Genomic DNA, 72,089 nt, shown 5'->3' with positions numbered 1-72,089 from the left:
CCTGGACCAGAGCTTCAATAGCTTGTATAAAATTACCATAGGTTATGTTCATTTTTAACTACCATTCAATAGTGGGATTAGTCCTAGGACACTTTACAATGTTCTTAAGTTAGAGGAACTATGGGACTCATACCCTCCAAGAAAACTCCATATTAAAATCTACTAGTACTAATCTGGAATCAAAACATCTCTGGAGAAGGGCCTCAAGGTGAAGATATTATAATTACTCAGGAAATGATATGGGCAGAAAAGAAAAATGTTTCCTAAAACTTTGATATTTAATTTTGAGAGACCTGATAATGGTTAATAATAATAATAATAATTAGCATTTATAGAATTCTTTGAAGTTTGCAAAGTTTTGGGGTTTTGTTTTATGTAAATATATCATTTTATCTTCCAACAGCCTTGGGAGGGGAAGCAGCTAGGTGGATAGAGTACTAGCCCTGGAGTCAGGAGTACCTGGGTTCAAATCTGGCCTCAGACACTTAATAATCACTTAGCTATGTGGCCTTGGGCAAGTCACCTAATCCCGTTGCCTTGCAAAAACCAAAAAGAAAAAAGACAACAACCTTGGGAGGTAGATGCTATTTTTATCTATCTTCACTCTACAGATGTGGAAAGCTAAGGCATACCAACTTTAAGTGATCTGCCATGGGCTAGAAAGCAGCTAGCTTTAGATTTTTTTTTTTAGGTTTTTTTGCAAGGCAAATGGGGTTAAGTGGCTTGCCCAAGGCCATACAGCTAGGTAATTATTAAGTGTCTGAGACCAGATTTGAACCCAGGTACTCCTGACTCCAGGGCCGGTGCTTTATCCTCTGAACCACCTAGCCGCCCCTAGCTTTAGATTTAATGTTGGATTTGAATTCAGGTCTTCTTGACTATTCATCCAGTCCTCTATCCACTGAACAAACTTCCTGTCTTATTGGAAAATAGAATCTGCAAACATCATTATGAACTTGGTTAGGGAAAAAATATTACATCATGGGATATACTTTCCATTTCACATTGAGAAAGATGTCCAATAGAAGAGGCAGTCTTAGATAAATGGTAATATTAACCCTAAAACAGCATAACAAGATGTTTTATGATCCACTAGAGCTTACAAAAGATTTTCACCAAAAGATCTGAAGAAAGCTAGTGACACACAATTGGTGTGCAAGTTAACTACATACAGGTTCCTAAGATGAAAGTTGTATAATGTACTATTAAAATATGATACAGGACCCAGAGACCTGAATTTGGATTACAAAGATCCAAAGTCAAACCTAAGCTCTACTACTTGCTATCAGTGTGGCCTTAAATAAATTATTTCATGTCTCTGGATCTCAGTTGTTATTAGTTGTTCAGACATTTCAATTATGACTGTCTCTTTGTAATTCTATTTGGAGTTTTCTTAGCAAAGATATTTGGAATGTTTTGCCATTTCCTTCTCTAGTTCATTTTAAAGATGAGGAAACTGAGGCAAATAGGGTTAAGTGACTTACCCAGGGTCAGACAGCTAGGAAATATATGAATTTTAACTCAGGAAGATGAGTCCAGACCCCCCTATCCAATGTTCCATCAAACTTCTGGGCCTCAGTTGCCTCATCTGTAAAATGAAGGGGCTGGAAAATAATCAGAATAGCCCAAGAAAATTCAGAAGGAGATACAGAAAGGTAAGTTTTATTTCCAGTGCACTCAATTTAATATACACTTAAAGAACAATGAGACCAAGGTTCACACTTTCATATACAATTCTCATTTGTTCTTTGAATATAAACATGTCTGTGTCTGTTGATATTTATTACTTTAATAATAAAGAAAAGTTTAAAGTGAAACTAAAATGAGCTGATTATTCTGGAAAGTAAATAACCTAAGGCCATGAACTTGGTTTAAAAATATTTTAAGGGGTGGCTAGGTGGCACAGTGAATAGAGCACCAGCCCTGGAGTCAGGAGTATCCGAGTTCAAATCTGGTCTCAGACACTTAATAATTACCTGGCCATGTGGCCTTGGGCAAGCCACTTAACCCCATTGCCTTGCAAAAAAAAAAAAACTAAAAATATATATATATATTAATAACTGGGTTATTTTATAACCTTTTATACTTTATTTCTTTAAAAAGCATTATCCTATGAAGGAGCCCTTAGGGTTTCACCAGACTGCCAAAAAAATTCTGATATAAAAGAGTTTAAGGATACCTCATTTCCACAATTACTATATATCCTTCTAGCCCTAAAGACTATAAACACAGTTGTAGTTACATTTGCACTGCTCATCCCAGTTTGTCCATCCTCCATGACCAGGAAAGAGGTTGGGGGGGTGGGGAGAAAGACAAAGTCAGAGAGAAAAAAGACAGAGAGACATTGAAAGAAAGACAGAGACAGGATTCTAGATTTCCATTTGGAAGACATCTCATATGCCACTGAGTTAAAACTCATTTTCCAGATGAAGACAAGGCCAGCAAACCAGATAATCTAAGAGACTAACTTGAGGTCACCCAGCTAATTAGTATCAAACATGGGAGATGTCAGCTATGGCAATAAATCTAGTTTTAAGAATTGCTAGGTGGTGCAGTGGATAGAGCACAGGCCCTGGAGTCAGGAGTACCTGAGTTCAAATCCAGCCTCAGACACTTAATAATTACCTAGCTGTGTGGTCTTGGGCAAGCCACTTAACCCCACTGCCTTGCAAAAAACCTAAAAAAAAAAAAAAAAAAAAAAAAAAAAGAATTGCAAAGAACTTTCAAATATCTCACTTTATCTTCCCAACAACCTTGGCAGGTAGGTGCTATTATCCCCATTTTACAGTTGAAGAAACCCATTTAAGTGACTTGCAGCCAATGAGCATCTGGGGCCATATTTGACTAGGTCTATCATTCCATCCACTGAATCGTCAAATTGCCTCAAAACTTGAACCCAAGTCTTCCTGATTCTCTCCAGTGCTGTAAGCACTGCCTCTCACCATAATCGCTCACAGCAACTTGGAATTCATGCAAAGAGAAAGAAGTTCTCTCCTAGGGCTCAACTAAATGACAGGATGCAGGAGACTCAGGCTCATTATTTGGAAATATTTTTAGACTGACAGAGAAAAAATTCATGAATCAACCTGCCCTGTCCATCAAAATCTCACCAGAAGCCCGTCTTGATTTGAAGAGCTCCTTGTTCTTCCCAAGAGCTTCCCCTGTTCTTCAGGTCTTCCCAGTAAGAATGCCTCAGCTTGCTCAGTATTTAACATTCCCATCAACTTGCCTTTGATGAGAAATTACAGAGTTCTGAGAATTTCTTCATTGTATTTTATAAAAGAATGTGGTGGGGGAAAAAGGCTCTCCTTCTCCCACTCCACCTCACCCCACCCATCACACCTGTGGTCAGCAATCATGAGCATCTCCTGGTCCCCACCCACATTCTCCAGAAGAACAGTTTTACATCTGGGATGGAAAGCATGAGAAGTTCACAGCTAAGTTTAAGTATAAAGAGATGCTTATACTTCTGCTTTGCTCAGAAAATATGCAAAAGCATCAAAGTAAGGACATAGAAAAAGGTCAAACACACTTTTTCCTTGCACTTCTTTCCATTTTCTTCCCCTCCTTCCCTCTGTCTCCAACTCCTCACTTAAAGTTGGAAGGAACCTGAGATTCATCTAGCCAACACTCCCCCTCCCTCCTATTTTTTCCCCAGAGAAGACAATTGAGACCCAAAAAGATTAAATAACAATTCAAAAGTAGAAGAACCAGGATTTTAATCCAGGTTCTCTGCCTCAAATTTCTATGTATTATACCAGTCCTAGGTACTATTTTTTACTGTTGTTCAGTTTGGGGTTTTTTGAGGCAATAGAGGTTAATTGACTTGCCCAGGGTCATACAATCATTAAGTATCAGGAGTCAAATTTGAACTCAGATCTTCCTGACTCCAGGGCTGGTATTCTTTCCAGTTTTGTGTCTGACTCTTTATGACCTGATTTGGGTTTTTTTTTAGTAAAGCCGCTGGAGTGCCATTTCCTTCTCCAGCTCATTTTAAAGATAGAGATCCTGAGGCAATGTTAAGTGACTTGTCCAAGGTCTCACAGCTACAACGTGTCTGAGACTAAATTGGAACTCTGGTCTTTCTACTTCACCACCCAGCTGACCTCTGTATACTATAACAAATACAAATGAAGCATACTACTTTATTTTGTTGACTCCCTCCCCCTCTGATTCTCCCCAAGCAGAAGTGGGAAAGACCTGACTCAGGTGATTTCTTGGTGGATATTTTTAACATTCAATATTTTGCCTGGTTCTACTTGCTTGGCAAGAAATGTCTGCAAAATTTAAACATTATGTATTCAAATTTTGGATTTCTATGACAGAGCTAAGGAAGTTATAAATCATCCAAATGAGCCCAGCAAGCTCCACTGCTCCAATCAAACTGCTTTTATTATTGGCCTATGAAGTCACCTAAAAAATTACTTCACTTGGAAGAGATTTTTCCTGGGAAGTGAAGTAAGGACACTATTACTCAAGAAATGATTCAAACACTAACATTATTATTTTCTATTTTGATGCAAGTCTTGTGCATCTTGTAATCTAGTGAATTTATTTAAATGAATAATTTGGGGTCATCTTCTGGGTCATATCATAGTGGAGACATCATGCTTAGAATTTAAGAATTCAATCAACCTTTAATTACCTACTACATGCAAAGTACTATGCTAAACACCAAGGCTATTACATTTAAGGGGGAAAAAAAGGAAACTGTCCTCAAAGCCTAGGAGCATCCTCATTGGCAGTTGAGGATGTTTGTCCTTCGTTCTCGAAGAAGATCATGTTGTCAGGGAGGTGATGCCATGAGAAGCCCATGAATTGAATTTGAGTGGGGGGGGGGCATGCTAGGTCATCAGCCTCATTTTCTCCTCCAGAGCCATCTGGGTCCAGTGGCCAGATATGGAACAGGATGACTGGAGATGACCCTGGATGCAAGGCAAATAGGGTTAAGTGACTTGCCCAATGTCACACACCTAATGAGTGTGAGATTACAGGACTGGTGCTGTACCTACTGCATCACCTAACTGCCCCCACACTGGGGGGGGGGTGTATCCTGAGAGCATTTTCATTGGCAGTTAGACAGTGGCACAATGGATAGAGTTTAGGCCTGGAACTGGGAAGTCCAAAGTTCAAATCCAGCCTTTGACACTTAGTACAGATATGATCTTGGGCAAGTCACTTAACCTCTGCTATCTCAGCTTCCTCAAATGTAAAATTGAGATAATAGGGGAAGGTAGGTGGCACAATGAATAGAGTACCGGTCAGGGAATCAGGAGGACTTGAGTTCAAATCCAGCCCCAGATACATAATACTTGCCTGTGTGACCTTGGGCAAGTCCCTTAACCCCAATGCCTTGCAAAAAAAAAATTGAGATAATAGAAGCCTTCAAGGCTTGTTGTAAAGCTCATCTGTAAAGCACTTGGCACAGTACTGGTTCATAGTAGACAATATTTAAATACTGGCTATTATTCCACTGAAGTCATATAACAAATTCACATGTCAAATCACCAAATATTTATTACACACTTAGTAAAGAAAGACAAAATATATTACTAACAAAACGCAGCAGCAAGAGATAGAAATTTCATGAATGTACAACTTTTACTAGACCTTTCACCACCGAGGGGAAAGAGTTGAAAAGGGTGAGTGGTAAAAAAATGTATAACTTATAAATATGAAAGTGGATAAATGTTGAGAAACTTTCATAACATGTAATTGGAAAAATAAAATAACATCAATAAAGAATTTTTAAAAAGAGATAGAAAGAGAAATTCTATTTAAAATAAATGTAGACAACTTAAAATACTTGAAAACAACTATAAAACACTTTTCCCACAAATAAAATCAGATCTAAATAACTGGGCAAATATCAATTGCTCATGGATAGGCCAAGCTGATATAATAAAAATGACAGTTCTATTCAGTGCCATACCAATCAAACTTCCAAAAAGTTATTCTATTGAGCTAGAAAAAATTAGTTTATAAGTTCATATGGTAGAACAAAAGGTCAAAAATATCATGGGAATTAATGAAAAATGCAAATGAAGGTGACCTAGTCATACCAGATCTAAAATTATATTATAAAGCATTAGTCATCAAAACTGTTTGGTGCTGGCTAAGAAATAAAATAGTGGATCAATAGAATAGGTTATGTGCAAAAGAAGCAGCAGTAAATGACCATAGTAATCTGAAGACTGATAAACCCAAAGATTCCAGCTTCTGAGGTAAAACTGCTGGGAAGACAGCAAGGCAGAAACTAAGCATAGACCAACATCTCACATCCTATACCAAGATAAGATCAAAATGAATACAGGATTTAGACATTAAAGGTAATATCATAAGACTATTAGGAGAACAAGGAATAGTTTGCCTGTCAGATCTATGGAAAGGGGAGCAGTTTATGACCAACGAAGAGATAGAGCACATTATAAAATGCAAAATGATAATTTTGATTACATTAAATTAAAAAGTTTTTGCACAAATAAAACCAATACAACCAAGATTAAAAGGAAGGCAGTAAGTTGGAAAACAACTTTTACTATTAATGTTTCTGACAAAGGACTCATTTCTAAAATACATAGAGAACTGAGTCAAATTTATTAAAAAAAAAAAAGCCATTCCCTAATTGACAAATGGTCAAAGGATATGCAAAGGCAATTTACAGATGAGGAAATCAAAGTTATCCATAGTCATATGAAAAATTGCTCTAAATCATTACTGATTAGAGAAATGCAAATTAAAGCATCTCTGAGATATCACCTCACATCTATGATTTTTTTTTTGCAAGGCAAACGGGGTTAAGTGGCTTGCCCAAGGCCACACAGCTAGGTAATTATTTTAAGTGTCTGAGACCGGACTTGAACCCAGGTACTCCTGACTCCAGAGCCGGTGCTTTATCCACTATACCACCTAGCCGCCCCCACATCTATGATTAAAAATAAAAATGATTAATGTTGGAGGGATATGAGAAAAACTGGTACACTGATGCATTGTTGGTGGAGTTGTGAACTGATCCATTCTTTCTGGAGAGCAATCTGGAATTCACCAAAAGGGCAATAAAACTCTGTATACCCTGTGATCCAGCAATACCACTACTGGATCTGCATCCCAAAAGATAAAGAAAAAGGGTAAAAATATCACTTGTAAAAAAATATCCATAGCAGCTCTTTTTGTAGAAGCAAAGAATTGGAAATTGAGGGGATGCCCATCAATTAGGGAATGGCTGAACAAATTGTGGTACATGTGTGTTATGGAACACTATTGTTTTATAAGAAATCATGAGGGGGGGCGGCTAGGTGGCAGTGGATAAAGCACAAGCCCTGGAGTCAGGAGTACCTGGGTTCAAATCCACTCTCAGACACTTAATAATTACCTAGCTGTGTGGCCTTAGGCAAGCCACTTAACCCCGTTTGCCTTGCAAAAACTAAAAAAAAAAAAAAAATCATGAGGGACGGCGGGACTTCAGAAAAACCTAGAAAGACTTGCAAGAACTGATGCTGAGTGAAGTGAGCAGAAGCAGAAGAACACTGTACACACTGACAACAATATTAAGTGATGATCAATTGTGATGGATTTGTTCACTCCAGCAGTACAGTAATCAAGATGGTTCCAAAAGATTTGTTTAAATGCTAACCAAAGCTTACTATCTTCAGTTTTTAAAAGTTGTCTTATGATTTGTCATCTTTTTCTCTCTAATTGTTTTTTCATTTTGTTTGGATTTGATTCTTCTTTCACAACATGATTAATATGGACCTATATTTAGCATAGTTATACATGTAGAGCCATGTTAGACTGCTTTTCTGTGAGGGGGTAGAGAAGGGAGGGAGGAAAAAAATGAAAAATTCAAAAGTTTGCAAAAAAAGATTGACTATAGACTAAAAAAAATGAAAACTACTATTGTAGGTGGTTGGAAAAACAAATAAATAAAAATATTTAAATTGAAAACAGAATAGTCTGAAAAAATTTGCATGAACTGATACAGAGTGAAGTGAGCAGAACCAGAAAAATATTGTACACACTAACAGCAACATTAGGTGATGATAAACTACGATGGACTTGTCCATTTCAGCAGGACAATAATCAAAGACAATTATAAAACACTTGGGATGGAAATACCATCCATATCCAAAGAAGGAACTATAATGTTTAAGTGCAGACCAAAGCTTATTATCTTCAATTTTTAAAAGATGTCCTATATATGATGTCTTTTTTTCTTTCTGATATTTTTTCTTCTGTTTTAATTTGATTCTTCTTTCACAACACTATTAATATGAATCTATATTTAGCATCATTACACACATATAACCTATATTAGATTGCTCTCTGAGGGAGGAGAGAGAGGGAGGGAGGGAGAAAATTGAAAAACTCAAAACCTTGCCAAAAAATGATTATTGAAAACTATCATTGCATGTAAGTTGGAAAAATAAAGAATAAAATATTTTTTAAAAAAATCAAAGAGGCAGTTAGGTGGCACAGTGGATAGAGCACCAGCCCTGGAGTCAGGAGTACCTGAGTTCAAATCTAGCCTCAGACACTTAATAATTACCTAGCTGTGTGGCCTTGGGCAAGCCACTTAACCCCATTGCCTAAAATTTAAAAAAAGTTTTTAAAAATCAGCATTTAGATGTATAAAAAGTTCAAGACTTCATTTCTGGGTAATTAATAATTTTATTAATTATGACTAACAAATAATTAATAAAAGGATGATCATTTGCTTTTCTCTCATAAACCAAAGAGAAATCATGGAGGCCTTTCTAACCTTATATGGCCTTGGAAGAGTGGGTGGTCCAGATACACAGCAATTTATTCTGATTATTTAACAATTAATGAGAAAATGAATATTATAATAATAACAGGTGGCCTTATTCTAATGAGGAGCTTGGAGACAAAGACTTTGATTATATCAGTCTTACTCTCAGATCACCCCCAGCTTGGTGCAATCTAGAGCTATCCACTGCCCATGTTTTCCTGAATAGAATACAAAAGAGCTGGGATTTTCTTAGATCAGATTTTTTTTTTTTATTCTTTAATCAGAACTAAGTTTTCCTAATTGGGTGGGATCACTTACAAGACTGAACACATACTATGACAGTTTGGGCAATCTCATCTATCAGTAATGTTTTTCTGATGCTGACTGAAAAACTTAAAAGGGGGAATGAATGAGGAAATAGAAAAAGGAGAATCTTAATTTCAATGAATAATTGGTTATTAATATGAGAGGAAATGATTATTTTTCTCAACTTCATGTTTATAAATAGGCTTGAATGGGAATGTTAAAATGAATTCATAATTTGAACAGTGTTGGACTAGATGACCTCTAAAAATCCCTTCCAAAAATAAGGACACTAATACATATTGAAAGAATTATGAATTAATTTAATAATTCCAGAAGCAATTTGGAACTATACTCAAAAATCTAAAAATTAAAACTGTGCATACCCTTTTACTCAACAATACCACAATTAAGTCTATATCCTAAAGAATTCAAAGAAAAAAGAAAAGGACCCAAATTTGCAAAAATATTTATAGCAATTTTTTTGTAGCAGCAAAGAATGTGAAACTAAGGGAATGCCTATGGAGTGGAGAATAGTTGAATGAATTATGGTATAGGAATGTAATAAGATACTATTGTGCTATAAGAAACAATGAAGAGAGTGAGAAGAGTTGTATGAACTGATGATGCAAAGTAAAGTGAGCAGATCTAGGAGAACTAGGAGAAGAAGGTACAATCAATAACAATTATGTAAAGATAAACAATGTTGAAAGATTTTGTAACTTAGATCAATACAATGAATCCCAAATGATTCATAATGAAAAATGCCAACTATCTCCAGACAGAGAACTCCAAGGTCATAGAAGCCTTGAAAGGCCTCCATGTCTTTGGTTTATGAAAGAAAGCCAAATGACTATCCTTTTATTAATTCAATACAGATTGAAGCATTTTTTCTAACTTTTTGTAAAACATGATTACAGTAAAATTATTTTTTGTGGACCTTCACATGTATAATGGATATCATATTTCTTTTCAATGGGTGGGGGAATGAGTGAGTGAGACTATAACTGGATGAAGCCTCCCTCATAGTTTTGATGACCCTCCCTTTTCCTCAAAGCCACATCAGCAAGCAAGTTTCCACTTCTCCAAGGTCAGGTGATAACAAAGATCATACAGCACTGTGCTGATTGACCCCCAAATATGGAAGGATACAGAATTATCTCTGATAGAGTACTGGATCTGAATAATTATGCAAATAGGGCTTGAAATGCTTTGCTTAGATTAACTAAATACTCGGGGAAAGATTGTGATTCTATCTAGCCAATAGGCCAGGGGGATGGGACTGTGTTAGGGACCAGAATAAAAGGGGACTTGCACACCTCCATACTGCGTTATAACTCATGTTATAGAGGTTATGCCCTCTTCCTGAAGAGGAAATAAGCTTCTTTTTTGTTTTCTGGTCTGGGTCTTCTGACAGGGAGGAATTGTGGGAGGGAGAGATTTTGGAACTGAAAATAAAAAGAAAACTTAAAAAATACTATCAAAATACAAGGGTCTATGATTCTGGACGGGGAAACTGGTGAATATTATGGTCCTTGTGAAAACATGATAAATTCTGACCAGGGCAAACCTGATAGAACTATCCTATTCCTGGAAGTTAGCTCCTCTTAATGGATCCAAAGGTTGCATTAGCTTTGGGGGCTATTATTTTTACCACTGATTCATACTGAGTCTGCACTTCACTAAAACCCCAAATCCTTTACAGAATTCACTCCAATTTGCCTCTGCAGCTATAGGGTCTCTACTCCAAGGAGCATTCATAAGATATCCCTTAAGGCCGTTATCCCCTGGTGACTCTTTCTAGTTCAATTTCATTTCTCTTCCCCCAAATAGATTGCCCCCTTGAGGGCAGAGGCTTCTTTTTCTTATTTGTACTCTAGTGTTAAACATAGGGTGTTGCACATAGTCGGTGCTTAATAAATGCTTATTGAAATGGATTGAAGAACTGAAGCCCAGACATAGCTGAGACAAGACTCAGTCAGTGGACATGCTACATCTGGAAAGGAACTTGGTGGGACTGAGACAATTAATGAGAGAATGAATATAATAATACAGGTGGACCTATTCTAATGAGGGGCTTGGAGACAAAACTTTGATTATATCAGTCTTATGCTCAGATAACCCCCAGCCCACTCTCCCCAAGACTCAGGTGGGGTAGAAGAAAGGGTGCCCCAAGCTTTGGGGGAATATTTGTATCTTTGTTATTGTTATGTCTTCAAAGTAAAGATTCCTTTGATTAAAAAAAAACTGTTAGATATTGATGTTTGTCCTTGTTCTCAAAGTGGACCAAAGACAAGGTGATGTCTTGAGCTTCAAGTGAATTGGATTTAAATGAAGCAGGGCTGTACAAAGTCAATCTTTCCTCTGGGGTCCAGTGGCAAGATAAAGATCAGGACAACTGGATGATGCAGTGGGATACTTTGGCCTTTCTGAGCTAGTTTTTTCCAGGTCTAAGTTGTCTGAGGAAACGTATTTAGTGATATAGGCTAGGTAAGGCAGGGGACATAAAATGACCTCATTTGTCTACTCAAACAAAATCAATCTGGGAGGGGAAGATCCTGAGTTTCTGATCAAAACAATTGCTTTTCACACTAAATGATGTTGAATGGGTTAAATGGACCTTCCATCTTAAGGCTAAGATGGGGACGCATTTGGTAAAGGCTCTAGACACAGTCCTAGAAAAGAACCCTTTCTCCTAGAACCCAGAAGGAGTGTTATAGATGATCTGGCTCTGGAATAAGAGTAATGAGACCAGGGTACAACTTATAATATAAAAAACTTTTTTTTAGGTTTTTGCAAGGTAAATGGGGTTAAGTGGCTTGCCCAAGGCAACACAGCTAGGTAATCTGAGGTCGGATATGAACTCAGCTACTCCTGACTCCAGGGCCGGTGCTCTATCTACTGCACCACCTAAGCAGCCCTAAAAAATTTTTAAGAAGAAGAAACTTTAAATTATACATTTATCCTCTAAGACAGAAAAGGAGGGGGAAAGAAGGAAAAAAGTTGCACTAGCTGCCAGGGTCTCCAGTCATTGCCCACTCTCCAGATAGCTCTAGCCATGTCTGTGAAGGAAGGCATCATTTGCCTTGGACTCCAGTCTCTGGTGACTTCCTTCTCCACATTCTTCTGCTACCTGTAGCTACAGGCATAGCCACCTCCCCATCATGTCTCTTCTTCCTCTCTTGGCACCACTCCTGAGAGTCCCTGAGCCACTCATTCAAATGAGATCTCTCAGGAGTCCAAGCCACCAGGTTACCTCACAAACACTGGCTATATATAGATTCCTTTCCCTAGCCTGGAATTGCACCTGCCCATCGTCCTGAACTCTTCACTCTTTCTCACCCCACACAACCAGACAATTGCCAAATCTTGTTATTTTTACCTCTACATCCCTCACATGGCCCTCATTCTAATTCAGGCTCTCATCACCTCTCACCTGCTCTATCTCTCCCCTTCAATTTCTCTTCTCTCCAATCCAATCATCATAGAATATCAAATGTGCATATCTGACCATGTCACTCCTGAACCAATAAACTACAATACCTCTATTACTTCCAGGCTCAATTTAAACTCTTCTGTATAAGTTTGAAAGTCTTTCCCAACTTAGCCCAACCTATCTTTCAAGCCTAAAAGAGCATTACCCTCCTCCAGGGATACTCAAATCCAGTCAAACTGGCCTTCTTGGTATCTCTCATACAGTACACTTGTGTAGTTTATATAGGCTGCCCCTCAGGACTGGAAATTCATTCTCTCTTCTCCTTAGAATTCAAAATCCTTAGTTTCCTTCAAGGTTCAACTCAAGTTCCACCTTCTACATAAAGTTTTCTTGATATCATTTCAGCTGCTAGAGCATTCATAAGAGGCCTAAAATGTATTCACAAAGGATTATTAAAAAACTGTAAGAAGTCACCTTTATTGTCCTGATCTTTTTATAAGGTGCAAACAAACACCTCTCTGATTCAATCAAGAAAGAAATAATATATTGGCTGAACCCCAAATTATTTCAGTTAAAATTTCCATAGTGTGATTGCTTCCATGATAAAGCTACCTATTAAGGAGGGGAAGCAGGGAAAGGAAAGGAAATGGAAAAAAATCTTTTTTTTTTTAAATTCTGAACTTAAACATCAAATAAAATAAATACTTCCATATATCACAGAACAAAAAAGAGGGAATTGAATATGAAAGTGAAAATCTCTATTATGGAAAACTTGCTTTTCTGTTTAAACTTTTAATAAATTCAACAGGTAACCTTCAAAGTTGCTCTACTTGGTTGTGTTTTCTTTTCCTCTGGCTTTCCTTTTATTCATTTCTCAAGAGGGAAGGTGGAAAGGACTATCTCTAGTCCATTTAATGCCTCAATATAATAGTGTGCCCCTGAAAGAACAAACCAGAAGATCTCCATGCATTATACGGATGCTCTGTGAAGTATCGATGGAGGGGTATGAACTAGGAGATAGCATGGCACCTCTGGATTCAGAAGACCTGAGTTCTAATCCCTCCTGATACTACTGTGTAACTTGGACAAGTCTATTCATCTCAGTTTTCTCACCTATAAAATGATAAGGGTAAAACAGATGGACATTGAGGTCCCTTCCAGTTTTAGTAGTATGACATTCAGACCCTAAGACTATATATAAGATAAGACAATAGGGAAATATCTTGATTTGCACCAATAATGAGATTACAGCTCCATCTAAGTGTCTAGATAATAGATAACTAGTAATGTTTTGATCTAGAACCAAAAAAAAATAAGAAAGTCAACTCAGTGACAATAGATTGTAGGACAACTTGAAGCCAAGGAAGTAAGTTATAAGAGGTAATATATTATACTAGAGTATAAGTATACAAGTAAGGCATAAGATACAGTATACTGGAAGGAATGTTGGACTTGGAGTCAGAAGATCTAAATTCAAATTCTGAGCTTTCTAGCTTATGTGAACTCTTTAAGCCTCTGTCTACTTGATATAGAAGAAATATTAAACAGGGAAATAAGTTTTATAATTATTAATCTGTATGCTCTGTATTGACCATGTATCTTACCCTACCCCCATCCCGTTATTCAAGTTATTGAGATGAGGTCAATGATCTCCTTCTTTAGCCTGAAAAGATTAAATCTTTGAGTTACTGCCCCCCTCAACAACATATCTCTCATTAGCTCATCTCATCTCTGCTCACTGAGCTACGTGCCCCTCCTATGTCTCCCTACATCTCCCTACATCTTTCTTTGTCCTTCTTAAAAACTCACTTACTCCTTAGTTGAGTTATAGGTCTTCCTTGAAGCTAGCCCAATCATAATTCCCCATGTAACCTCTCTTGCTCCTATACCTTACTTGGTAGCTTTGGTTGCTTAGGTTTTTTAGGTTGCCTAGGGATCAGTGGTTTCCTGCCATTAGTCTTTCTTTCCCCGTAGTTTCTATTAATCACAGCAATACTTAAATAAACCTTTTTGAGTCTGAGTTGGTCTTTTATATGAATTCTTTCATATTCTACCCAAACCTTTATCTTGCTACATTTTTCTCCATAATCATACTGAGCTATAAATTGGAGATAATATTTATAGAATTGTTGTGAGGATGAAAGGAAAGAATTTATAACAAAACTTTAAAACACTACATAAGGGGAGGCTAGGTGGCATACTGAATAGAGCACCGGCCCTGGAGTCAGGAGTACCTGAGTTCAAATGTGACCTCAGATACTTAATAATTAATTACCTAGCTGTGTGGCCTTGGGCAAGCCACTTAACCCCATTGCATTGCAAAAGTCTAAAAAAAAAAAACACTACATGAATGTTAACTTTTATTATGGTATAGTGAAAAGAAAAGAAAAACACTAGACGGCATCACATGTCTTAATTTCAACAACTGCTAGTTGTACAGTTAATTTTTCCATGACCATGAGTAAATCGATGGTCTCTGTGCCACAGAATGCTAATGGACAGAATGAGAGTCACGTTTCACTACTTACTTCACAGGACTGTGAGGAAAGCATTGTGTAAACTTCAAAGCACCATGTAAATATGAGCTATTATAATTACATAAATATGAGTTGTTGTAAAATATCACTATCTAAAATTGAATTAACAAGAATCAACATAAAATGTATGAAGCTGACCATCTGTGCAAATTTTCCCACAGGGAAAGAAAACACCCTTAGCAATGATTTGTACATGTTGTTAATGAAAATAAGGTGTCTACCAAATTGCATCTAAAAATGTAATGAATGTAATATAAGCTGTAATCTAATTAATTGTAACATGTTTGTCATGAAAAAATGTAATGACAGAAACATTTGGTGACTAAGAGTGAAAAGAATAATAAATAATTTGCCAATATGTCTCCAGAACTGATCAGAGGAGAAGGCACTTGAGTCAATGTGTGCATGTGTGCACACAACTTCAATGGCTCTTGTATCTCCAGGATAAAATACAACTTACCTTTACAGCCTAATTTCCTCCCTTTCAAGCAGCAAGTTGGGCTACTTGTCACCTCTGAAATATACTTGTGTTTTTATGTCTTTTTTATAGAAACTATGAACAAACTCATCTGGTTTCATTTTACTACTAATAAAAATAATAATGATGCAAATGAAAACTACTTTGACATTTCATCTCATGTACCCCAAATAACTCTGCCTGAACTTTCTTCCTGTTACCTCTGTTTTGTTGACCACACACTTTATGATTCCAAGCTCTGTGTGCTGTTTCACTGAAAAGAGTACAAATAAAGTATCAGGAAACAAAACAAATCATCTAATCAACCACATTCCGATATCATTCTAACAAAAACAAGGCAGAAAAAAGAGAAAATTCTCTCAATACTCAAGGCAGTTCTCCAAGACACTAAGCTGCAGAGAAGGTACTAAGCTGCATTACTAGAAGAGTTTTCTCATCCTTATGTTTCCTATACCAATGAAATTACAGATCTAGACCCTCCCCTAAAATCTAAAAACGAAATCTAAAAAGGTCTTGAATGAACAAAATCAAAAAAAAAAAGATAGAATTTGGGGCAGCTAGGTGGCACAGTGGGTAAAGCACTGGCCCTGGAGTCAGGAGTACCTAGGTTCAAATCCAGTCTCAGACACTTAATTACCTAGCTGTGTGGCCTTGGGCAAGCCACTTAGCACCATTTGCCTTGCAAAAACCTAAAAAAAAAAAAGAATTAAAAGCAAAATTTTTGAATGGAGGAGTTGGGGATCTTTGCATCAAATATTTCCACTAAAAGTCTGATATCCAAGATCCCTAGGAAATTGTGGGTTTGAATTGTGTGAGTTCAAAGACCATTCTCATTGATTCCACTGGGAGTGTAGACTATGTCTAATGGTATAAGCCTTGACAGAATTTGATGAATTTTAAGGTTCCTTTCAGTTCTAAATCTAGGATCCCATGATTCATTCTAGTTCTTACTAGATAATGAACATGGGTAGCATGGGTGCTTCCTTAAGAAAAAAAATTTCCTCACAAATTGGAGGAGGCCATAGAGGTAGAGGCATTGCTAGTATGAAAAGGCCATTGGGGTAAAGTAGAGCAGTTGTCTGGGGAGTTATGAAATTAGAATTGACTTACTAAAGAAACTGCACCTATTCCAATGGTTACAGTTCCAATTCCAATTCCATTCCAATGATTCTCAAAATCTGAGAAACCTTTGGCATTTGTTCCTTTATTTAAAACACTCCAATTTCATGTGAATTTTTTTCTTTTACTCCCCAATTCTTTCTGGTCCTTGCCTCTCAGTCATGGACAACATGGACTTTTCAGGTCAAACACCAAGACATTGTTCATGAAGCCAAGGTAGTAAACTAATGAGTTATTAAATGGCACAGGACTCTTGGTAATGCCTACTGATAGAAAACCAGCTATGACTTCCCACCTACTCTTTTTATTCCTCCCAGAAGTTGTAGGGTCAAAACTTCACCTAACCTAATCAATGGAAAGGAACAGCTCTTACTTAGCTCAATGAAATGAGTAAGGATTTCTCCAGTAACTGAATAATTGGGAAGGAGCAGCCCCGAGGCCTAAACCTGGGGTCCTCAGAGCTCTTATGTAAGGGGAAAGTGTTTCATTGTGGGTATGCATACCACTTACCTTAGCCTTCAGACCCTGAAGAGCTGATGTCAGGACACTAGCCTTATCTAAAGTGATACCCCAGAAATCCCAGAAACCCAAAAAGCATAATTTGGTCCAGGGAGAAGAACTTGATGCCAAAAATGAAGAAAAGATGAAGTTAACAATAAAGAAAAAAGAAAAGTAAGAAGAATAAACAGAGAGGGAATGTAGAATCAGCAGAATCAGAAGTGAATAGAAATTGAAATGATGGTGAAATGACAGAGAAGAGCTTAAACATCCTGTAGATAAAAGGAACTATAAATGTTCAGAACAAGAAGTTTATTTTAAGGGAAAAAATGAAAAAATAGAAAACATTAATATGATGTTGATAGAAGAGTGATAATTAGTAAAAGGTAAATTCCCTTGGAAGGGAACTATCAGAGCTACTGGGAAACAGATCTAAGACAATGAAATATCCATTTTTAAAGTTAAGGAAAGAGGTTTCATTTCAATATTAAGCAGTGACTAAGGAACACCACAGATTCGAAGATGAGATATTAATCATCCATAATAAGAAGATTAGTAAGACTTCAGCTTTAAACTCTTAGAGGAGAAAATAAAGCTTTTGAACTAAACATTTTCTTACTTTATGAAGGAATCTGTGCTGTGCCTGATTGGATATCTCCATCATCACTATTTTGTAAAACATTTAGAAAATTTAATAGCTACTCAGATTTTATCTAGCTGGGTTTTTTTAGTATTAAGATGTTTTTGGAAGAATTTTTAAGTGAAAATAAAGAGCATTTATACCCACTATTTTAAATTATAAAAGAGAAAACTACTGAAGCTAAGAAAGCATAAGTTTATTTATTAGGATAAATTGATATATTGGTACCAGTTAAATGCAATAACATTGACATGTCATTTCTCATAAAATGAGTTTGAAATTTTAATTAAATTTCATTGAAGTTTAAGAAAAAGAAAAGAATGGTAACCAGAGAAAGCTGCATACTGTGAAACAACAGCATATTTATAAATATGGAACTTCAAATAGGAGTGGAAGAATATTAACAAAGAGTTTAGCAATAAGATTGATCTAATTAGGCAGAACATTCTCTAGTTAATTCTAATAATTCTACATTCTCCACTTTCTTTTTTTTTAAGTTTTTTTTTTTGCAAGGTAAATGGGGTTAAGTGACTTGCCCAAGGCCACACAGCTAGGTAATTATTAAGTGTCTGAGGTCGGATTTGAACTCATGTACTCCTGACTCCAGGGCTGGTGCTCTATCCACTGTGCCACCTAGCCACCTAGCCACCCCATTCTCTACTTTCAATATCAAAATATTTATGGAGCAAAAAGATATAAAACTGAAAGGGACCTTAGAGATAATATAACTTCCCATTTTATAAAAAAAATAAATTGAAATCTAACATGACAAAATAGTTTGTCCATGGTCATGCAAACAGTATGTAGCATTCTTGTGAGCAAGGCTCAAACTTGAACTCAAGTCTCTTGATTTCAAATCCATCACTTTTTATATTATACCACATCACTGGTTATAGAACTGGCATCACTATAGAATAAATTTAGTGCTTAGTGTGCCAGGCCTGAGTTACCAGTCATTGTCTTTGAAATAAAGAATTGTTCTCTGAGGCCATATTACTGGAACTTTATAGTCTCAGATTAGTTCTAAAATTGCCTTTACTCAACCTGTGACATTCCTAGAGGAATCATTTATCCCACCATTTTTAATCACATAGAAAGTTGAGATTCAAGAACACTTTTATTTCTCCAGATCTTTTTTTTTTTAGGTTTTTTGCAAGACAAATGGGGTTAAGTGGCTTGCCCAAGGACACACATCTTGGTAATTATTAAGTGTCTGAGACCAGATTTGAACCCAGGTACTCCTGACTCCAGGGCCGGTGCTTTATCAACTGCTCCACCTAGCTGCCCCTTAGATCTTTTTTTTAAAATGAGTTGATTGATATATCATATATCTCACAACTTTTTATAATATTAAAAAACTTACAGTTTAAATGGAAATAGAAAAGAATATATCTCTTTCTCAGTGGTTTATGGTCCTTTACTAAAATTGAACATGTAATAGAGCATAAAAACTTAACTTTATGGTTAAATGCAAAAAACAGGAACACTAAATGCATCTTTTCAGATAATAATATAATAAAAATTACATCTAATAAAGGACCATGAGACATTAAAAAATCAACTGGAGAAAAAGTGTTCTAATCAAAAAGAAAGAATGAGTTAAAGAGCAGAATTGATAAATAATTTCACTGAAGAAAATAATAACAATGATGAAAACATCATAAGACAGAAAAATATTATGGCAATATTATTTCCTTCTGTGCAGGTCTTGCTTCTTGCTGTGGTTTTCTGATTTCCATCCATTTGTTATCTAGAAGAGCTCCCATTGTGAGCCACTTGGAACCTTTATACTGAAAGCTAATCCACCAATGTAAGATGTAAATATCTCAGTTCCTTCTCCAGACTCAAAAAGGCTATCCTACCTAAGTATCCTGAGATATAAATCCACTAAAATAAAGGGAATTATCTCAATTCTTCCCCTAATTCCTCCCTTATGCCTTTCCCAGCATATGTGATACTGCTTCCCTATTTAAACCCTACCCTTATCCTTGTCCCAATTTCCCTAGGCTGTTCATCCTATACTGCTACTTCTGCTGATGCTGATCCCCTGGATGGCTGTTTCTGCTGATCAGCCAACTGTTTGAACCTTCTCTCTTCACTTAGTTAAAACTCCATTACTGTTTAATACCTTTATTTTATTATCTTAACAGAATAAGACTTTTTGTCCTTAAGTACTTCTGGATCAATAGTCAGTTTTTCATGAATTTGTTCACACATTCTCAAACCTGAAACTAGACCATAACCCCAATATTTTTTCCTTCATCAATTAGAACATACCAAAATTTATGGGATATAAAAAAATAGAAATAAGAGGAAATTTTATATTTCTAAATACTGTCATCAATAAAATATAGATAAAGCAGTTCTATGAACTGGGTACACAATTTTTAAAAAAGAACAAATTAAAAATCTGCAATTAAATACCAAATCGGAAATCCTAAAAATTAAAGATGGGGTTAATAAAATTGAAAGGGGGCAACTAGATGGCACAATAAATAGAAAGGATCTGAGTTCAAATGTGATCTAAGTCACTTGATACTTACTAGCTATATGACCTCCATTGCCATACTACTACTACTACTACTACTACTACTACTACTACTACTACTAATAATAATAATAATAATAATAATAATAATAATAATAAAAATAAAATTGAAGTAAGAAAACAATTGAATAAATAAAATAGATGATTTTATTTTTAAAAACAATAGAATAGACAAATCATTGGTTAATATGATTTTTCAAAAGAAAAAAGGCAAAATAAAAAGGGTGAATATACCACTAATGAAGATGAAATTAAAGCAATTATTAGGAGTTATTTTGACAAATTTTATACCAATAAATTTAACAATCTAAGTGAAATGAAAGAATATTTACAAAAACATAAAGTGCCCAGACTATCAGAAATGGAAAAATATCTAAATAAACCTATTTTAGAAAAAGAAAATGAACAGGCCATAAATGAGCATCCTAGGGGGGAAAAAAAGCCTCAAGAGATCTGGGTTTACAAGTGAATTCTATCAAACATTAAGTCTTCCACTGTATCCAGGGGCCATCTCCAGTGGTCCTGATCCCTATGACTCTGGAGGAAAAAATGTGACTTGTGACTTTGCTCAGTAGCTCCCCAAACCCACACCCCCCCACCTCCACCCCACAAAAAAAAAATCCAATTTACTGTAAGTGTGCTTGGAAGGGGAACTCAGGACACTTCTGTTTCAACTCACCTTAAAGACCCTAAAACCTTCCCTCATCTGCCAAAATGAAGTAGAAGAGTTCAGCCTATCCCCATGATGAATCACTAATTGACCCAGGAATGTAGGTTAAAAAAGAGAGAGAGAGAGATTTATTAAGAAATCATTACAACCCAAAGAAAAAGAGAGACAGTTAAAAGAGTGTCCAAGATCCTGTGGATTTCAGGTATTCAGGCAGGCCACTTGCAATTAATTTGGGATGAGTAGGTCAGACTAGATGACTTTTTTTTTAGGGTTTGATTTTTTTTTTTTGCAAGGCAAACGGGGTTAAGTGGCTTGCCCAAGGCCACACAGCTAGATAATTATTAAGTGTCTGAGGCCAGATTTGAACCCAAGTACTCCTGACTCCAGGGCCGGTGCTTTATCCACTGTGCCACCTAGCCATCCCAGAGGATGAGTAGGTCAGAAGGAAAAGAAGTGTTAGCAAACACCAGTCTCCTTAAATGCGCCTTCAGGGTCCATGGGAAAGGTGGTGTTTTGGGAGTGGTCCAAGCCCATCATTTGACAGTTTTCTTTTTGGAAGTGGTCAGAGGTCTTGTATTGGACAGATTGTTTCTGTTGGGGTGATTGAGGTCTTTGAAGGAGGTGGCTTTCGATGATTGTTGCCTGTGTAATCCAGCATCTAGCTTGGTCAAAGTCAAAGTAAAAGTCAAGAGGAAATTTTTAATAGTGCAGAAGCTACAAGGATCAGTAAGAGTACAGGATTTTAACAGTATGAAAAGATTAACAAAATTAGTTTCCAATTACATTGTTTCCTATGCCCATAATTCCCTGTATCAATGGCACTACCTCTGTTATCTAACTGCTCCCTTTAATATTTTTAGTCTGGGGATATGATAGGTCCAAACTAACTTTTTTTTTTGGTATGGCAATGAGATTAAGTGACTTGTCCAAAGTCACACAGCTAGGTACTCAGGTCCTCCTGAATTCAGGGCTGATGCTCTATTCACCAACTGCCCCTTCCAAACTAACTTCTAATCACTGTTTCATTAAATGGAAGGGTGGGGAGAACCCCAAGCTTTATATCCAAGGGTTGACTCCCTTCCCACCAAATGCCTGTTACACAATAAACAAATATAGTGAATAGCAAAGCAACTCATTTATACAAATCACTAGTCAAATAAAAATCATAGAAGGGATTCACTGAACATATAGATATATAGATATATCTATATATGTCATATAGTCTGTATATATGATATATAGATATATCTATATATGTCATATAGTCTGTATATAATATATAGCTATATCTATATATGTCATATAGTCTATATATATATATATAGCTATATCTATATATGTCATATAGTCTGTATATATATGTAATATATAGATATATCTACATATATATGTCATATATATATATATATATATATATATATATATATATATATATGCCAAACAACCCTTAGTAAAGGAGCTCTCCCATTCCCCAGCAAGATAATTCAACTCAATCAAGAGACTGCCCTAGATCTCATCCAAATAACAATGTGCCTAGAAGAGAGTCAAAGTGAGTTAATTGAGTAGATTGTGGGTGAGACTTCATAAAATCAAATTAATTTAGCAATTGAAGAGCAAGCTTAGAGAGAACTCACTTGCCTCTTGCCTGTCTCCCTCCTGGCTCCCAGTCTTGCCGCTCCCCATCCTGGGCTAGGGGCTCTACCCTTCTTGATCTTTGGTCAGACAAGCTGGAGGTGATGGTTCAGATTGCCTTTTGATGGTTAAGGTTATTTAAAGATAACTGTAGGTGATCTTGGAGATTCTAACTCTTCAGTTAGAACTCCGCCCATGGCCACAAGCTAGTGTAATTCTTTTCTTTTTTTAAAGAAAAAAGTGATTTCAGTCTGTGTTCAGATACCATTGGCTCTGTCTCTCAGGTGGATGGCATTCTTTGTCATAAGTCCAGAGAAATTGCTTCAATATTTTTTCCCACAGTTGCCATTGTTAACTGTATTTCCCTCAATTCTATTTCTCCCCACTCCCATTTATTCTATTCTCTCTGTCCTTTCACCTTGTCCCTCCTCAAAATGTGTTGTATATAGATTACTCTCTCTTCTAAAACCTACAGCTTTCCTCCCCTACCCCTGTCCCCTTTCTCCCATCCCTTTCCTCTCCTTTTTTTCCTCTAGGGTAAGATAAATTTTGGGGGGCAGAGTCAATATGGCAACAGGGGAAGAGCTTCTCTTAGGTGCTCTCTCTCAAAACTCATAAAATAAGGACTCTGACTAAATTTTAAAGTTACAGAACCCACAGAGGGACCCAGTGAGGCAATTCTACAGCCCAAGGTAACCTGGAAAATAGAGGAAAGGCTCCACTCCACTGGGTTAGAGGGGCAGCTGCCAGAGTGAAGGAACTTCAGCCTCCCAGAGGCAGACCAAGGGCACCTGGGAGCCCCAGCTCAGGGCAGCAGGGGCAGTTTCCGACCTACACCCTGGGGAGCAACTTGAAGGATCAGCGGGGGGACCACTGCCAGAGTGAGAGCCCGAAGCCCAGGCCTTTCAGGGTGGTAGCGGCAGTCAGCAAGGTCAGTGAAAAATTAGAAGAAAATGTGAAACATCTCATTGAAAAAACAACTGATCTAGAAAACAGATTCAGGAAAGATAATTTTAAAATTATTGGGATACCTAAAAGTCATGATCAGGGAAAGAGCCTTGCTCTCATTTTTAAAGAATTCCTACAGGAAAATTGACCAGATATCTTAGAAGCAGAGGGCAAACTAGAAATTAAGAGAATCCCTATCTCCCCCAGAAAGAGATCCAAAAAAATAACCCCCAGGAATATTATAACCAAGTTCCAGAACTCCCAAGTCAAAAAGGAAATATTACAAGCAGCCAGAAGGACACAATTCAAATATCGTGGAGCTGAAGTCAGGATCACACAGGACTTAGTAGCAACTACATTAAGGGCTCGTAGGGTTTGGAATATAATATTCCAGAAGGTAAAAGAGCTCTGAATGCAACCGAGAATCAACTACCCAGCAAAACTGAACGTCCTTGGGGTGGCTAGGTAGTGCAGTGGATAGAGCACCAGCCCTGGAGTCAGGAGTACCTGAGTTCAAATCCAGCCTCAGACACTTAATAATTACCTAGCTGTGTGGCCTTGGGCAAGCCACTTAACCCCATTGCCTTGCAAAAACCTAAAAAAAAAACAAACAAAAATAAACTGAACATCCTCTTCCAGGGAAAAAGATGGACTTTCAATGAACCAGGGGAATTTCAAATGTTCCTGTTGGAATGACCAGAGCTGAACAGAAGGTTTGATCTTCAAATATAGGACTCAGGTGGAGCATAGAGATTGGAGGAGAAGGGGAAAATATGAGGGACTTAATGATGAACTACATGTATTCCTGTATAGAAAAATGATACTGATAATACTCATGAGATACTTCTCATTTAATAGAGCAGGCAGAAGGAGCTTATATAGATGAAGCACAGGAAAGAGCTGAATTTGAAGATATAATAGATTGTAAAAATGGCTAAAAGGGAACTATAATGCGAGTTAGAGAAAGGAGAGGTAGAATAGGCTAAGATATTTCATATAATAAATTTTTTTATTGCAATGATATGGAAGGGGGAAGGCAAGGGGGAATGAGGGAACCTTTGCTCTCATCAGAGGTGGCTCAGAGCGTTAACAGCATATATACTCAATGGGGTATAGACATCTAGAGTAAGATGGAGAGAGGGGGGATGGGGAGGGGGAAGGGGGGATGTGAGTGATGAAGGAGAGGGTGGGCCATGGGGGAGAGTGGTTAGATATAACCCATTTTCTTTTTTTACTTCTTACAAGGGGCTGGAATTGAATGGCCTGTCCAGGACCACAGGGCCAGGTAGACACTGGGCCTAATGGGTGGTATGTGGGCTCTGGACCTCTTGGCCCCAGGGGAGGTAATCAGTCTGCTGCGCCACTCAGCTACCCTACAGCATATTTAAGAAGAGGGACAGACTGAAAGGAGAGAGAAAATAAAGTGTATTGTGGTGGGGAAGTACGAATGGAGGGAATTGCGATCAGCAATGGCAACAGTGGAAAAATATGGAAGTAGCTTTTGTGATGGATTTATCCTAAAGAATGTGATCCACCCATGACAGAGCTGGAGGTGTTGGAACAGAGTCTGAAGCACATTTATTAATTTTATTATTATTATTATTTATTATTATTATTATTTAGGGGGTTGCAGGGCAAATGGGGTTGGGTAGCTTGCCCAGGGCCGCACAACTGGGTGTTTGTTGGATGTCTGAGCTCAGATTTGAACCCAGGTGCTCTAGGCTCCAGGACCTGTCCAGGATCTGTCCACTGTGCCACCCAGCTACCCCTATTATTATTATTGTCATTATTATTTATTTTATTTTGTTTTATTTTGGGGGGTTTTGTAGGGCAATGGGATTGGGGTGGCTTGCCCAGGGTCACACAGCTGGGTGATTGTTGGGTGTCTGGGGCCAGATTTGGGCTCCAGTGCTCCTGACTCCAGGGCTGGTGCTCTGTCCACTGTACCACCTAGCTGCCCTATTATTATTTTTTTATTTTTTTCTTTACTTTATTGCTCACGAGGGTCTATATTTTTTGGGGGGGAGGGGTATTATGTTTACTCTTAAACAAGATTATTTTATTAATGTATAAAAAAACATCATTTGTACAAAAAAATAAAAATATACTAAGATAAATTTCTATGCTCTATTGAGTATGTTTGTTTTTTCCTTTCTGAGCCACATCCAAAGAGAGTAAACGCTCACTCATTCCCTCCTTACTTTCCCACCCCCCAACTCTATAGAAAAAGCTTTTTCTTGACTCTTATGTGAAATCTCAGCCCATTCTACCTCTCCTTTCCCTTTCTCCCAGGACATTCCTTTTTCACCCACTGGCTCCATCTTTATACCATACCATCATATTCAAATCCCTCCTGTGCCTTGTCTATGTATGTTCCTTCTAATTGTTCTTATAAATGAGAAGGTTCGTAGGAGTTATCACTATCTTCTTCCCATGCAGGAATACACGCAATTCCATCATCATTAAATCCCTCATAATTTACCCTTCTTGTTCACCTGAGTCCATACTTGGAGATCAAATTTTCTGTTCAGATCTGGTTGTTTCAATAGGAAAATCTGAAGTCCCGTGTTTCATTGAAAGTCCATCTTTTCCCCTGGAAGAGGATATTTAGTTTTGCTAAAGAGTTGATTCTCAGTTGCATTCCAAGATCTTTTGCCTTCTGGAATATCATATTCCAAGTCATACAAGCCCTTAATATATATGCTGCCAAATCCTGGGTAATCCTGTCTATAGAGCCACGGTAGCTGAATTGTTTCTAACTGCTTGGAGTATTTTCTCCTTGATTTGGGAGTTCTGGAATTTGGCTAAAATATTCCTGAGAGGTTTTATTTTTGGATCTCTTTCAGGAGGTGATTGGTGGATTCCCTCAATTTCTATTTTACCCTCTGCTTCTAGGATATCAGGGCAATTTTCCTGGAGACTTTCTTTAAAAATTAAGTCTAAGGGACAGCTAGGTGTGCAGTAGATAAAGCACCAGCCCTGGAATTAGGAGGACTTGAGTTCAAATTCAGACTCAGACAATTAATAATTACCTGTGTGACCTTGAGCAAACCACTTAACCCCATTGGCTTGGAAAAAAAAAGTGAAGTTTAGGCTCTTTTCCTGGTCATGACTTTCAGGTAACCTGATAAGTTTTAAATTATCTTCTTTTCCATGTGGTTAATTCTGCTTTTGAAGGTATTCTTCTCTACATTGACCTTTTTGATGCAAAAGTTCACTGGTTACTACAACAAGTTTACAAGTTAGATTCTTTAACAAGATAAAGAAAGTGAGTTTTTAAGAAAATAGTTTAAGCAAATGAGAGACAAGATGGGATGGGGAGAATTGCAAAGAGTTTAAGAAAGAGAACCAAAGGAAATAGTCAAAAGACAGTAGCTGGGCTTAGATCATCATGGATCCAGCCACATGGAGCTAGGACCCACAGAATTGGGATTTCATGGATCCAGCATGGAGAAGGGGATTGGCTAAACCTTTATGGAAACCACCTCCTGTGCAAGGAGGAGACAGGAGAATAACCAACTTGGACATGACTGGAGTCAGACAACCTTGGAAGGCTAAGAGTCAGATAGGTAGTAAAGGGGTAGAGGGAAGGGGTTGAAGCTGTTCTCTATTATGTTAGTGAATTTACATTTGAGAATAGAGTTAAACTGGGTAATGGAGAGGAAGTCATAGGCTCATAGAAAATGTTAGAAAAGCATAGGTTAATATTACAGGAAAAGTTTGACAAATATTCTTCTAATATTTCTCCTTCTGAGAAAGATTGTGTTTTTATTCAATAACCTCCCTAGTTGTTTTATTAAAAAATAATAATCACCCAACAATTTTTAAAAAATAAGAAAACTTTTAAAAATTCATACAACAAATATTTTTTCATTTTCTAAGGATTTTTCTTATTTACATTTTAGTAAAGGAAAAAAGTTTATAAGTCATAGTAACTGATTTAATATATGGCTACTTCCAGTATCTGTTCTCTCTGTGTATTTAAAAGTTTTATTGCTGCTATTTTTTAATTAGTTCTATGTCAGTCTGTGTTCTAATTCTGCAGTTGTCATTTTATATCACTTCATGTAAATCTTTCTGTATTGTTGTACTCTTCATATTGGTCCTTATGACACAATGAACAATCATTACATTGATATTTCACAATTTATTATTCCTGGGATATATCAGTACAAATAAAATAACTCCATCAATTTTTTACTGATAGATCTTTTTAACTTTTAATTATACTCTTAGAACATATTTATCGGGGGTGGCTAGGTGGCGTAGTGGATAAAGCATCAACCTTGGAATCAGGAGTACCTGGGTTCAAATCTGATCTCAGACACTTAATAATTACCTAGCTGTGTGGCCTTGGGCAAGCCACTTAACCCCATTTGCCTTGCAAAAACCTAAAAAAAAAAAAAAAAAGAAAAAAAAAGAACATATTTATCATGGTAAAGTTTACTAGATAGTTTGACAAATGTTTTTAAACAAATAAAAAGGAAAAACAATCCACAGGACCAACTGATATATCTGAAAATATTTAATGTACAACCTGGAAGCTAACTCAGTCTAAAAGTAGAAGTATAAGTGGTTTTTTTTCTTTTTCTTCATTGTTACTGTTCTTGTTCTTTGAAATTTTGCAACATTAATGTTTGATTTTTTTTTTTATTGTTCTGTATGGTTATAGTTATACATCTTGCTTTCTTGGCTCTACTTAATTTCACATCAGTCCTTGTAAACCTGTTTTTCTTGACTAATTATGGTCCTTACTTCTTATAGTATAATAATAGTGTATTATTTTGATGTAACACAATTTTTATTAGCTATTATCTGAATATTCTCTATCTATGCAATTGTTTACTATGAAAAAAAAATGTACTGCTATATTTTTTCCACTCTCCCCTGCCCCCAGCATTGGTCATTTTTCTTTTGTTTCATCTTGGCCAATCTGATAGGTATGAGATGGTACCTGAGAGATGCTTTAATTTGCATTTTTCTAATCAATAATGATTTAGAACATTTTTCCATATGAATTTAAATAGCTTTAATTTCTTCATCTGAGATCTCAATAGACTTTTGACCATATGTCTGACACTTTTGCTCTAAATCACTTATAGTAGAACTAGAAATCAAAACAACCCCAAGAGTTCACTTAAGAAAACTGACAAATTTTAACCTTGAAAATTATCAAGAATGATAAAAAAAATAGAAATTAGTTTGCTGAGACATAAAACCTTAGAGTTATTTTTGATTTGCAATTCCCATATTATTAATAACTTAGAGCATTCCTTCATACGATTGTTATTAGTTTATAATTCTGTTGAGAATTATTCTTATAATTTGTTCATTAAATTACTAGGGAATGGCTTTTTCAGTTTGTATTTATTAGTTACTTATATTTATATTGAATGTTGTTGCTTATCAGAATAATATGATACAAAGATTATATTATCCATAAAATATTTTTCTTCTTTTCATACTTGCATTAGTAATTTTGTTCATTCAAAAGCTTTTTTAATTTCATGTAATCAATATTATATATGAAATCTTTTGTAATTAACCTTTTTCCTTGCTTAAAAATACTTCTACTTACCATAGCTGGTTTTAGGCAAGATGTGGATTAAATAAAAAGCCTCAGCACCTTATCACCACCACCAGTTCCCCTTTGCCCTCTTTTCAGTGCTCCATACAGGTATCTACATCCTCCATTAAGAAAAAAAAATTGATTTAAAAAAACAAAGGCTGGGTTTGGCTTGAATTTAGGAAATTGTACTGGAGGAATATAAGGCAATATGAAATGACATTTAGGAAGTTATATGAAAAGAAAAACCAAATGAGAAAAAATGAGGAGCTATTCATTTCCAGAATCAAATTCTGAAAAATGACATGGAAAACACACAAGTAATTAGAGTTTTATATTTAAATTACTTTTCAATGTAGATAGTTTTCACTGTTGAGTTAGTCCTATTGACATTTAAAGTTCTAATATGTTTAAGAAAGGAAACAAAAAATAACTATAAAATAATATATGTGTTTAAGAATTTGAAAATTATTTTATTTCTTCCAGGGGGTATTTGCATTTTGGAAATGAACTCTAAGAGAGGTTAGAGTCTAATACAAATGAATTAATAGTGGAATTTCAAGTAATACATACTGATAGGCCAGCATTGGAAGATACTTTTCAGTGGATAAACATCTCTTTTATGTAAGTATAAAATCTACATAACTGGGCACTCCAGTTGGTAGTAACAAAGGAGACAGAATAATGAACACAATATAATAACAAAATTCTCTAGAAATCCTACAATAATCATCTTTGATAGTTCATATAATTTTTACATTAAGAGATAATTATTTGTGTTACAAAGATTAATGGAATCTTAGAGGTCAGTTGATAGAGAAAGTTAAGTGACTTGCCACTAGTAAGTGGCAGAACTGGGATTCAAACCTGGGTTTCTTGACTCTAAGTTCATTTTGCCTATTAATTACATCATGCTGACTTCACAATATCATAATATTTTTCAAAATAATTATATGCAAGAACTCATTTAATTATTATATATCTTTATTAATATTTAGTTTTGCTCTGTTTTGTTTGTTTTTTATATACACCATTAAATACTGGACAAAAAAAACAAGGATAAACAATTAAAGTGAATTATGGTAACCATTTCCAACCAAAGTTAAAGCAGTAAATTGAGATTAAGCATCTCAGAAACAAATTTAAATTGGTTTTTTTTGAGTATGCTGTACTTCAATTATAAATATTTTCAAAATAATTAAGATATTCTAACTAACTACATTGAAAAGACCATTATTATATGAACGTTACTGTCTTGGAATTTTTTAATATATATTAATCTTACCTTTCCTTTTTAAAATTTATTTTTACTACTTACACATGCTGGACTTATTCCTCAATAATTTGGTTTAACTTTTAGAATCTAGACATCTAGAATCCAGATATAGAAAATTATTTGCTTCCCTTATTTTTTAAGTTTAAAAGAACTATTCATTCCATTTTTATTCATTAAACAAATATTCTAAATTCTTCTAAATCTTGCAAGAATACATAAAAGTGGACCTATTGTACTGTGTTAGGGTAAAAGTGGCATGAACAAAATACAATAGTAATTTCTTTGTAATAGTAAATTTTGATCCTATGTTTTTCCATTGAGATATAGTTAAATACTATTTTGATTAAAAATAATTCATAAAAACAGGAGGAAGCAAGTTATATGACAAGAAAATCATGCAGAAATACTTTGGAAAACTACAAAACATTGTATAAATTAAACATTTTTATTAAATATGCTATATCATCACTATAGTACTATTATTCATTGTGAGGATTTTGGTAAAAGATAATTCCACTTACAAAACAGTCTGAGAATAGCACTGAAGGCCCGACTTGGTTAAACATTCTTTGAGGACCCTTAGCAGTTTTACTATAGCTAATTTTTAGCTTTAAAAGTTAACAAGGGGGAGGCTAGGTGGTGCAGTGAATAGAGCACCGGCTCTAGAGTCAGGAGTACCTGAGTTCAAATCCAACCTCAGAAGCTTAACAATTACTAGCTGTGTGGCCTTGGGCAAGCCACTGAACCCCATTGTCTTGCAAAAACCTAAAAAAAAAAAAAGTTAAATATTTACTGCACATCCATTTGGTATTATATAAGGTTCTGTGGTATAAGCAGTAAATTTAGGATGCAGAGACTTGACTTGCAGCCACAAATTCTGGATTCATCTCCTTTCTGCTGCACATTATATTGGACAAGATATTTATCCTCTGAGCCTGTTTTCTTATTTATAAAGGGATGGAGTCAGACAATCATCTCAAAGGTCCTTCACAGGCAGTGGCAGGATTCAGCCAGTTTTCACCAGTTCAGCAGAACCTACACCTAATTTTATGTTGAGTTTGGCGTTCTCTCTAAGATGGGCACCTGGGAGGTTGTCCATGAGGAAATCACAAATTTACATTCTTACTCTTTTTCAACATTCATCTGTACAACAGTGTTTTCTAAGAGCCGAAGAAATGTTCATTCTGTCCACTGTGAAAAAATTGACAGAACTATGTTTATAATATTTAGTTATTCATTTCTTAAAATTCATTCTACCTCTGATGAAATTCTGCATTTTAGTTCCCTCATTTTTGTTACTTCAATAAATAAACATATTACTGTAAAGAAAAAGGGGGCCAAACAACCAGATATTATGAGTGTGCCAGTGTATCCTGCATGGTAAAACCAGTAGGAAGCTGGGACACAATGAACCAACAGAAATACAGGGTTATCTTATCATCCATTTCAGAAGCCATGAAGTAGAAGGAAAAAAAGAGCCAGAATAGGTAAAATGAGTTTATGTTCCAACATTGGCTGCAGTGGTCTTGTGGCTGCTTTTGCTTCATAAGTATACATTTGCTTACTGTGAATAATATAACATAATCTAGTTTTGTGTACCTCTTTTATTCTTATTTGGAGTATTAAATGTATGAAATATTAAACTACCTCCTGGCATATCTTTTTTGTTTTTTAAGCTTTTTACAAGGCAAATGGGGTTAAGCGGCTTGCCCAAGGCCACACAGCTAGGTAATTATTAAGTGTCTGAGACCAGATTTGAACTCAGGTACTCCTGACTCCAGGGCTGGTGCTTTATTCACTGTGCCACCTAGCCACTCCCTAGCATATGTTTTAGTATACTTAAAACAGTCATTAGGGCAGAGGATTAGTTATAAATTTATTTGAATACCACCACCATTTCATAGGCCTAAAATTTTGTTATAATGAGAGTATTGCATACAAATTCAGAATAAATAATTCATCAAGCAAGACATAGCAGCCTAAAGGAATTCAGTCACCAGACCTGGATGAACTGTATCCCAACAAATCTCTAGAAAAAAAGCAAAAAAAAGATAAGAGGGCAGATTTAGGAAATTATAAATCAATGATTTCTACTTCTATCCCTGGCAAAATTCTAGACTGTTTGATTAATGGGATGGTATATGAATACTTAGAAAGAGAAAGTGATCACCTCTACCATGGCTTCATCAAGACTGGGTCAAGCCAGGCTAATCTTTTCTTTTTAGCAAGATAACTAAAACTTGTATTATTTTTTAAACTTTTATTAACCAGCTCTTGCTTCCTTGCTTTCTTCATTGCTTTCTTCATTAATCCATTCAGAACAATTTTTTCTTCCCTTTAGGATTATATGTGTCAAGCAGGAAAAGTGAGAATCTGTCAAATCTGTCAAATACGCAAATGACCACAAAGGGTGCAAAAATGAAGGTGTAATTGAATTTGTGTCCTATTGAAAGAAAAGTGCTCTTGAAAAACTGGATGGAACTGAAGTCAATGGCAGAAAAATTAGACTCATTGAAGAGACCTGGTTGTAAACGGCAACATTCCTATTCCAGAAGTCGGAGTCACTCAAGGTAATTCAAGACCTAAAACCCTCTATAGACTGTCTTCTAATATAAAGAGAATTAATAACCTCCAACTAAAGCCTGACATACTGAACTTTTGCTCAGATAGTTCAAATGTAAGTTATACTAAGATTTCTTTTTTTAATTTATTTTTGTTAAAAATATTATTTGAGTTTTACAATTTTCCCCCAATCTTACTTCCCTCCCCCCACCCCACCCCACCTCCACGGAAAGCAATCTGTCAGTCTTTACTTTGTTTCCATGTTGTACATTGATCCAAATTGAGTGTGATGAGAGAGAAATCATATCCTTAAGGAAGAGACAAAAAGTCTAAGAAATAACAAGATCTGACAATAAGATATGTTTTTTCCCTAAAAGGGAATAGTCCTTGAACTTTGTTCAAACTCCACAGCTTTTTATCTGGATACAGATGGTATTCTCCTTTGCAGACAGCCCAAAACTGTTCCCAATTGTTGCAATGATGGAATGAGCGAGTCCTTCAAGGTTGATCATCGTCCCCATGGTGCTGTTAGGGTGTACAGAGTTTTTCTGGTTCTGCTCATCTCACTCAGCATCAACTCATGCAAATCCCTCCAGGCTTCCCTAAAATCCCACCCCTCCTGGTTTCTAATAAAACAATAGTGTTCCATGACATACATATACCACAGTTTGCTAAGCCATTGCTCAATTGAAGAACATTTACTTGATTTCCAATTCTTTGCCACCACAAATAGAGCTGCTATAAATATTTTTGTACAAGTGAAGTTTTTACCCTTTTTCATGATCTCTTCAGGATATAGACTCAGTAGTGGTATTGCTGGGTCAAAGGGTATGCTCATTTTTGTTGCCCTTTCAGCGTTATCCCAAATTTCTCTCCAGAAAGGTTGGATGAGTTCACAGCTCCACCAACAGTGTAATAGTGTCCCAGATTTCCCACAGCCCTTCCAACAATGATCATTATCCTTTCTGGTCATATTGGCTAGTCTGAGAGGTATGAGGTGGTACCTCAGAGAAGCTTTCATTTGCATTTCTCTAATAATTAATAATTTAGAGCAATTTTTCATATGGCTATGGATTGCTTTAATCTCCTCATCTGTAAATTGCTTTGGCATATCCTTTGACCATTTTATACTAAGATTTCAATGAAGCATTTAGCAAATTTTTCATGCTATTCTGGGTCAGCCCTGACTCACTTTAATCTGATGTTTTAGTTTTTGTGTTAGAACAAAATTAAATATTTCTACACTTAACATGAGCATGGAAAGGCTCCTCAGCAAGAATACAGTACCAGTCCAGCTAAATATCTATATAGATATGCGTTAAATATATATAGCAATGTGTTTGGTCAGAAAGATGTGTGTGTGTCCAAAGGATGTGGCTACTCCCACACCAGTGGAACATATATCATATCTGAAGGACTTCAACTTCTCATAGATGAATTTTTATGCCCTCAATAACCAAGATGTATCAAGAATTCACAGAATACTAGTTTTTTTTTGGGGGGGGGGTTAGATCAATAAAGTCTTAGAGACATTTTAGGGGAAAACTAGCCTAGCTTATGTGTCAGATACCCCATAGTAGATGCTGATCCCACCACACATACTGCTCCTATGGCTAGGATAGTCAGATATAGACAAGATGATACTAGATGGTGGTCTTGGATCAACTTAGGAGGTCTCTATTTGGGTACTCGAGGGATCTTTGCTTGGCCCTGTGCAGTTTAAAATTTTTATCAGTGACTCAGATGGCATGATTATCAAAACTAGATAAGTGGTGTTTCCAAGGACCTAATGCAGTGATGTAATCTGAGAACAAGAACATTTGAAGGGCAATACCATTTATGGGGAAACACTCCATTTTTAGACTCTTCATTGGACAGTCTCCACAACAGTAGTGCTGAACATCTCTGGTAAGCATCCATCTTCCATATAAATGATTTTCAGAGCTATTTATCAGCCTTTTTTTTTTTAAGATTTTTTTTTTTTTGCAAGGCAGTGGGGTTAAGTGGCTTGCCCAAGGCCACACAGCTAGGTAATTATTAAGTGTCTGAGGCTGGATTTGAACTCAGGTACTCCTGACTCCAGGGCTGGTGCTCTATCCACTGCGCCACCTAGCTTCCCTCTAGATCCTATCCTTTCTTCTGCCCTCTGCTCTCATATTTCCTATTGCCTATTAAGATCTTAAACTAGATGTACTACAGAAAACTTAAACTCAACATATCCCAAACTAATGAAATCTTCCCTCACAATCCTTTTCCTCTTCTAATTTTCCTGTTATGCCACTTTGCCTAGGCATCCTCCTCAAATCCTCTCTCTCTCTCTCTCACTCACCTCTCATGATCAATCAATAAACACCCTACACCATATTCTATAAACTCTATCACCTCCAAGATAAAATATAAAATTTTCTTATGTTTGTCCTTTATTTTAGAAGAAGACCTCAACACCAAGGAGGTGATGCCATGGCAAGTACATGACCTGGATTAGAATGAGGGAGGGAGTGTTGTGCTGTCACCAGCTTCACTTTCTCCTAGGAATCTATGTGGGTCCAGTGACCAGATATGGATCAGGATACCAGGATAGGGCGCTGGAAGTGAGGCATTCAGAATTAATTGACTTGCCCAAGGTCACACTGCTAGTAAGAGTCAAGTGTTTGACACCAGTTATGAACTACCATCCTCCTGACTCCAAGACCAGTGTTCTATTCACTCTACCACCCAGCTTCTATTTAATTTTTATATCCCCTCAAAACCTGGCTTCTTCTGAATCTTCCAGTCTTCTTATACCTTCTGATCCTTCATGTACTCCAGTACCATTGGCTCCCTTGCTGCTTGTTCCTTGTACATTCTAATCCATCTCCAGTCCCATTTTCACTGGCTGTTTCCCATGTTTATAATTCTCCATCTCTTTTGCCTCCTTCCCTCTCTCTGTCTCTTTCCCCTTGCTTCATAAATCATGTCAACTCTCAGGTAAAAATCCCCCTGCTCTCAGAAGTCATTGCTAATCTTCTTTAATGCTAGTTCCTTCCCTCTGAAATGCTTTCCAATTTGACCTGTACATATTGTTTGCACGTTATTTCCATTAGATTGTGGTTATTTGAAGGACTTTCATTAGTACCCTAGTCCTAAGCATAGTGCCTAGAATAGTAGATGCTTCATAAATGCTTGTTTATCTGACTTGAAGACTTAATCAAGTTTAGAAATTGCAATTCTCTGAAACTGTGTTTTTTTCTAAGATGTTCAAACTACAATGTGAACCTTTTTTTTTTTATTAAGAGAGGTATCTTTGATCAGATAAAAGGGAACTAAAGACAGTTAAAAAGTAACTGATTGGGGCAGCTAAGTGGTGCACAGGCCCTGGATTCAGGAGGACCTGAGTTCAAATTTGACTTCAAACACTCAATGCTTACTTAGCTGTGTGACTTTGGACAAGTCACTTAATCCCATTGCCTTTCAAAAACTAAGGAAAAAAGTAACCGGTTTCTGGAAAATATTACTCCAAGGATGCATTGGTATTAATCCTACTATTGCTCTAAATAAATCAAAAGCTCTATTTTAAAAATCTTTCTTTTTTTGCTGTGGGATTTTGTCTTTTCTTACATGATTATAAAATATAAACAGAAATTACTTTAATAGAAAGAAACTCCAATTAGCAAAGTGAACTCTAGCCATAGAGATTTCCAAGTAGACACCTACATGTATATTAATAAACTGATATAGAGGGGTAAACATAATTTTCTTTCCCCATTGGAAAATATTTTGAGAAGGGAGACCAGTATGGTGAAGGACTTTAAAGATAATGAGGGAGAGGAACCTGTGACCCTGCCCAGTGGCTAGAATAAGGGCCCTAGAGTCTGGAAGACCTGATTCAAATCTCAATAATTGCAGTCTGTGACCTTGGGCAAGTCACTTAATTCCATTGCCTCACAAAACAAAACAAAAACAAAAAAAACCAGTTTGTGATATGAACACTGATTAAGGGAATTGTGGTTATTTAGCTTAGACAAGGGAAGACTTCACTTGTTATGATAGCAGTCATCAAGCATCATGATGTGAAAAATGACTTAGATTTGTTCTTCTTGGTACAGAGATGCCAAAGTAGAAACAAGAGCTAGCTAGTAATATGTCTGGATACAAGTATGTCTTTGTAAGTATGTATATGTATCAGTATATCTATACATATATGTGTATAGTTAGCATTATATAGTACTTCTGTATATTTTATAGTATATATTTATACAATGAAGCTAACTTTATATGTTTTAAGATATGCATAGTAATTTATGCTATTCATTTGAATTTCTCAATAATAATGTGAGATAAGCATTATCTCCATTTTGCAGATGAAAAACCTGAACCAGAGTTTAAGTGACTTAATTACTAAGTTTCTATGACAGAATTTGAATTCAATTCTTCACTCCAAGACTAGCTCTCTTTCCATTACTCCACCTAGATACTTCAAGGGAAAACTCTTTGCTTCCAATGAAAGATAAACCCTGAATTCTATTCTTCTGCACTAGAGGCCTTCAAGTAATCAGATCAGTGCTTGCTGAGGATTTGCTATCAGGTATGAGATGATGCTTCCAACTCTTGGCAGTCTATGACCCTATGAAATTATGTCACAACCTGTTGGCTTTAGGTTCCTCATCTGTAAAATGATTAGATTTCTAAATTTCCTTCTAGCTTTATCTCTGATGCTCCTATTAGTGCTATAGAATAGAAAGGTGAAGGTTAGAAGGGGGGATAATGGGTAAAACATTAGTATAGTGGAATATATAGAGGCATATAGGGAGTTTCAGAGTTTATTTAATCTGCATATATTTAAATGTATATAAAATCTGTATCTGCTATTTTGATTTATATTTCTATAAAAATTAACTCTAAGTATAAACTTAAATATGCATGTCCTTATTACATTGAAGAAGAAATAGTATAATGTTTTTATTCAACAAAAGTAATACAATGAAACTAAACATACTTATTCTTTGGATCAATTCATTTTACTAATATTTTTGTCTTTTTCTAAACTAAATTTGTTTAAAAACAGGGATATGAAACTTTGCACTGGAACATTGTGAAAGGAACAGAAATTATATGGGCTTCCAATTCAGTAAATAGCCCTTATCTTCCCACTTCTAGATATGAAGAACTTTCTATAATGTAGAATTGAGACCTTATGAGTTTCAAATTCCTTGTCAATCAAAGCAATCTGGGATGTCTATAGAAGGAATGACGACACTCAGCAGAAGATAGGTTTAGGTTACACCTAAGAATCATCATAGAACATAGTACTATAGGACTAAAATATATAGTAATTTACATTTGAAGTTGAAAAGAGACCTCAAAGGTCATGCAATAACATGATATCAAATAAATGACTTGCTCAAGGTCATGCAGGGAGGTAATAATTATAGGAAGAATTCAAACTCAGATCATCTGCTTCTAAATCTAGGAGTAGCTGCAACATGGCAATGGTCTATTCCAACTTTAGGATTCCAGGGGCTATTTTTCAAGGTCAAATTAAAAAAAAAAGGTGGCTGACTTTGTACTTTTACATGAACAAAAATAAAAAGAATCCACCTAAATATTACTAATTTTGAAATAATATTTTTTTGCTTTTGAATATCACCTTGTTTGAATATTAACTTCATTTTTTTTTTTGCAAGGCAAATGGAGTTAAGTGGCTTGTCCAAGGCCACACAGGTAGGTAATTAAGTGTCTGAGGCACATTTGAATTCAGGTCCTCCTGACTCCAGCCCCAGTGCTCTATCCACTGCCACCTAGCCGCCCCTTGAATATTAACTTGAACCAGCAATCTCCTTACTATCCAAGAACACAGATTTTGTAAAGATTTATTCGCCATCAGTCTATTCAACTCAAAATTTCTAATGCTTTTCTTGGAGAACATTTTTTCATCCTGTAAGACTAAAAGTCATGGTAGTATAAACATCTTTCTATAACCATCCAATGTGGTGCCTAACAAGTAGGCTTAAAGAACCCACAAAAAAAATAAAAATTAAATCACATTCCTGGTTTCTCTCCAGTCTTCACTCTCTGGCATGGATTTCACTTCAGATGCTGACACTGTGTACCCTTTGAGTTAACACATAACATCTAAATATGAAATGGCATCTCTAAGCTTATTTGTATTGGATGAATATAGCCTACAACGTATTGTTGCATATAGTAGCCTATGAATCGTAAAAGTTGTGGCCTATGAATAGGATGGATTACTATTGCCTTGTAAATTAGGAAATAGAGGATTTCAAAGGCCTAGAAAAACTTGGGAGGCAAAACAGAACAATTTGTACTCTAACATCATTACAAAAATGAATCATTTTGCAAGCTAATGAAGAATGAAATAAGCATAACTAGGAGAGCTTACTCAATTGTATGCCTACACCGTAAGAACAATCGATTTTGAAAACCGGAAACTAGGATCACATTCATGATTCCAGAGGACCAATAATTCCACGTGAAAGGAGATGAATTTTGGGTGCAGAATGAGTCAAATATTTGCTTTGACTAGGAGTGCTTGCTGCAGAAAACCGCAGTTTCTCTTGCAGAGGTAGGAAGGAGCCACTTCCTCCACGCCCGGCCTCTCCCCTGGGGCTCGCTGGAGGCGGGCCTGGGGCCGCGTGATTTCCCCATGAGGTCACTCGGTTCTCGGCCGCTTCGCTCCTTCTCCTAAGGAGACTACCGTCCCAGTCTACCGCGTAAACAAACGAGCGATGAAGCTTTCTAAGAGCGACATCTATTTTTCAAGTGCGCGGACAAAGCCGTTATAATCAAGATGAGAAAGTCCGAGGGCGGGCATGGGCCGCGCAGCCGGGCCGGGCCGGGCGGCGCCAAGTGCACATGCGCGCCCGGGAGGCCGGAGGGGCGGGGGAGGGGCGGTCGCTTCCTGAGGCCGTGGGGCCGCGGGCCTGGAGCCCACGTGGGCGGTTTCAGAAAGCCGAAGCTCAATGGCTGCAGATTTGGGGTTCTCGGGACGGGCCGAGCTCGGGGCCGGGCTGGGCTCGGCGGCGGCCATCTTGCGGCCACGGCCGCCCTCCCAGCTCCGGGCCTCCGGCCCCGCCGCTCGGCCACAGGCGCCCGCCTCCACCGGGGCCGCCCCCGCCCCGCGGCCTCTCGGGCGCCTTTGTCTCTTTTCGGAGGGCGGAAGTGCGGAGGGAGACACGAGCCGGCAGCGCCCGGGCCGGTGACGTCACGGCGGCCGCGGCCGCGGAGGACAATGCGCCGTGACCGCGGCCCTCCCCCGCGCCGGCCGCTTTTCCCGCCCCGAGCGCGCTCCCTCCCGCCACCCCCACCCTCCGGTGGCACGCGCACGCGCGCTCGCGGCTGGGCGCGGGCAGCCCCGCTTCGGCGGCCCCCGCCGGGCCGGGCCGCCCTGCGCCGGGGGGCGGAGCCAGGAGGCGGCGTCACCCATTTCGGGGAACAAAGGAGCCGTCCGCGGCGGCGGGGCCCGGCCGCCCGAGTGCCGCAGTGCGCTGGGGCTGCCTCTAAAATGGCGGCGGGGCGGGGCGGGGCGGGGCGGCGCCTCGCGGGGCCAGTGCAGGCCGTGCGGCGCCGGCTCGGCATCATGGCCCCGGAGAGCGACGCGGGGGAGCCCGGGAAGGGGAAGGTAACGGGCGGGGCGGGCCAGCCGGCGCGTCCATCTTGCGGGCGCGGGCCCTGCGGGGGTCGGGCGGGGGGCGCGGGGTCACCGCGCGGAGCCCCCGGCCGGGGCCGGGCCTCGGAACAAAACGCTCGCGGGGTGGCGCCCAAATGCTGGACTGGCGAAGCGGGGGGGCCGCGCCGCGGCAGGGGAGGCCGCCGGGCCGGGAAGCCCCGGGACGCGTCCGGAGGGGCGAGATGGCCGCTTGGGCGCCGCCGCCGCCGCGGGACGGGCGGGCCTGCCGCGGGGCTCGGCGGAGTGCAGGCGACTGATGCTGTGCCCATCCGTGCCCGCCCTCCAGGGTTGTGCACGTTTTTAAATGGAGACTTCCTTGGTGGAAGTCAGGAATACAGATCTGAAGTTGCCTTAATATTTTGTTTTTTGCTAGGCACTGGGGTGGCTCGCCCAAGGCCACGCAGCCAGGTCATTATTATTGTCTGAGGCCGGATTTGAACCCAGGGACTCCTGACTCCAGGGCCGGTGCTTTATCCACCGCGCCACCTAGCTGCCCTAATAGCCTTAATACTTTAAAAGTTCAGAATTCTGAGAAATCACGTTTTGTACATTTTAATCCAAATTTAACTAAGCAGATCAGTTAACACACTGTAACATTTGACATTAAGTTTAAAAACAAAATGCCTAAGAATTGCTACTTTTTAATGTTTACCAGTTATCAGATTTTTATTACAGGCTCAAAATTTTAAATCTGATTCCATAAATATCCTCCATTCTGAACTACTAAAGAATGAATGAATCTCTTCTGAATCTAGTTAGTGATTTCACTTCCTGTGGTCACCACTTTTATCAAGTTAAGTCAGTGAGAAATTACTTTAATGTCCATACAAATAACCCCCTCTTGCTAGGACTACTCTGAGTGATTTGAAGACAATTTCATTCTTAGTATATGGTCCGCATGTAGAAGGAAAAGAAAGTACTTGGTGACCCAAGTGATACCTTTGGGATAGTTCCTTCATGCAATTTGAGAATGCTAATTAGCAACACACTTAAGAGATCATTTCAAAGTACCTTGTTACAAGTTTTTCCCAGTGTCAGAGACATGTTCTGTTTTCATGCATGATGTTTTCTCAAAGTTCCCCTTCCCCACAATAATGAAGACAGCTGTTCATACCATCAACAAAAATTTATTGAACACCTACTATGGTCCACTGTTGCAAAAGCAATTAATTGGGAAAGGGTTCCTGCTCCCAAATGTACAATCTATACAGACACATGTATGTGTACAACTCAGATATGAGGTCAGTTTGGAGAGAAGGCACTGGGGATCAATCGAGGGACCCAGGGGAAAAACCTCCTGTAGTAGGTGGTGCACGAGCCTCATGAGTCTTCAAGGACACCAAGGATTCCAAGTGAGCAGAAGTGAAGGGATACAATTCCAGAATTGGTGGACGGCCAGGGTAAAAGACATGGAGATAGACTTTTGTGGGAGGAATGGCAAGTGGTTGAACCATGGTTTGCAGTAGATTTTGTGGAGGGACTTATTGAATACCGTTAGAGCGTCTTTATTCTGGCAAAATAATATAGTCAAATTTTAATTTACATATAAGATTTTTTTCACCCTTTTACTACATAATGCAGTAAATCACTGTGCCTACTATAATTTGGTCATTAAAGATGATTTTTGGTGGAATATGAATATTTCTTTGTTTAAAAATCATCAAAAACACCTTATATGCTAAAGACAGTGCTACTAAGTTATAGATAGCTTTAAATTAGTCAAAATGCACAATCTTGAGTTAAATGAACATAGAGTCTCCATAGAATAAAGATCAGATGATTTATGAACTATGACTGCTAGAATAAGAAGGTTGGTATACAACTTATCTGCAATGAGGACAAAAACCTGGAAATTTATTTGGAATAGAACCAGTATAACAATGCACAAGAATTCATATACAAGAAAAATAGTAAATAATTATAAGGAAAGGCACTAGAATTAAGGAGATTGGAAAAGATTTTGGTAAACTATCTTGGTTTCTCCAAGACAATAGGGTTAAGTGACTTGCTCAAGATCACACAGTTAGGTAATTATTAAACATCTGAGGCAGGATTTGGACTCAGGTCCCCGACTACAGGGCCAGTGCTCTACCCACTGCGCCATCTGGCTGCCCCAGAAGATTTAATTTTAAATGGAACATCAAGGAAGCCAGTAGGCAGAGATGAAGGAGAGCATTCCAGGCTTAGGAGACAGTCAAAAATGAGTCTTATTTGTGTAGGTGAAGGCTTGGGCCTTAGTAAGGTCAGCATTTTATATTTATTTGCACTTTTTGCAAATCTTTACAATATAGCTATCTCACTATCATCACAAACTACAGGGTTTATACATCAGGTTAAATAACTTATCCAGGTTACAGAGCCAATAGGTGTCTGAACCAAAAAATCCAGCACCCAATCTACTATACTACCTTTCCTAGTTGTTTAAATACATAGGATTTTAAAGGGAACCATTTGCACAGAAATATTTACCAAAATGTTTAAAGTTTAAAGACTTCAGACTAAGAACTTATTGTCTAAGAAAATGTGTTAAACCAAAAGAAGTTAGGAAAAACTAATTAAAAATTCAGTATTTTGACTATGTGAAGTATTTTCTTAGTCTTTCTAGAGATGCAAGGTAATACCAATTGGAATACAAATTAGGTAAATTTGTAGTGTGAAGTGTAAATTTAAAAAAATTGTAGTGTAAAACCCCCTTCAGGAATGGTTTTGATTTCCTTTATCTAAGACCAGCTTTTCAGTAAAGTCATAAAGAATTCCTTTTTAATTAACCAAAAAGGAGAAAAGGAAAAAATGGAATGAAGATAATTGTGTAAGAAAAAACACCTGGCCTTGTGTTAAGGCTAAGATTGTCAGACCACCTTCTCTTCATATCCTTTACCTATATGCCAATTTGCCTGCAAGTGGTTCTGCCAGTATGTGATAGTAAAAGTGGTTATTTTGCTGCTTGGCATATCAAAGTTGAGTTAGGTAGTTTACCCCACACTAAGGCATATCAATGAACAAAAGTTTTACTGAGCCAAACTGGCCTACTGCCCATTCCCTATGCACAACACATTCTCCTGATTGCCAGCCATTTGTACAGGCACTGATCCTCATGACTGGGATCTTTCATCCCTCAAACCTCTTCAAATCCTTACCTTCAGATAAGCCTTAGCTCAAAAAGGTAGGTACCTCCTGTTTCCATATAGTTGGTGCTCCTGGAAATGACTTTGCACATATCTAGAATGACTTTATGTGTATATGTTGTTTTCCTCCAAAATATAAAGCTCCTTGAGGTCACTTACATGTGGATGTGATATGAGTCATGAACCAGTGATCTGGGTGGGGAAGAATGCAGATTATGTTAATTTTGCTTTCAGCTTCATTATTTGAATCCCAAGTGCTACCTAAATTAATACAAACACCATAGCAAAAATACTAGTTTTATTGTAAGTGCTGTTTTTTGAGTTTTTTTGGAGTGGGAGAATATGTCACTTTGTGATCAGAAAAGAGAAGTAAACTGTTTACTTAAAATAGACTACAAAAAAATTCCTTGTCAAAGGATGGAGGTAATATAAAATGGGTGGGTGGGGAGGGGGAGGGAGAGAGAGAGAGAGAGAGAGAGAGAGAGGAGCATAGGTTGTATGAAGAGAAAAAGCTAAACACTAAGAAAACCATGGCATCCTGGAAAGCTTTACAGCTATGTCAAGGAAAGGAATTTTCCATCTTTTTCTCAATAGGTAATATGACGAAGTAGCCTGCCCCGAAGCTTAAAAGTTCTGGAAACAAAATGCTAATGTTTGCAAGTCCCCATAATCATTCATTTTCTTAGAGTATATTAGGCTTGTATAATAGATCATACATATATGACTATGCAGAGAGAATATGGGAAAGTTGTGCTACTTCACACTAAACTCCTGAGCTTCAACCCTTCCAGGAATACTTCTGGCAAAGTTCTGATCTTTGTCAAGGTAAAATGCCACGTTTATAGTGTATCTCTGGTGTAGGAGCTAAAGTGGAAGGGGGCTGATGACACCCTATCCAGTTTTTCAAACTATGACTGTCAGCTCAATCCTCCTAGAAAGCCTCAAGCATGTAACAATGGAGGTTCTTTTTCTTATGTGTCATTGGCAAAATTTTGCAGGTAGGTATCAAATTATAGCAAGAACTGATTCAAGTACAATTTTACACATGATAAAATGAATTATAGAAGGCTTAAGGAAAGGCTTCTCATAGAACAGGAAATTTTATATTTGATATTAGAGCCAGGAAACTACAGTAGTTTACTGACTGGGGGTGGGGGAAAGGAATGCTGTCAAGCTCTGTGCTTTAAGAATATTAATTTGATAGCTGAGTAGAGGATAGACCAGAATGGGACTTTCTGGATGGACAGGGAGACTAGTGCAGGGAAGGAGCACTTGTTAGAGATAAAACTGGACAGTACTTAGCAACAGGTTAGACATGAGAAAGTGAGGGGACAACAATGAGACCTAGGTTGAGAGCCTGAATGACTGGGAGGATGGTAGTACTGCCCTATGTCCTACAGGTATTGCAAATATGTCCAAAACACACTCCCTACTTCTACCCTTACCCGTTATTGTTTCAGTCATCTAGAATGCATTTGCCTATCTGATGAGTTTAGTTTTGGACATCAAACTTGTAATATTTGATAGGCATCATTAATAACTGGGGAGAGCAGTTAGTTGCAGTTGAATTGGAAGCCAGTGTAGAACTGAGAGGAAAGGAAGTTCTTATCCTCTATAGCACTGTCAAGTAGTTTAGCTACAAAAGAGAAAGGAGATTAACTTTTCAGCGGGGGGGGGGGGGGGGGGGGGTGTTTTGAGGAAGGGGAAGATATAGTCTAGAGGGAGGCAATCAATAAGAGCATGTGGATGATGGAGGAAGGGGATCATGCCAAAGAGGGGCAGCCTATCAGGATGGCAGAATGCGAGAAGTCATCTAAAAAAAAAAAATGACTTCAACTTTTCCAGTAAAATATGAATACAATAAAATAAAAACTAAGTTTAACTAAATTGAACCCTGAAAACACAAACTACCTATTTTCTCCTGGTTCACCAGTACTTTGTCACCAGATATTCAGCTTGTCAGAAAATCCCATACTTTAAAGTACTCTCAACCATGAAATAAGTGACAAATAAATGGTCTCCTGAGCCAGCCTCTACCACTTCACTAGTATTTTCATAGGGCTTTTAAGCAACACTGTGAGATAAGTTTTCTGTATTCTCTCTCCCTATACCTAGAATATAATCATCCCCATTTTACAGAGGCAAAATTCCAGTTCTAATCTTTCTGATCCCAAGTTCAGCAGTTTTGGACTTGGGTCACCTAGTTAGGTTGGGAAATGTTTTTTCTTATATCAAGTTATAATCTGCCTTTTTTGCATCTCCCATCCCCTGCTTCTGATTCTGCCTTCTGGGACCAAACAACAAATCTCAGTTCTGGCCACAATTAGGTACTTAGAGCTGCTTTGCTGATTTAACTTTTCAATTAGAACAGCCCATATAATTCTTTAGTTGATTGATCAATTAAGCACCTCCAGTAGTTTCCCTTAGTCTTTCTCAGTTACTGTCCTCTAGACGATCTCTAGTTTTTTAAACAAACTTAGTATTTGTATTGACATATGCAGCTATTTTGCCATGTGGCTCAATCCATATGCACAGGAAGAGCAATTAAGTACACCTACAAACCAAAACACAGCTGATAGGTCTAATTTTAGGACAACTATCCTTGAGTATCCCTTAAAAGACATTTAGATGTAATCCAGTATATAGCTGATTTGGAAAAAAAACGCAAAATTTTCTTAGTTTATTTCAAAGACTAGGCATGCCAAGAGAGGCAAGACTGCTCCAGTCTCCCCAAGATGCTCCCAAGCAGGGTACAGATAAATATAAAAACTAAAATGGTTGCATATTTTCTACAAATGTCCATTTTGGTTTCAGTAAATGATACATTTTACATATCTGAGTGACTCATGAAAAAATGAGTCGCTTTCCCAAGATAAGATGAAAATAGATTTTTTTAATATGATCAAATGCTTTCATGGGTCTCAGGTTCACATGATATGTGATGGTTTTATGATTTTCACAAAGAAAATAAATAGTCCAGGTATTTTTTAATTTGCACTGAATTTGTAATTTTGCCCGTTTTCTAAACACAACTTTTTATGAAACATTTGGAATTTCAAGTAACTTGCCTATATATCAACCCAATTACACACATAAGGGATAATTCATAAATTGTATCAACAATAATTTTCTTCTCAGCAACTCTGTGAAGTGGATAGTATTTTTTTTTTTTACCCAGTTCTTTCTCTTTGATATAGGGCATTCTCCAGCCAACTGTTCTACAACTTAACCTGGGGAAACTGAGGGAAGATATTCCAGGAATGTGTTAACTAGAAACTGTCTCAGGCTAAATGACATGCCCATAGAAACCCAGCTAGAGATCTGATCCAGAGATGGAACCTGGGCTGCTTGGCTTCCAGCCCAGAGCTCCATCCACTTCTCAACTGGAAGTATACATCTAGCCCTTGACATAACTGCACCTGTGACAAAGGGCAAGTTACTACACCTCTGGGGCTGCAGTTCGAGGTCATCTACCACTCTAAATTTACAATTTATTATTACACTTATGTTATCTGAAGTGAGAAGCTAAGCAAGATTTCTGAAATCCTATGCTAAAGAAACAAACCTGCTGTGTAGCTTGTGTACCTTGTTATCAGGTCTTTAGACCAGAGAAGCAAAGGGAACAGTAAATTGCCACAATTAAATGCATAAAAACAAGGTAATAACTATCACTGATCTTGACTTCTCCAGCCTTCTGGGGCCAAACAGAACAAATCTCAGTTCTGCTTTTTGACTCTTGCTATCTGAACTGTAAGCTAGAGATCACCTTGAATGATGCCTCTGTCATTTACATCCCTGCTGAGACTTCACTTTTCTCCATCCATTAAACAAATATCTGACTAGATAACTTCAGGTCCCTCTGTGATCTTGGAGCCTCAATTTCCTCATCTGTACTATATGTTGTTTTCACTTCTGGCATGATCTTATTTGATTCTCATAATTCTACAAGAACATTCAATTTGATCTCAGTTCTGCCTCTATTTATTATGGTGATCTTGGAAGTCCCACAACTTCAGTCCCATGAAAGGTTAGATTCCCTGTGTAGAAATTCTTTTTCAATAGCCTCCACCTCACTGCTCTGGTTCTTTTCTGTTCTTGCAATTGAAATCTTGACAACTCATCTGAGACTTTTTCAGAAAGAGAAATCAACCTTCTTCTTCTTGTGTTTTGTTTGCTTGCTATGCTTTACATATTAATCATCAAACTGGACTATTATACACTCTTAAGGTCTGAATGGGATCTCCAAACTATCCTAGTTCGTTGTGATAATGCAAGTTATTGTCTCTGTTGCCAATTTGACAAGTGACCATGTATGTACTAATCTTTTATTTTATATGCTTACAATGTATGCTCCATTTATTCTATGTATTGTCAGCAAAACAAAATTTTAAGCTCACTGAACACAATATTTCTAATACTGAGTATCCCAAAAGTCAGTGCAATTTTAAGCTATGATAGCTTGCATTTGTAAAGAGAGAGACTGTTACGCATTCCCCTACATGGCTAACAGTTTCTTTTTATTTACTATTCTCCACTGTTGTGTGTTAAGTTAAATGATATTCTGAGAAAAATGAGAAAAAGCTACTTTTATAGATTATTTTCTCTTCACACCTATGGTGTCAAGGCACCAATGGTCCTTCTCAATAAAACATTCCTGATCTCATGACCATAACCATTTATTTTCCCCATAGTTCCAAAAACAGTTGCTACTGTTTTTGTGACTAAAAATTCATCTAAGACTTAGTAAAATAAACTTGAACATACAGTAAAAAGGATTAAAAGGCGCAAAAAAGGGCTAAAAAAGGAGTTTTGTTTGTTACGAGAGATATAAGTAGATAAGTAATTACATAAGTAATAAAAATTGGAGAGATTATGCAATTAAAAGCAGATGTCATTTTGCTACAAAAAGCATAAGACTGAATGCTTTAACCCTGTCTATTTTGGTTCAAAATAGATTTCTATTATACAGTATTTAGGCAATATAGGAGGATGTATATTTAAGTATTAACAAAAAAACCTAGTTAGTAAATCATTTAATAAATTCATCTTAAAATTTATTTTATATTCAGGAAACTTGCTGGCTCCTTAGTGTCAAACATTGTGTGCTATACAAGTAATGGAAGTTAGCTTTAGTTCACAACCTTGTTAGGATAGTTATGTATACATATGAATATATGCATAATGGCAGTTGAATTTTTGAAAGGGACAACTTTGTGGGTTGGGAATATTTAAGTTCAGAATGTGAAGGATAGACATGAGTTGTGAATGCCATCTCTAACCACATAGAAAATATTTCTTTTTCTAACAAGACTTTCCCCCCCCTTTTCCTTTCTAGCCCTTTAAGCTTCTAGGAATTTTGGATGTCCAAAATATACCCTGTGCACGAAACTCTATACTCTATGGATCATTAGGATCTATCGTAGCTGGCTTTGGACATTTTTTATTTACAAGTGAGTATTTGCACTTAAAAATTTTATATATCCATAAAAATGTTTTTTTTCCTTGAAATAGTTAAGTGCTTAAAACTAATGATGTTTTATTTAATAGGTAGAATTAGAAGATCTTGTGATGTTGCAGTAGGAGTATTTATTTTGGGAACATTAGGATGCTGGTATGTATGCTTATTTTCTGGACTATATACATGTCAAATTGAAGCTATTACATAAAAAATGCAAAAAATTTCCTTTTAAGAAACCAGAATTGTCGATATATAGAATGCAATGCATAAAGTTAGTTTCATCAATCAATATCAGGCACCTATTGGCAAAATACTGAATTCTTACATACTTGTCACAAGAAGGGTTTTAGTAGAACATTTGGTATCCCTAAGACTATACACAGAAGTGCTATTGAATTAAAATGATAATGATTGAGCACAAGAATGTTGAAAGATACACCAAAAAACCATTTTCCCATACTGCATATATGTGTGAGCTATTGCAAATTGGACAAATTAGACCCTTTCAAGAGGGAAAGAATTGGGGCAGCTAGGTGGCACAGTGGATGGAGCACCTGGCCCTGGAGTCAGGAGGAGCCAAGTTCAAATTCCACCTCAGACATTTAATAATTACCTAGCTGTGTGACCTTGGGCAAGTAACTTAACCTCATTGTCAAACAAAAACAGAAAAGGAAAGAATTTGGAACTTAACATTTTAAAAAAAAACAGTTGGTAAACTTAATAGTCAATGTTGGGCACCCTCAGTTTTTTGAAATCTTTTTTAAATGTGGTAGTAGTGATTTCCAAAAACGCCTATTTTTCAGTCTTGTGCACTGAAGAAGAAATTTGATTAATATCTTAGATTCTCTCTCTTAAAGGTTTCCTTGTAGATATAATTATGCAAAGCAAAGAATCCAGCAAAGAACTGTCCAAGAAGGAATAAAAAACAAGATTTTGTTTGAAAGCACCCACCTTGATCCTGAAAGAAAAGATATCAGCACCAAAAGTAGCAATTCCTAATCTAAAGCAGAAGGCTAAACAACAGATTGAAATCATGGACTATGTGGCAAAGTTGATCAGATGTAACAACACTGAACAAGGATGCTTTAAAAAAAATGGCAAATTTATTTCAAAATATCTGCAGTGAATAAAAATGGCTAAATACCTCATTCTCTATATTGTAAATAATCACCTTCTGATAGCGTTGTTTAGTATTGTAATGGCATACCTGGAATAAACAATCATTTTAAAAATTTTCTAGATTTCTTGCAGATCATCTGCTTCAGAAAAAACTCATTCACTTCTGATTTTTGGATTACCTTGCAAATTAATGGTTCTAGGATGCAAAACCTTGTTTCTTATTTGGATTATTCTGAAATTTAACTTTAAAAATCAAATCTTCCTGGTTCAAAGTGAGATTTAACTTTCCATTTAAAGCATGATAAATTATTAAATCTTTGATTCTATATTAGATGTCCTCTATTCCCTCTTATACTTTGACTGCAGTCAAAGTTGTTGAAACACAGAAATTCTGGGGAAGGGGGGGAAAGATTATACTTACCCTTAGATTTTTTCACTTAGTTCTCATTTCTCTCAATATAATGGTCCATATTTCTCTAGCACTCACTAAAGGAAAACATAAACATGCAGTTTTAGAAACAATTGAGAAGATATTTTGGTGTCCATTGTTCTTTACTAATCTGACATCCACCAATGGCTTGAAAAAATTACAATAGTTCTTACGAAGACTTAATCCTCTACCTACCTAAATTATTTACACCAGCATATTTTTTTGGAATAGTTATGTATACATATGAACACATTCATTATATGTACATATAAAAACAATGACATTCATTTACATTTACTGGATATGGAGCGTTGCTATTTTTTTCCTAGAAATTGCAAGCAAAGCTGCTACTTAGGAGAAAAATCCTGATGCCTTTACCTTATCTTCATAGCCTTGGGAGACTAGAAGAAACTTTAGGTATCGTTTAAATCCAATCCACTCATTGTGAAGATGAAGAGGTGTATATAGATCATGATTTGCCCAAAGTAGGAGAAAAGAGTACAGGGAAGCACTGGGACCAGGATCCGGGCCAGGTCCATCCAAGTCCCACCTAATGCTCTTCCATCTTTTCATCTCACTTTCTTGGAGTTAGTTTGGTTCATTCTTAAGGAAGCAAAACCTCCTGCCTTTTCCCTTTCCAAGGATTTTTGAGTTAAGCCATGTAGGTAGAAGAATGAAAGTGTGGTCAGTAGAAAGGGAATATAGTGTTTTCCTGGCAGGAATAAGGTTTATCAAGGGGTAGTAGTAAAAATCAGCATTAAAAGAAAAATAATCAATTTTGTTCCCCTGGGGTTATACAGAAATTTCCAAAATTGTTTTGGCAGCCAGAGAAATTAAATAGACAAGGATAGAAATATGGTATATAACAGGCTCATCTAAAAAGAAAAATACTTTTCTAAGGTCTTTTTTATTTTAAGGTTAAAAAAAAGATTGTTTTTCTTTCCCCCAAGCTATCTAACTTCTTGTTTTGGAGAAAAATAAACATTTTAAAGAAATGTGTGAACAAGTATCTTATCATCTTTTTTGAACAAGCGTCTTCTTAAACTATACATATATACATTTTTGTGTATCTTTGAAGAATTCTGAAAGCCAGAAAACCAAAGTATTTGAGACTGATGGGGAAAAAATAGCAAGTGGATGTTTCTAGGAACAACTTTCTTTACTGACATTCTTTATGCAAGTATCAGAACAATCAAGATACTTAAAAATGCAGATTGATATTGTAGAATGAAAGGATCACCTGGTCCCATTTTTGGTTCTCATAATTTCTGATCATCAGACATAATTATTCCCACCTCCCATGTGTAAAATGAAGTGTTGGACTAGATGGCTAAGCAAGCTAGAGTTCCAAGGAAATAAGCAATCTGCTTTATGGAGAGGTAGATGTTGGTCACTAGTGATTTTTGCAAAATTTTGCAAAAGCTGCATATCTGGATAGAATATCTACTAGTGTATGGACTGATTTTGAATGACTTTCAGAATGAAAATAGCTGTTGTGATCGATTTTGAAAAGACCTACCAGAGTAGCCATGATTTCTTTTGATTTTAAGCCACTTTCAGGTTTATTTTTTTCCTAATAATGATCTTAATAAAAAGATACCTACCTTTTAGAACTAAAAGGCCACCTGGGGCCATCAGCAGCACAATTTCTTCCACATTCCATTAATTCAGAATTTTCAGTCTAGGTGAAATGGCAGTAGGTACCAGCTAAACAGCTGATGAAATAGAATGGTGGTAATTAGAAGTTTCAGTGAAAACTGGCTCATTATCTGTTACATGTATACAAGGTGTGTTTATTGCTCTGATGCTTTTGTTGCTTTTACCATCCCACCATTTTCTGTAGTATTTACTTTTAAAAAACCTCAGGAATAGGACCAGATGGCCCAGGACATTTAAAAGTAGCTGGGAAGCTTTTCTTTATGGACTATTGGCTGGACTGTTCAAGATAGTCAGAGATGGTGACCATGCTTGTTAATTTGAATTGGATAGTCCCTAACTACTTCTGAATATTTTTCCCCCCTCAGGTATCCATGGGGGGGGGGGGGGGGGAAACTGATCACAGAAATTCATTTAATATCTTTTTCTCAAAGAACATGTTTTTAAAAAAATTATTGTATTGACAATTTAAGATTGTTGTATGCCATGGAGTATTAAATCTACCACACTGGATTTATCATTTTAATAGAATATTGTAGCCAACTACACTGTTTCATGACCTGACCCTTTTTGACATAAATATGCAAACTTCAATGTCACGAATATCTAAAATCTTAAAATCGCTTCAGATGTAAAGTAGCATGTCACATGTGAGTCTTCAACTGAATTTTCACATATCCTTTACCAACTTATGGTGAGAAATGTCCCTAAATAAAATCTTAAAGATCCTATTTGCCTTAAATGTGAAATTAAATTTTCCCCATTGCACCTATTTCCAACTTTGAGGAATATTTGTTCATTTGGTTTTCCAAAATGGGGTGGGAGGTGGGGAGAAGTGGTCAACAGAGAACGGGCAAATAGGAGCTCCTGTTTTTTTTATCCTAGCTTGGCCAAACTGTACTTTGCTTCATTAGGTTGGTAAAGCTAGATTTCCTAAATCACCAGGCTCCAAAGTTCTAATTTTGACCTGTTTCTAAGATATGAACAGCACAGTTCATTTTGGAATTGTATGCTCAATGTCAGAATGCTTTCCCTTTGTTATTAATTTCCTCAGTTAATTTTTACAACTTAAAAGGGCTAACTGGCTGGTGGGACATGACTGGACATCCAGCACTCTGAAAAATATTAATGGGTTATTTAATATAGGAGTGGCATTTATAATTTCTTACTTCAAAGACAAAACTTCTGAAAAGGTTTAGCTAATTGTTCGGTTTTTCTAATATTTATACTTAGAAGTTTTACTTTGGAACCTGAAAGGCGTGTTTGTCATTTTTAAAATGTCCGTTACCTTATCTTGGAAGAAAGGCTGCTTCATCCAGGAATATGTGAAAGTTACATGTGGAATCAGCACTGATTGCTTCTTACCAATTTTTCCAAAACAAAATTTAGTTGCATTCCAATATTAGTAATATTTAAGATTTCAAAAGATCCACGATTTTCTCCATGTGGATGCCCTTTACCAAAGCAGATCACTCAAACTCAGTGTCTCAGTAGATGGTGTTCATCAACTGTGGGGCAAAATACTTATCACCTTGTGGGAAAATTTCCGGTGGTGAGGATTCTTGATTTAGCTAATAAAGCTGGTCCTCATATAATAGTAAACTTTTTCCCTAGCTTGTGAGGGCCTGCAAAAAGCATGTACCCTAGTGGTATAGCTTTCAAAGGACCCAGCTTCCTCTTCATGCCAGGATGAGGCTTCAGCGAAAAACCTTATTGGAAAACTAAGAAGAAAAAGGCCTGGAAAAAAATGCATTTAGCCACTGTTCACAATTCCATCTCATCAGGAATTACATCCAGTTATAGACCCATTAATTAATACAGCCTAGCATCAATACCAAATTGAACCTAAACTCCAACCAAAATTCAAGGTTTTTGTTGCTAGTAAACCAAATTTGCTTAATTCATATTTAATTTTTGAACCTAATTGAAAGGTTTTAGATTTAACTCTATTCAATTGAAATTCCTTAAGTATAACACTACCATTCATCAATTCAAAATCTTTTTCACAAGCCAGAGAAAAAACATAGAAATTAAACAAGTTAGACACTGCTAATCCAAAGAGACTAAGAACCTCTCCAAAATGTCTTCAAAAAAGTCTATCAGAGGGGACTTCCAATTGCATGACACTAAAAACATCGTTTTGAGAATAAAATGCAAGATTGTATTCATTAAACCTAAGATGCTGGAATTAATTTTTAATTACCAAAATGACTAAAATTACTATGACAAATGTACCTGAAATCCAGTATTGAATGGCAATTTCTTCAGTTTCCTCATTCATAAAATGAGGTTGGAGCACCTTATCTCTAAAATCTCATGTTGTGTTTTCCACTTGATGATTGATAAGTGGTGATATATGGGGATTTATATGCTTTCCAAAACCAGACCATTTGCCTGATATTTACTTTTTGATTATGAGCTAAGTTCTCTTCAACTCATGGTTCAACTTTTAGATTCTAGGTGAGAATATCAAGACCTTTGCTTAGCTGCTTGCCCGATTACCTGTTACCTAATATCAAAGTTTTGTCTTTAATTGAAGCCAGGACAAGTTACATATATCCTGAAATAATTTAAAATTTCACATGGCTACAAGGTCATTTAATTAAAATTGTTTCAACCAGTTAAGTCATTTCATCAAGCAGTGATTTTAGTTGTAAAATCCTGTAAGCCTATTTTGTGACACATCTCATGCTCAATGTTGATGTACCCCCCCTCCCTAAACCCGATATTTATCCCTCTTGGGTTATGAAGTGTCCCACATAAATGAATTTTTAAAGATGGCTGAAGCTTACCTCTTAAGGTGTCAAACCTTAAAATCGCTTGGATGAAAATTTGAAACATTATTTCCCTGCCTCCAACAGGGTATAGTCAACATTTATTTTTAAGGACTAGCCCCCATATAAGTGACTTAAGTCATGATATTTAACAGTAGTGTGCTCAAAGGCTAAGTGAACTAAGTTTAGAAGGCTATTTAGCCTTTTTACTTATTTCTCCCATTTTTTAAATCGTTTCTCTCTTCCTTTGACGGCAGCTGTTGCTTCCCACAGTGTAAGGTTTTAGAATTCTTTCTTATCTTTCTACAATCTGGAAAGATTTGAAATTTACTAAAGAAAAACAAAGAATCAAGTTTGGAAAATTTGTTAACCCTAATTTTACATCTGATTCTGTCAATAGATTTGATTTCTTGTCCAGTATATGAATATTTGGTAGTCACATCCTGGCCATTTTCAAAATTAGAGCCATATTAAGTTTGGTGTTACTATATACATTTATACCTCTATTTACATGCAAATAAAAGAATGTATTAATCCCATAAAAATAATTGGATTATTTCAGTTAAAGGAATTCAGGGGTTGCAAATAGCTGTAATGTGGCCCCATAGGCCAAAAAAGAACAACCCTTCAAAGTTAGGACTGGTTTTTGCAAATGTGTCCAGCAATCATATGAATAGATGGTTCAGTGCAAAACCCATCATGTCTCACAACACTTGACAAATGGTAATTGTCATCTTTATTTAAAAAGAAATGCTCAATGACCCAATTCTTGAAATTGCCCTGTCTTTAAAAAGCTATTTTGGATATGAAAAGCATGACAGATGTGTCCAGACAAGTAACTTAAGAAAATAAAACCTTCACTTGATCAAAGAAATGACAGGCAAAACAGAACTGAACACATCCAAATTTTTAGAATTTTAGGCCTCTTCCCAACCCTAACCCCCAAAGATTAAAAGCTTATACTATAATCTAAAGGTTTTTAAAATGTTAATAGCAATTTACAATTAAGTCCACAAATTAAGGATTTTAAGATATACTCATGGTGGGAAGACACTAATTATACTAGTGTTTTTCATCATTACTTTCTAAACACTGATCATATTGTGTAGATATTTAGTTTATTGAAGAATTCTGGTTTTCATTTGTGCATGTATGGAATGGCAGAATGAAAGCCAAATTTTCATGCTTTCATCAATTCAAGACATATAGATAGCAATGTAGAAACTAGGTTCCACCAGTCTTTATCCAAGTAGAATGATTTGATTCAGGACTAAACTCAAAAGGCCCCAAACCAAAAGCTATTCCTTTCAGAGTCATTAATTCATTATGATTTTAGAAAGCACTCCCAACAGCAAACTGTTCCCCTTAATTATGGTAATACTGGGAAGAGAAGTTTTAAATGATGGGATTACATAGGCTTTTAAGAAATATCATCTTGATTTGGTGCTGAGCCAGAGTCTACAAGTTGAAGATGTGAATGGATTCACTTTTTGCTTTTTTAAAACATCTGAGAAAGCAATCATTTTAACTATAATTTAAGTGTTTTACCTTTGATGTTGAAATGTCTGAAGTATACAACCCATTATACTTGTCAATCCCACCAACAGAAAGACAGGAATACATCATCTGTCCAAAATTGTTAGGGACACAGAACCCTATATTCTTTAAGAAATCTATATTGCCTTTTTAACAAAGTACTTGCTATTTTCATCCTATGAGCCATGTTAGCACAGTTGAAAGACATGTATTGGTTCTAAATTAGAATCTTGACTAATACATAACACACTAATTGGGCTTAAGTCATTTAACCTTACTAGGCCTTCTCAAAGGCCTGTAAATCAGGTTGAAATTTCATTTTAAAAATAATCTCAGATTTTGAATAATGCATATGCATCACTAAGAATGTGTTTAATGTTTTTGGTGGTTTTCATCAATAATGAAAAGCAAAATCTTTCTAATATGCAGTTCAGATAATGGCACTGGAATATAACAAAATCTGTCACTTCAGACTATTCAGAATAAGAATTGCTCCACAGTAAAAAACCCATAAATTAAGATTACTAATATCCTGGAGAATTTAAGAAATTCTGAAAGTTAAAAAAATAATACAAAAGAATCACCAATCACTTTCCACAAATAGGCTTGTTACTTACTGAAAAGAACTAACCTCATATTTTAAACTTCAGGTAGAATCAATTAAGCCAACCCAGGAAAAAATGCTTTTTATATAGACCCTTCACATCTTCCTTATCACCTCAAGCCTTCCTGTCCAACCTTTATCTATTAACCTCATGCTCATTTTAAATTCCTTTCCCCTATCCATTCTCAACACATCGCAACTGTTCCTGTCCTTTATTATAAATCAGATGACGGCTGCCTGCTTGACATTTCTGCCATCTTTCCAGTCAGCTTCTATAGGTACTCTATTATACTTCCATATTAAGGTTAATTTACTTCTTACTACCCTTCCTTTTTTTGGCCATTATTTACTGTCCTTTTTAAACCCTGCATATAATCCTTACCTTAATGCTGGTTCCTTTAATTGCCAATTTCAACCCCAAATCATTCTATCTTCAAACAAAAGCTCCCAACCTACTATGGAAAATGCTAAGATAAACAACTGCCATCTTACCCTCTTGCAAATTTCTATTCTAAGTCATCATTTTGCTTAAAAGAAAAGTTTAGAGGAAAAAAAATGATATTGGGTTGAAGTAACCCATCATAAACTCCTGAATTATTTTGATGCAATTTGTCTTCTCCTAAGGAGGAAGGAAAATTCCATACTTTAATTTCAAGCATTCATAAACTTTATATGCACAGGGTTCCTAATCTTACTTTGATAAACTGTCTCAAGTATATAGATGCTTAGCAGCTGGGTACTCTCTCCCAATTTGTGAACAGCATATTATCAAGCACCAATTAGTATCAGACTTGCAATGTCTGAAAACTGTCTATCATCTTGGCTATTTGCATAATTCCCTCTCTGAGCCAGATTCCAGAAAAGTTTATAAGGAAAATTCTTCTACTACCTATTCTCTGAATTAGGTATTAATCACCTAGTAAATTGAATGCATGAAAATTTGTTGTCTATGACCCTTCCCATTTTTCTACAAAGAACTGACAATAATGGGAGGTATTCTGAATTGTATTGTGATGTCTTGTAAGTGTGCTAAGTGCTCAAATTTATGAAAACTTGATTTCCAACAGTATTATATTAAACTTGCTTAAGACATCACATGCCCGATAATAATTCTATAGTCATTGGTTGAGCTTTCAATGGGAAAAAAAATATAATTTAGACCCCAAAATTTAGATACTGTTTAGTGAACCAATTCCTCTAAACTATGATAACCCACTATTTACAGTAGCTTATGTCCCTTTACCATTGCCATTTTTAAGTATTTGCTAGGATCCGAACTACAAAAGTTGATATAATTGTTTCTGTGCCAACTAATTTTGAATCAACCCTAGAAACCACTTAGCTTAAAAGAAAAAAAGGGGATTTCTGGCCTTGAATAATGAAAAAGCTCAAAATTTTTTTATGAAACAACTAATACAAAACCTAATAATGTAATTAGAAAAATCCATTAAAAGTAATACTGATTAGATAAACAACCTAAACTGGGAAAGAAAAACTGAAGTCAAATTTTAGTTCTACAGTTTGACTCCTAATTCCTCACTTCATAGTGAGAATCCTTTAAAATTTGTGTTCTGTGCAAACCCAATAAAATTACAATTAGGGGATCTAATTATCACATAGCTATAAATATTAAGTTAGCAGTGTTGTGTAGTAGTGAATCAATGATGACTGGCTCATATGATCAATGGCTTCTAAAAGCAATTGTTCCCACACAGCGGGTTACATGTACTATAAATACATTTGTGGACAGCAATTTTAACATCTTTTAATATGTAATGATAAAACAGTATTACTTCTCCCAGCCAGTACCCTTTCCCCTCCTAACATTTTAAAGTCTTGGGGGCGGGGGGAAAATACAACTTTACATCAATATTTCTAAATAAATCAGTTGCCAGTACACATTTAAGTTTTTAAAACCTAAATGTTCTAAATGCAGAGAAATGAAGCTGTCCAGAAAGCACACACTTATAAATTCTCCCCCTCTGGGGAGATTTGAAGGGATTTTGGACCTTGATGGCGAGAATCCCAAACAAGAGTAAAATGAATTCATTTTATTGCAAACAAACGTCTAAATTAATTTCTCCACCCACTTTCTTTAGAAAGAAAAAAGAAATCAGCAGGCTAAGGAGATACCCATTCAAGAACTGACATGATTAAAAATTAGATATAAATGGGTGACTCACAATTCCATTAGCTTACAAAGATGGTGGAGTTAACTACTACAAGCACACTAGGTATACAGTATTTTGTGGGAGAAGGGGTATACAGACATAGCTAACTTCATATAGATCCCATTAGACAACTGGATTTACAACAAGTTTTGTTTAATAAGAAATGGGCAAAGCCAGCTTTCTTTTCAGAATCAAAATGCAGAACAAATGGAAAAAATTATGGTGTTGTACCTTCACAAGTTTGAGCCTCCACAGATAATGCAACCGAAGTTTTACATTTTAAAGAGCCCTTCTACATACACTCCATCTTCCCTATTTGGCTCCAAGTTTTACCTTCAATTCCCCAGCTATGCAAATTCCATTGTTATAAAAACCCATCCCAGTTATTGCCAAGAACTACTGCTTAGTTTACCCCCTCCTCTACCCACCAAACTACAGAGAGGATGGAGTGTAATGTGAGCAGTACAAAGTCGTGAATTCATGAGGACCACTAAAAGCCCTTACATGAATCTGGTTGCTAACATTTCTATTGTATTGTGACAAATGACTCCCGACTGTTATTCTCGGTGAGAAATGGGGGGAGTAAATCTTAATAAAAGACACCAGGTACAAAGCAACATTTTACTTTTGTTGTGGTAAAAAAAAAAGTCACATTTTACAGATAAAATGTAGAACCCTGAAATACTGACACATTCTCTTATCGTGCACAATGCTGAGGTTCTCTTACGATTCACTTTAAAACTGCAATTAAAAATGTACAAAAAAGAAAAGAAAAAAATCAACCCACAAAGCTTCTAAAAAAGGAACCCGCAGGCACTTCCTCTTGTGGAATGTTTAAAAAGTTAGCCTACTAAAGAAAACAGTCGACTTCTTGTGAAGGTTTTGGAGAAATATGTATCAGTTCGTTTTTATTTGGGTATTCAATAATATCCTTGGTGATAATGCTGACTCCATGGCTTCTGACCCCAGAATTGCTGCAAGAGAAAATTTGTTTTTTTTAAAGAAAAAACACATCAATAAGCCACTCAAGTTGCTTTTAGGATATGACATTGAATCTAACGCAGAGCAATGTGTCTGCTAGAATAGATTAGACCTGTCTTACCTCTGATTTCATTAAAACACCATATTTTAATTATAGCATTAATATCCCCAAATGATCAACACATTATAAAAGGGCACACCAGGACCTGGTTATCTAAAACTAAATACCATATATTAAATAGAAATTTGTTAACTATCAAATTAGGCTACTATTTGTTGTACCTGGAGATGAATTTTGGGCAGGAAGAACTTCCACAAAACACTGGCTAGTGCCAGTTTGGGACACTTCACCATTGCATTTTTACATTTTGATAACCAGTGGAAGAGTTTTCAGGACTGATTCTTGTTCCAACTCAAAATACAAATAAATCTGAAGTGGAAAGTGCATAAAATTACTTACACCCTGGTGCCACTGGTTGTAGCCCTGAGATTGATTTTTGTAGCCACGATTGTTTCCTCGGCCTCTGAAGTTCTAGAGGGAGAAGAAAAATTATCTAAGCACAGCTATAGTAATTTGCCCTTGTACAACTTGTTCCATGCTCTAGAATGGTAAGGAAGTTGATCACTAGAAATTATAAACAAAACTATGATTCTATAAACAACTTAAACATGAGGGGGAGGGGGAGAAGAGGATGAGAGAATGGTCACCTAACCAATCAGCTATACTCCTAAATTCTGGGCTCCTTCCTATTGGCATCTGAAATGAGTATCACAATTTGACCTTTAAAAGCATTAAAGTATGGGTTATCATTGTCAATGAAAGTTTTCCAATCAATTCTATCTTGTATATTTGATGATTTCATTTTAGAACTGCAACTCTTAAAACTGCAGCTCTTAAAAATTTATCTCAAAAATAATAAATTCCTTTAAAGGGTACCATCTTCATATTCTGAACAAATTCAAGTACATGAAAAACTCATGTTCATGTGAACACTGGATTTCTGGGTTTCTTCAAAAAAAAAAAAGCCAAAATTAGTCATTGTTTTAACATTTAGGACACCTGTATCAACAGAAATAGAAATCTCAAATTGTTTCACAGTTGCTTTGAAATATCTTAACTGTGCTTTTATAAAATACAACCCATATAAAACAATGTTATTCATAAAGCCTAGTTGTGCCTCTAAGTCTAGCTATATGGAAGATTACCTGGTTGTAGTTCCCCCTGTTGGGCATTCCACCTCTGTTGTAGTTGCCTCTGTTTGAATAACCACCTCGGCTGGGAAAGACAGGGCCACGAGGGTATGGATAACCAATTCCACCACTTCCTCCTCCTCCACCACCACGCTGTGGCATATTTCCCCTCCTATTATAACCACCACGATTTCCAGGAGCTGAAGGAAAGGAAAATTTTAAGTCTTTGTATTTCCACATAGAGCTAACTAAATATTTAACAGTTATGTTTAAACAACCTAAACATCAATCATGTTTTAAAATTATGTAACAGTACAGGACAAAGACTTAAATTACTATAACATATTTGACTATCATACACTTTTGCATTATTTATTCAAAATTTAAACTCAATGTCACAATCACAAAAAGCTCATGAGGAAAATGCCAGGATCTGATTTTCAATACTGATAAGCTAAGACAAAATTTCAATGTACAATGAAGCTTTATTTTATTTGATGTTCAGCTCAAAATACCAAAGATTTGTTTCAACTCACTTTTAGTAACTAAAATTTCCAACTTACCACCTCCTCTAAAGTTTCCACCACGCATGTTGAATCCTCCACGACCTCTATGACCACCTCCTCTATTAAACTGGTTTTTGCCACTCTTATTCTTATTGCTCTTCTTTGAGCCAGTATTCTGCTTCTTTTCTGGAGGAAGGGATTTTTTACTTTCTTCCTTATACTGCTCCAAAAGCTTCTGAGCCTCTTCTTTTTGCAGCTCTACATAGGTAATCTCATCAAAACACTCAGCTACCTCTGGCAGTGTAAAGTTCCCTATAAGTGAAGAAAATAATGGTAAACATTCAAAAGTATTTTTAGATATTGACCAGAAATTGCTATCAACTAATTCCTTCTGTTTTTCAACTACATAAAATTCTTTTCTAGCTTAAAGTTACAGAAATACACTGCAGTGAGGAAACCAAAATTAATACTATGAGTTTAGTAAAATATTAACAGAAAATAAACACTGTAAAAATATGTTCTTGGAAGATTTCAAATGTACTTGCAAAAACCTAAGCATCTGGAACAATGGTCTTTAGAAAGTATCAAAACAAAGTTTCATGCCTTTCATTTTGAGAACTGCATGTTCTGGAAGATCCTTCCCCTCCACCTCTGCCTTCTTCTGTGTTCTTTGCTTGTAGTCTTCATCTTTTGGGCAAACTACTACAGCTTTGCGCTGAAAGCCTGCAAACAGGCACATTTTTCTTCTCTGGGCAGCTGCAGACACATTTGTCTATAACAGAAGTTATGAATTAATAAATTTGATAGCTAAAGTCAGCTGCAAAGAGAAAAATCCATCCATTTGTTAAGGACATTATCAGTTTTTATTAAGCAATTGTGCATAGCTATGAGCCAAGTGCCACACAAGATTAAAATAAGTGCCACTAAAACATCATTAAATGCTGCTACAATATTTGAATTTAGACTTTTAAATAAACCAACATGGAAACTCCTCACAGCATACCTGATCCAGAATAAAGTTCCGCTTCTTACGAGCAGCTATCTCAATGAATTTTCCAAGACACTGTGGGGCTCTCTGTAACAGTGTGTTCAATTTTCCAGTATCAGCCATCTGTCTCTTAAAACCTGCCACCTATAAGGAGACATTATCTTCAGTTACAAGAATTCACCAAATCAATTTTAAAACAGAATTTAGTTTTTTAAACATAGGTATCAACTCCATCTGCTAAGTTATTTGCCCTTTAAAGTCCAAACAGTATAATTAAGTTAATGAAGGTCTACTTCAGTAATTAATTTCCTATTATTTATACCATCATTAATGTTGAACTTATCAAAACAAGCAATGTCAAAAAAATTTCAAATGAAAAAATTCAGACTTTCCAGATTCTAAATCAAATACTTACCATCATTTTATCCATAATAGTGTTTGTTCCAAGAATGTTGTATTTACCAGGATTTTCTGCTGCATGCTTAGTAACCCAGGTAGTCTTTCCAGCTCCTGGCAAGCCAATCATCATCACAACCTGAAATTAATAGACAAAATATTTTAAATTCAATCACTATAGTCTGACCTTTTATAATTAAGTTTAAGAAATAAGGTCACCTGTGTGGCAATGGAATTTCTTATCACTCTAAATGACAGTACTAAGTAGAAGACACTCACTGTATCTTGGTTCATGGGATTACTTTAATGAACAAGTACATTAAAAAAAATTCCTTTTAATTTCTAACGTTTTTCAGTAGGCTACCATAGAAAACTCTGTATTAACTGACTAGCTATGTGACCTTGAACAAAATATTTAGTTTTCTGCAGTTTTCTATTAGTGCCTGAATCTGGACCTAAGGAAGGTTATCAAATGTTGAAAATTTCAGGCTTTTAAACATAGAATTAAACACAAATTTAAATGCAAGGGGGGGGGGGATCATGACTGTGCCAGAAACTCTTAAAAGTACACACACCAATATTTTTGCCATCTACATGAAGATGTATAGAGTACAAAAAATTCAGTAGGTCCACTTAGAGGTAATTTTTTTTGCTAAGGCAAAAGGGGTTAAAATGGCTTGCCTAAGGCCACACAGCTAGGTAATTTAAGTGTCTGAGACTGGATTTGAACCCAGACAGTACTCCTGACTTCAGGGCCGGTGCTTTATCCACTACGCCACCTAGCTGTCCCCCTAAATTTTCTAAGTTCTAAGTTCAGACTACTAGTTTCAAAACTTTTTCTGAATGTTAGCGTATATAATTGCCAAACATTTAGTCAATCTCGGAAGTGACTATAAACAAGACAAAAACATGTCACTTACTTCACAATCTTTCTTCTCATCTGGTCCTTTTGGCCCTCTAACTCGATCATCTAAAGACACATTCTGGATGAAAGTATATTCTTCAGGTATTGGGAAATATGGCTCCTCCTTCTGACCAAAATTAAATTCAACTGCACAGTTATGGCAGAGAACATGAGGGAAAAGAGGTCGTCCAGCAAGAACCTCTTTGTTAATTTTGAAAGCCACACCAAGATCTTGTCCATTCTTTGCATAGGAAAGCTCCACCTCTTCACCTTCAAAGTTCTATTAAACAATCAATATTTCAGTAACAAGTCCATTTGACATTTCCCAAAATCCAATGAAGTTTCAAAAAAAGTAAAATTTTATTAGGACTCCCAACTAAGAAAAATTCTAGATCCATATTAACAGCTTCATAAAATTTTGATCAGAATTCTTTACATGTAAGTCTCTGTTGCATTAATGACTTTCCATTTCCAAATGTCTATAAGTTTTTATAAAATTATTTATTCCTAACAGCTAAAAGCAATGCTCTGCTGATTATCATTCCTAATCATACTCCAATTTGAATAATTCTAATGGTATAGTTAACATATTTAAAATTCTGTTGTTACAACTTACAGCAAAACATGAAATCACATCATTTTCATCAAACTTATCCCCATAGTCTTCAGTCTCACAGTTGCATGTTTTTATTCCTTTTAGAGAATACCCATAAGAAAATTCTTCTTCACCTGGAAACAGAAAACTTAGATTAGTTGCAGCTAATGAGAAATTTATTCAAAATCTAATATGAACTTTCACTTTATAATTGATTTAAGTTGAACTTTTAGCAACGTGGGGAAAAAAAATTAAAAAGCAGGGTTTATATATACTTCAGAACCTGCTTCTTATCAATTCTGGGCACTTGATAACTGATTATTCTCCATTCCTAAATTTCCCAAAAGCAGATAGGAAAACTTGAGTAAATAGGAATGAGTTCATCTAAATCATATGAATTCAAATTTTAGCCAAAAAAAACCCTTGTGATGAAAACCTATGTCTTAATCTCATATTCGATGCCCACACAGTCTTACCCAGTAACATTCCACTGGTTGTAAGTGACCAACCAATCCGGACTTCATGAATGTCAATATCTTTTGTATATAAATGTCTCACTGGGATCTTCTCTGTAACCTGAAGGGGAAACAAATCACCAAGTCTGTATGTAGACTAGGAGTGAAAAATTTCTAGATCTAATTTGCTATTTCTGCAGATGCAATACTATTGCTAGTTACTGCTGACTGGTACTATGATAGTCTCAACCTTTTCACAACAAGTAAATGTCACATAGCCATGTAATGTGACTTACCATTTGTTTTCCCCATTCCTATTGTTAAAAATAAATGTCCTTTTCTAGCCCACCATTTGTCCAAATTTGAGTGTTACATAATGATTTTATAATAATTTCCTTTGTGGCCCATAAAAAATTCAATGCTCAGAATTCTACTTAGTTAAAAATAATTGCTAAAAATGGGACTCACTATAAAATCTGATTTTACCTTCATCTCAAAGCAAACTTTGCCTTTTGAAACGCCATAAGAAGCTCTTCCTCCAGCCCAAAGAAAAGCAAAACTCTCCATAGTAAGTGAAGAAGCACTGAGACGATCTCTTGAGATTTTAAAATGTAGATCACAATTATCTGTAAGTATAACAAATGACCATTATTTTCTTTTGCCCTATTTTATCAGGGAGGACCACATAAATAAAATCCCCAAAGTATTTTACAACTTCCTTGGTGCTGCATAAAGACTTTACATTGTGATGAATCATTACTCTAACTAAACTACTTAGAGATTAATGCCCCACTCCCGCCAAAAATTCTTGTGCCAAATTCTGGAAGGCGGCAAATCAGACAAAAAAAAAAAAAGATAAATCTCCATGGTTTTATATATGTACACTTTAAAAAAAAAACCACTTAAGACAGGTAATGAAGACAATGTGATGTTCATACATACCTGCTCTGCTCTTTACCTTGATTTAGAGCCAAGCAGCAGAGGATAGCAGGAAATCACAAAGTGAAGCATGCCAGAATCAGGTAGCATTTACCAGTGTCACAATACAATTGAAGGTAGGGAGGCCATGACCAACTGGTTTAAGATAGGGTGTGAGTTGTGGGTCTTAGCCCTTTGTAAATATTAAAGACTACCTCAGGGCCCAAGGTCCTAAGCTTTCTTCAGAGATTGCAAATGAAATCTCAATATTGTCAAGATGATATTTACAGAAAGTCACTAAGCACCTCCCCTTCAATATCATAAGGATACAGCTACTTCTCCATTATTTCAGTCCTTTGCACCATGCAATGCTTTGAGTTTGTGTGTGTGTGTTTTGGGGGCTACTTAACTATTTATTAGCACTTTGACTACTATTAGAACTTGCCAATTCCTTTCAGGGTAAAGAAACTCAAGTTATTAAAAATTAAAATACGGGATCAGAAGTTTTTAAGTTGGTTTGTCCCTGGTATTCCTCTTTTTATAGCAAAGATGGAACATACTGCTCTGTCAATTGATCTGGCTGATCTGTACTTTTTCTCCTTATAAAACCCAAGGCACAATAAGCAAATTAATAGTCTTTAGAACCCTATTCTTGATAAAAACAAACAAAAAAAATAAAAAAGCGATTCACACTGCTATTTTCTAAAGATCACCATTTCCTATATGTACATAACCTTGGGCCCATCCATTAAAGAAGTCAAAATCTCTTAATACTGCCAACTTAAAATGGAAAACTCATTAGTAATGCTGTTCTACCCACCCTAAACTCCAATTCCCTTTCACTGTTTCCACTAAAAATATCCATTTTGGGAGATTAAAATAACCCCAAATTTTAAATATATGTATACATATATATTATAAAAAACATATCTTACCTGCCTTAATATCATTTCCTATTTCTACCCTTTGTTCCAGATAGACCATTCACATTAGCAAATTTTGATCAAATAATCAATCAGGTACTTTTTTTTTTTAAAGACACACAACCACTAAAATTAACTGAACAGACAGCCAAGGCCCACTTATAGGTTTGCAATGCTTCCACATAATGAATTACAACCCATCTGGGTAAAAGTAGCAGCATTACAGTGCTGCCCTTGATACCATTCGCTGCTGAAGAAAGCTAGTGGCCCAGAGATAGCCACTGCTGCTGCCCCAGGTCTTTGGAAGACACCAACTTATGTTAAAGCAGCAGCTACTGAACTGCAATTGAGAACAAAACAGCAGTTATTGAGAAAATAATGTTACAGTTTAATCGTTAGAAAAAGGGTATATACTTGGGAACTAAAGGGAAAGCCATTAATAAAGATAAAACTGGTAACTCCCAGTACCAAAAAAATGCAAAACAATGGAAGTTCTAAATCCACTTAATGAAATTTTAAGAGTTTACAATCAATAGTATCCCAAAAGGTAAATTATTAATTTCCCACCACTAATACTTATTACCATTTTCTTATATGCCTCAGAGAACAGAATGAGAATTTCGTAAATTGCCTTTTCTATTCAAAAGTTTTATCACCTAAATATCCTAATACTTCCAAAGGAATAAAGTAAAGCACCAAGTTGCTATGGGGTTGCCAGACCACAACACATGACTAAATTTTAAAATACCATTTTGTTTATTCTCCTTACCTAGAGATTTCCATGTGGCTTGTGGCAACCTTAATCTTAAAAGACTGGTATACAAATGATTAATCAGCTTACTTTCTAGGCTTTTACAAGCAATTTTTTTCATAAATGCAAATTTCCTAACACATTGTAAATTTTAGGCCCTATTGCAAAATTAAGAAGATTGGAGGATGATATCCACTTACAAGTATCAAGACAAACCACTGTGTCATCAAAGTGTTCATCTTCCTCTTCAACGGGAGGCTGAGGAGATTTAGCTCTGCAAAAAGAGAATATCTCCTGATATAGCTTTCTCGTTTCTCTTTTTTTTGTGATTCATTTATTCAGTGAAGATCAGATAAGACTTCCCTACCTGCTGTACTTGTTTTCTTCAATGTACTCAAAATAGCCCCGGCCATGATCTTCACGAGGTCTTTTAACACCTCTCTTTTTGTCTCCACCTTTCTGCTCTGTTTTGCCATCTCCTACAAAGATGAGGACATTTTTAAAAATCACGACCCAAAAACAAAAGCCGGACCCGAAAAAAAAAAAAGCCTATTGCATTTGTAATCTGGAAAGCTCAAGAAAAGCTCGCCATGTTAACCTGCCATTTTCCCCCGGTTTCAAGGATTCCTTAATTGGCCGACCATTTATTGACTGTGGGGCCGGGAGCGGATCGCGGCTGGTGACGCAGCCAGGATAGCGCCAAGCCGCCGGGCTAGGCGAGGCTGCCAGCGGGCGCCACACGGAGCGCGGACCGAGCGGAGCCCACGTGCGTGCCGGCCGGGGCCCAGAGGCGAGAGGAGGAGGAGGAGGAGGGGCGCCCAGCTTTTTCTCTGTCCCCTCCCCCACCCAGGCCGGGCCCGCGCTCCCCGCGGCCGCATTGTACGGATCCGCGTTCTGACTCGGCCCCGCTCCCACCCCGCCCCCGCCCCCCCTCCCCGCCGGGGCCGCCGAGCGGAAGTGACGTCACGCCAGAGCCCCCGCGCCCCTCGCACAATACGGCGGCAACGTGAGAGCTCGGGCCGCCGCCGCGCGCCCCGGGTCCGCCGCCCCCTCCCCCCCGCCGCCCCTCCCCCCGCGCGGGGCCATGTGCCCGCACCGCGCGCACGCAGCCGCCGCTCCTCCTCCCCCCCCCCGCCCGCGGCAGCTGCGGCTCCCGCGCCAGATAATGGCGGCGCCGTCACACGCGCACACACACTCACACACACACACACGCGCGCGCGCACGCGCAGCCCCAAGCCCCCCCGGCCCCTCCGGGAGCCCCCGCAACCGACCCCCCGGCCCCCTCCCCCCGGCCGGCCGCGGCCCCCCCCCACTCACCCGCCGCCGGGGCCCCGGGCCGGCCGCCGCCGCCCTCCGCCTTCTTCTTGCCCCCCGCCGGCTGCGCGGCCTGCCGGGCCGCCGCGGGCGGCGCCACCGTCACGGCGAACAGCGAGGCGGGGCCGCCGCTCTTGGCCGCGGCCTCCTTGGCCGGCCCGCGCTGCGGCGGGGGCTGCGGCGGCTGCTGCTGCGGCGCGCTCGGCGGTTGGGGCTGCTGCTCGCCGTGGCCGTTCTCGTCGCCCGCGCCCGCCTCCTCCTCCTCGTCCCCGAGCTCGTCCTCCCCTTCCTGGAAGCCCTGGTCGTCGCCGTTCTCGTCCTCCGAGGAGCCGCCCGCCTCCTCCTCCTCCATCGGGCCCGAGTCGGCCGCCCCCGCGGCGCCGTTCTCCTCGCCCAGCTCCATCTGGTCGCCGTCCAGGGCCGCGATGCCCTCCTCCTCCTCCTCTTCCTCCTCCTCCTCCTCCTCGTCGGCCGTGGCCGCGGCCTCCTGCTCGAGGCCCGCTCCCGAGGGCTGCGTGTGCGAGCGCCCGGCCGAATCCCCGCCCAGCTCCAGGCTGCCGTTCCCGGGCTCCAAGGCGGGGCGGCCCCCGGAGGCTTCCTCGTCGTCTAGAGCGGCCTGGAGCCGTTCCATGAGCTCGGCCTTGAGGCCCTTGTCAGACAGGCGCCGCTTCTTGAGCTCCTCCTTGAGCTCCGACACCTTGAGCTTCTTCACGTTCACGGGCGAGGAGCTCATCGTGAGGCCCCGATTCACCGCTCGGCGCTGAGTGCGACTGGGCTGGGCTCGGCTCACGCGGCCAGTGGCGGCGGCTGCTGCTGGGCCCCGGGCGGCGGCGGCGGCGGCGGCTGCGGCTGGAGGGGGTTCGTGCTGCAGAGCGGACCCGCCTGGAGTCGAACGGCGCCAATTCCTTTCACCGAGTTCGCGAGGGAGACGCGGAGACTCGCCTGGCGCGAGCGAGCACGCAACGTCCTGTCGTCGGGGCGGCGCCGCGCACGTAATATACCCGCCCCGCCTCCTCCCCTCCGGGAGTTGCTGCGCAGTGGAAAAGCCCGCGCGGCGCGCCGCCGCCGCCGCCGCCGCCGCCGCCGCCGCCACCGCCGCCGCCGCCGCGGAGGGGGCCGGCCCGGGCCTCCTTCCGCCTCATCACCCCAGTCCTCCCCCGCGCCTGCCCCCGGGTGCCCGCCCCGGCGGGAGCGGGCCGGGGGAGCGCGCGGCCGAGGCCGCCGGCGCCACGCTGCGGCAATGCCCCTGTTTTCTTGTGCATCACGCCCGCCATGAAACGCGGCTCCCCGTCAGCCCTCCGCGTAATGGCTTCCTGACGGACTTGGAAGCGCCCCTGCCGTGGGCAGGGCCCGGCTTTGCTCTGGCTCCAAGGCCCGGCGCGGCGCCTGGTACCTGGTGGGCACCGTCCGCGCGTGCCAGCCCCCCCTGCCCCCCCCCGGAGGAGACCCGCCCCAGAAGCTGCCCACAGGAGCGCTCCGCCGCAGAGCCAACCCGGGGGAAACTTCCCTCACAGCCTCCTATGTTTGAATCTTACATAAAAATCCTACACTTAGAGCTGGCATAATTGCTAGTCTTGACTGAGTTTTTTAAATTTTTTGGCCAGAGACCCAGAACTGAAATGTAAGAAGATGGCAGGCCCTAAAACTTGTTGGTTTTACACAGCCAGTACCCTCCAGATCTTCCATTAGCTCTGAATTAGGTGATCTTAATCCCAGGACTGTAAAGCGGGGCCTTATTGATGTGGTTTCTGTCCTATTTGTCAGGAGACGGCAGTTGGGAATTAAAACACATTGCCTGAATTCATAGACTCCTCCTGGCCTACTCCTCATTAGGAATCCGACTGAAGATCCTTTCTTTTCCTCCAGTGTGAGCTTTTCAGAAACAGGTATCCATTTTACATGGATGTTGCAGCACTTAAATCTGAATTTATGTGTCCATACTCCCTCCATCCTTGCAGATCCCAGCCAGGCCTACCCTCTCATCCTGGGAGCTTCTGATCCCTTGTATCTAAAGTCCTCTGTCCACTATTCTGGAGGAAGGCCTTACAGGCCTTTTAGCTTCTGTGAAAACCAGTTGTAGAATTTGGATTGTTACAGGCCTACATCCTTTTTTTTTTTTAACCATACATTCCCTTGATGATATTGCTTATGCCACTTCTTACACCTAGGTCAGCAATGTGCTACTTATGCCCACCATGTGTCTCTCTCCTTTGCCCTTTGGGGCACCTGCAATTGTTTTGGTTTTTTTTTTTTAAGCATTTGTTCAAATGGAAATGTAAAGATAAATAAAATGTTTAACATTTGCAAAATGACCTGAGCCACATAATGGGCAAATTGTCTCAGTTACATGGGAGGGAGTAATAACCTACATAATAAAAGCCCCAAGAAATATTTTTGAAACTCATTTTAACCATTAATTTTTATGTATTTAATAGTTGCTAATAAGTGCTAAAAGTGGAATAGGAGCTCTGTTTGCTTTTGCACAGAAGCTAATGGGGTCCTAGAAATATGAGGGTGAAAATAATGCTTGATCAAGAATGGAAGTAGAAAAAGGTCTCCACCTGCATAATCAGTCCTTGGAAAATCTAGATCTGCTTTTGAATTCTTTTAATTCTCCTTAAATGTTATTCATAGTCTTAGTATTATTAAAAAATAAATAAATA

General features: G+C 37.7%; 2 protein-coding genes across 4 annotated transcripts; one reads left to right on the top strand and one right to left on the bottom strand.

The window, feature by feature from the left end:
• Positions 1–40,523: 40,523 nt before the first annotated feature.
• On the top strand, positions 40,524–52,278 carry COX20 (cytochrome c oxidase assembly factor COX20). The gene is made up of 4 exons (XM_074222856.1): positions 40,524–40,583; positions 49,092–49,206; positions 49,304–49,367; positions 50,072–52,278. The coding sequence occupies exons 1-4, from the start codon at positions 40,542–40,544 to the stop codon at positions 50,211–50,213; spliced, it is 363 nt and encodes a 120-aa protein (XP_074078957.1). The 5' UTR covers positions 40,524–40,541; the 3' UTR covers positions 50,214–52,278.
• Positions 43,769–70,387, bottom strand: HNRNPU (heterogeneous nuclear ribonucleoprotein U). 3 transcript variants are annotated; one of them, XM_074222855.1, is made up of 16 exons: positions 69,430–70,387; positions 68,480–68,591; positions 68,313–68,386; positions 66,007–66,146; positions 65,542–65,641; positions 65,087–65,199; positions 64,487–64,750; positions 63,586–63,705; positions 63,186–63,314; positions 62,786–62,954; positions 62,240–62,494; positions 61,692–61,876; positions 60,946–61,017; positions 52,368–52,478; positions 50,755–50,819; positions 43,769–43,948 (listed from the first exon to the last, which is right to left on the bottom strand). In XM_074222855.1, the coding sequence occupies exons 1-14, from the start codon at positions 70,157–70,159 to the stop codon at positions 52,440–52,442; spliced, it is 2,502 nt and encodes an 833-aa protein (XP_074078956.1). In that variant the 5' UTR covers positions 70,160–70,387; the 3' UTR covers positions 43,769–43,948; positions 50,755–50,819; positions 52,368–52,439. The 3 variants fall into 3 exon arrangements, with proteins under 3 accessions (XP_074078956.1, XP_074078955.1, XP_074078954.1); XM_074222854.1 differs by having other exon boundaries at positions 52,368–60,478; positions 69,430–70,386; XM_074222853.1 differs by having other exon boundaries at positions 50,755–60,478; positions 69,430–70,386.
• Positions 70,388–72,089: the final 1,702 nt, after the last annotated feature.

This window comes from Macrotis lagotis, chromosome 2, assembly GCF_037893015.1.
Source record: "Macrotis lagotis isolate mMagLag1 chromosome 2, bilby.v1.9.chrom.fasta, whole genome shotgun sequence".
Classification (NCBI taxonomy): Eukaryota; Metazoa; Chordata; class Mammalia; order Peramelemorphia; family Peramelidae; genus Macrotis; species Macrotis lagotis.
This window is presented reverse-complemented; position numbering and strand designations above follow the sequence as displayed.

What these genes read in the sequence shown, in the direction of transcription:
- COX20 (XM_074222856.1), top strand. Translation starts at nt 40,542, where the DNA reads ATGGCCCCGGAGAGCGACGCGGGGGAGCCCGGGAAGGGGAAG. An exon ending in TGGACATTTTTTATTTACAA is followed by an intron (nt 49,207 to 49,303) that starts GTGAGTATTTGC and finishes TTTATTTAATAG; the next exon opens with GTAGAATTAGAAGATCTTGT. An exon ending in TTGGGAACATTAGGATGCTG is followed by an intron (nt 49,368 to 50,071) that starts GTATGTATGCTT and finishes TCTCTCTTAAAG; the next exon opens with GTTTCCTTGTAGATATAATT.
- HNRNPU (XM_074222853.1), bottom strand. Translation starts at nt 70,159, where the DNA reads ATGAGCTCCTCGCCCGTGAACGTGAAGAAGCTCAAGGTGTCGGAGCTC. An exon ending in GAAGAAAACAAGTACAGCAG is followed by an intron (nt 68,387 to 68,479) that starts GTAGGGAAGTCT and finishes CTCTTTTTGCAG; the next exon opens with AGCTAAATCTCCTCAGCCTC. An exon ending in ATGAGAAGAAAGATTGTGAA is followed by an intron (nt 63,706 to 64,486) that starts GTAAGTGACATG and finishes TATTAATTTCAG; the next exon opens with GTTGTGATGATGATTGGCTT.